We start from the raw sequence: 72,089 nt of genomic DNA on the forward strand, positions 1-72,089 counted from the left end.
GTATATCTTCTTCTTCTAATAAAAAAAAACTCAAAAAGGAAACATATAAAGAATACAGTTCTTTATTAAAGAGAACAAAACAGGGTGTATTCATTTACTTTGCCAATGGTTTAGACATGAATGGCTGTGTGTTGAGTTTTTTTGAGAGCACAGCAAATTTACACTGTTATACAATCTGTACACTGACTACTTTACATTGTTCTATCTGTATATATTATCTAATCTAATCCATAAACCACAGTGCCACCATTAGTAACTGTAAAACTGTAGGTGAGCAATAGCACATGAGAATTAGAAAAGGGACCAGAATAGTTAACAGTCAGTGTCCCCATCCACCCCACAGGCTGCTTATTTGATGTTTTATTATTAGTTATAATGTAGTTGACTGAACTGAACTGCGGTTCGATTCGTTATTGAATGAATGTGGCGCTGATGTTTCACTTCCGTCCAGTAGAGGGAGAATAAACCTAAACGCTGTAGATCAACCAGCTCAGTTCAAACAACAAGAAGAAGAAGCAGAAGCAGCAGCGTGTTTGTACTGAAGTGAATCTGTAAGTAAAATAGTTTATTAATGTGTTTATTACAATTCAGCTAACTACACTATTACTAAATGATTATTAATGTAGTTAATGACTAAGGATTTAAGTAGCTTGAACTCTTTTTTCCCAATTTAAACACCGAAAGTGCTACTCCGCTGTTAGCACGACAAGATTCAGTACTAACGAAACGATTCATCTGAACCGATTCAGCTTAGTGATTCGACTGAGTTTATTGATTATTTTAAGATTTAGATAAAGGTAAAGATAAACGTTATTTTAGCTTTGTTTATGTTTTTTACAGCTGTATAGATAAAACATCTATTTTTCTTTCACAGCTTACAGGTTTTATAGCTCGTTGTTATAGAAACACGTCAAGTTTATTTTAGCTTTGTTTACAGATGTTTATCTTTTTATTTTAGCAGTTTTTTACATGTCTGTGTAGGTGTTCAGTCATTCAGGTCCTGATAGTCTTGAGTCTCCATCAAAACCCATTTGGAAGAGAAACTGGTTCATCCCAAGTACAAAATGTTCCAGCACAAAGTGAGCAGTGTTGTGTGATGTACAATGCAGTGAGGAGTGATCACACCTTTACATAGGAGAGACTAAATCACTCCACAGTTCATGCTACAATATAGCAGATTCATCTCATCAGCACAATACTCAGCTCTACATCTGTACCTGGAGGAGAAGGCACAACTTTTAGCATACAGATGTTCACATTTTGGACATAGAAGGCAGATTTAAAAGAGGACTAAAGGAGGCCATCTGTGTCTGGAATGATCATCTTTATAATACATTTTATTTCATAGGCGCCTTTCTGACACCCAAGGACACCTTACAATCACCACAACAATAAAATACAAAGAAACAAACAAGCAGCAATTAAAACAGTTAAAACTATGACACAGCAAAAGCACCAATCAGGTGTTATAGGCTGTCCTAAACAGGTGAGTCTTAAGTGAGGATTTGAACTGTTGGAGAGAGCTTATGTTCCGTAAGTCAGATGGCAGAGAATTCCAAAGTCGGGGAGCAGAGCGACTAAAAGCTCTGCTCCCCATGGTGGTGAGACGGGCAGAGGGTACAGTAAAGTGAATAGAGGAGGAAGATCTGAGAGAACGAGAGGGAGTAGCAACAGTGAGAAGATTAGAGAGATAAGTTGGAGCGAGATTATGGATGGCCTTGAAAGTGAGAAGAAGGATTTTGTAATTGATGCGGAACTTGACCGGGAGCCAGTGGAGCTGTGACAGAACAGGAGTGATATGGTGGAAAGAAGGGGTTCTAGTGATAATACGGGCAGCTGAGTTTTGGACCAGTTGAAGCTTATGGAGAGATTTGTGTGGAAGACCGAAAAGGAGAGAATTACAATAGTCTAGACGGGAAGTGACAAGGCTATGAACAAGAATGGCAGTGGTATGTGGAGTAAGAGATGGGCGAAGACGACTGATATTACGTAGGTGGAAATAAGCAGACCGGGTAATGTTATTGATATGGGCTTGGAATGATAGAGTAGTGTCGAGGATGACACCCAAACTCTTTACCAGAGTTGAGGGGATAACAGAAAAATTGTCAATGTCAATAGACAGACTGTTGGTTTTGGATAATGTTGTTTTAGTACCAACGAGGAGAACCTCAGTTTTATCACTGTTTAATTTTAGGAGATTTGCCGAAAACCAGGATTTTATTTCTGTTAAACAATCAGTAAGGGAGGTGGGTGGGATGTTGAGAGTGGGTTTGCAGGAGAAATAGAGCTGGGTGTCATCCGCATAACAGTGGAAGCTAATGTGGTGTTTACGAAAGATGTGGCCAAGGGGAAGGAGGTAAATGATGAAAAGAAGGGGCCCCAAGACAGAGCCCTGGGGCACACCTGAAGCAACAGGAGAGGGCTGAGATGTAAATGTTTTAAGCTGAATAAACTGAGTGCGACAGGAGAGATATGATTTGAACCAGCTTAGGGGAGTCTGAGTGATACCAATGGAAGAAAGTCTATTGAGGAGGGTGGTGTGACAGATGGTGTCAAATGCTGCACTTAGGTCTAGTAGGATAAGGATGGAGAGTGAACCGGAATCAGCTGCCATGAGGAGGTCATTGGTGACTTTTATCAGAGCAGTTTCTGTGCTATGGAGAGGGCGGAAACCAGACTGGAACTGTTCATACAGGTTGTTATAGGATAAGTAAGTATGTAGTTGAGATGCTACTATTTTTTCTAGAATTTTGGAAATGAAGGGTAGATTAGAAATTGGCCGTAGATTATTGAAATTAGTTGGATCTGCACCAGGTTTTTTCAGAATCGGAATTATTACTGCAGTTTTGAAAGAAGCAGGAACAGTTCCAGTGGAAAGAGAGGAATGGATAATGGAAGAAATGATAGGAACCAGTGAGGGAAGACAGGTTTTTACTAATACTGAGGGGATGGGGTCTAACTGACAAGTAGATGGCTTAAGCTTCCGGATGATGTCTGAGATTTCAGAGGTGGAAGGGAGATGAAAGAGAGAGAAAGAATGAGCTGGAGGAGAGAAATCAGAGGTAATCCTGGAAGTTGGTTGTAAACTAAGATGATGGTGAATTGTACTGGTTTTTTCATTAAAGAATGACATTAGTGAGTTACAAAAGTCAACTGAATGCAGGTGAGATGGAAGAGAGTCCGGGGCTTGAGTAATACTTTTGTACAATGAAAATAGTGACTTAAAATTACCTTCGTTTGAATGGATTATGTCAGTGTAATAATTGGATTTACTTTGTGAAATACAATCCTTGTAGTGTAGCATATGATCTTTGTACATGTCTTTATGAACAGAAAGTCCAGTTTTCCTTTGGAGCCGCTCAAGTTGCCGTCCTTTAGCCTTCATGAGCCGGAGTTCGGGCGTAAACCAGGGGGCTGGACGGGAGAATGAAACGGACTTAATTTTTAGTGGAGCCAGGGAGTCGAGTACAGAATGAAGCCCAGTATTGTAGTGTGATACCAGGTCATCAAGGGTGGTTAGATTATGGTTGTCCATTGTGGAGTTAATACTGGAAGAGAGAGAATCCAAATCAATGTCCTTAATATTGCGGAAAGAAATGAGACGGGGGAATTTATTGATAGACAGAGAGAGACAGACATTAAATGAAAGGAAGAAATGGTCAGATATGGGGAGTTCATCAGCGGTACTGTCTAGAGGAGATAAACCTGAACAGCAAATTAAATCCAGGATGTGACCCTTGCTGTGAGTGGGAAAATTGATATACTGCTGAAGTCCAAAACCCTCAATACAACTTATGAAATCTTTGGTAAGAGGGTTATTAATATTGTCCATATGAATATTAAAATCACCCAGCACAATGTTATTTGGTGAAAGGGTGGACAGGTGTGTGAGCAGAGTGGCAAAGTCATTTAAAAATTCTCTGTTTGGTTTTGGTGGACGATAGATGACAGTAATGATGGTGGGAATAGATCCAGACAGCTTACACACGGTCGATTCAAAGGAGGAGAAGGTAGGGACAGACACCGACGAGACTTTCCACTTCTCGTGGTGAATTATCGCGAGACCTCCTCCCCGACTGGTGACACGTGGTTGGGAGATGTAAACAAACCCCGGAGGAGTTGATTCATTAAGTTGTGTAAAGTCAGTTGGTTGTTGCCAAGTTTCGGTTAAACAGAGAAAGTCCAACTTACGGTCCGTGATGAGATCTTGGATGAGATGTCCCTTGCTCGTGAGTGAGCAGATGTTGAGCAGACCGAAGTTGACAATGGAGTTTTCGCATTTAGCCGGGGTGTTAGCCGACCGGGCTAGGCAGGCTAGCACACTGTGGTCAGCAACCCGACCGGTGTTGCGCTGAGGACGACGAAAAGTAGACCAGAATGATTTTATTGCTTTCGACGAGTCTTCCTGAACATTCCGACGAGACCCGCGGTGAATATATCTCCGGCGAGGCAGGAATGCTATATCCGGGTGTAGCCGTAATAAATCCGGTGGAGGTGCAGACAGGTGGAAACGCAACCGGAGAAGCTCAGCAGCAGAGTACTGAAGCAGGCCCGTCACAGGTTGGTGAATAAATGCCAGCAGAGTCCAGACAAACACCGACCAGATATGGATCCTTCCGGTTAGCATTTTAGGTGAAACCGCAGGGCAGCTTGGACAGGTAAACACAGGTAGAAGCGGTTCAAGTCCGTATGGCTAAATCGCTAATCTTGCTAATACCACCAAAAGAAAGCTTTACCTGCCCAGATTAGAACAATTGCATAGTCCAGAGAAACGCCAGTTTTAAAAGTTTAAGATAAAACTTAGTTAAGCGACAATAAAACTTGGATTACCGGCGAGCAGCGGCAGCAAGTCGCGCCAGCGTTCACTCGAGCACTAATCCCAGTCTTAAACGAATCTTTAAACGAAGGTGGTGACTTACAACAGCGATTATTAACTACATAGTTTAACCCCCATTCACACCTCAACCCATGTGACAATAACAACATGATGGCAGGTGGGACGACGTCTCTCATATGAGACACACATTGGCTCTTGTGATCTTTATGATACATATGATGATTCTCTCTTACTGATCTGTACAAACATAAAGTTCATTTAGCTTCGATATGAGGCTGTTTTTCATAGAAAAGCATTAAGTATCTTTGTTTACACGTAATTTTACAGTTTCTTTATTTTGATTTTGCTTTTGTAATGACCAACCAGATCGTCACATTTTCAGATCCATGAATAAAAACAGACAGCAATTATATGTAAATACTTTGATCTGTTGAAATGTGTAAATATGTGCTGCTCTGTCTGTCTATCCATCCATCTATCCATCCATTCATCCATGTGTGTGTGTGTCTTTATGTTAGATCTTTAATAATGCAGTCAGCAGAAGTGGGACACATCGCCCCCATGGATATAAAAGATGAAGGATCTGAAGATGAAGATTTCTGCTGTAAGTACATATGGAACAATTTAGCACTTTTCCACCAGACAGTGTGGTACAGAACAGGATGGTCAGTACTGGGGTCAGTAATTAGTGGATAGTGGATCAGAATCTGTCCTGTATGGTTCTGTCCTGTGGAGAAGTGCTGCTTCACTCCAGTCTGGACTCAAGTTTTTAATGGAACTAAGATTTATTATATCATTAAAACAACAACAACAACACGCCTCCCTACACTAGTCCCAGTTGTTGATCTTTCTTCACATGTTGATGTGATTTCAGGTGAAGTATCATTAATCCCTCTGGAACTCATCACCTCTGATAGACACCTCTCCTCAGTGTACCAATCACTTGGAGGTGTCCTGCCTCAGAAGAAGGAGGAACCTGAAGATGAAGATGATGTCAGTGAGAATGTTTCGAATCTTGAGCAATGAAACCTGTTTTATTTATTAATGGTTCATCTGTCAGAATGTTTCTATCATCAGTAATGATAATAATAATAATGATATTTATAATATTAATAATATAATCCAGTAAATAACTGAGGCGTGTAAAAGAGTGAATATGTTCTGTTGCTATATTGAAAGTAAAAGTGCTGAGGTTATTTACTCTTTATCTCACTCTATACTCACTCAGTACCGTGTCTTTGCTCCTCTTCACTTTTAGCTTTGAAAATCATTTGATCTGCTCTGTGTTTATTGTGATGTTTGTAATTGATTGTGTTACAAGAGCAGCTTGTGTTTTTCTTCTTCAGGACTGAACAAGGATTTCTGCTGCTCCTCGAGTCCACGTTCCTGTACAACCCAAAATCATCTCCACAAACACATCAAGACCCCCCACAGTGTCAAATATGAGACCCTGGTGAAGATTAAGACTGAACATGAGGATCTGACGCCCACCAGAAGCTCCAGTGATCAGCAGACGTCCTCTGGTGCTGTCAGCATTAACAGCTCTCTCACCAGAGAACAGAACAGAAGGAACATCTGCTCACAGTGTGGGAAGAGCTTTAGATCTCCCAGTGCTCTTAAAATACACCAGCGCATTCACACCGGAGAGAAACCGTATCAGTGCTCACAGTGTGGGAAGAGCTTTAGTTCTTCCAGTGCTCTTAAACTACACCAGCGCATTCACACTGGAGAGAAACCGTATCAGTGCTCACAGTGTGGGAAGAGCTTTAATCGTCAGAGTTATCTTAAAGAACACCAGCGCATTCACACAGGAGAGAAACCGTATCAGTGCTCACAGTGTGGAAAGAGTTTTAGTGAACAGAGTCATCTGAAAACACACCAGCGCATTCACACTGGAGAGAAACCGTATCAGTGCTCACAGTGTGGAAAGAGTTTTAGTGAACAGGGTAATCTGAAAACACACCAGCGCATTCACACTGGAGAGAAACCGTATCAGTGCTCACAGTGTGGGAAGAGCTTTAATCGACAGATTAATCTCAAAATCCACCAGCGCATTCACACTGGAGAGAAACCGTATCAGTGCTCACAGTGTGGGAAGAGTTTTAATCATCAGAGTTATCTGAAAATACACCAGCGCATTCACACTGGAGAGAAACCGTATCAGTGCTCACAGTGTGGGAAAAGTTTTAATCATCAGAGTTATCTGAAAATACACCAGCGCATTCACACTGGAGAGAAACCGTATCAGTGCTCACAGTGTGGGAAAAGTTTTAATCATCAGAGTCATCTGAAAATACACCAGCGCATTCACACTGGAGAGAAACCCTATCAGTGCTCACAGTGTGGGAAAAGTTTTACGAATCAGAGTGATCTTATAAAACACCAGCACATTCACACTGGAAAGAATCAGTAATATTTTATTAAATCTTCCTGGTTTTCACATAGCTGATAACTATACCAACATCTCCACCCTGATGGAACTCTGATGTTTTTACTTGGTTTAGCACCTGTGTGGTGGAAGCGCCGGTGGCTGAGAACTATTCTCCTCCCTGTCTGCTTTGTTCTAAATCTTTTGTGGTGTTTTCTACCTAAAGTTCTGCACATGCTATAGACTCTTATACAGTCTCTGTTCATTCTCTTGTGATTCCTGCTGTTATGGTTCTTTCTGAACTGGTTTATAAAGACGTCAATCAAACAGTTTTATTTATAGATTAAAACCTTTTATGAATCATGCTACGTGTTCTTTACACGTTACACTGCTTTGTATTTTCTCTTATTTCTGCAGACTTGCATAATTATATTACTCATTATTACGTCTTATTCTTATTTATGTTCTTCTTCTCATTATTATTACTTATTGCCCCTGATGCACCAACGGTGGGCAGATCAGGAATTATCCTCACTTATTTGCAGTGGTATATAGTAGGGCTGGGTGATATACCGAGATTTGATAAAATATCAATATATTTTCATACACAATATAAGATAAGACAATATCGTTTATATCGATATAGACGACGTTGCGTTCCAATTAGATCTGACAGTTTGTCTTTTCTCTCAGTTTGTCTCTGCACATTACCCCAATGCCTGACCTCTCTCCCCCACAGAACAAACCCCCCCCCCCACCGCCAATTCTTTCTGCCCTCAGAACACAGTTCTGTAAGTAAACCTCCCATGATAGCATGGAGATGGTGGAGGAGCTGGTTAGTAAAAAGAATAATAATGGCTCAGTTATTTGGAGATGGTTCTGATTCAGTGGTGGAGAAGAGTCGGATGCAGTGTTAATTTTGACAGCAAATTTTGATTTAGTTTTAGTCATATTTTAGTCATCTGAATTGTTTTAGTTTTAGTCTAGTTTTAGTCGACTAATTATAATAAGACTTTAGTCGACTAAATCTACAGTCGATTCAGTCGACTAAAATACATATTTGTTTGTTTATTAGGATTTTAACGTCATGTTTTTACACATTAGTTACATTCATGACAGGAACGGTACTCATTACACAAGTTTATTTGATTCACACGGTTATATCAGTCATGGACAATTTTAGTATCTTCAATTCACCTCACTTGCATGTCTTTGGACTGTGGGAGGAAACCAGAGCACCCGGAGGAAACTCACACAAACACGAGGAGAACATGCAAACTCCACACAGAAAGGACCTCGACCGCCCCACCTGGGGATCGAACCCAGGACTTTCTTGCTGTGAGGCGACAGCGCTACCCACTTAGCCACCGTGCCGCCCTAAAATACATAAAAAGGGTGTAAAATGTAAACGCTTTTTCATCACTTCCCTTATTTTTTAATCAGTTATGGAATATTATTAATGTTTGAATGTGCAATACACATAAAATCAGATTTAACTTATTTTAAACATCTTTATTTACCTGAGCTGCTTATTGAGCATAACAGTAACAGAATATTAATGACCAGTAGGCCTGCTCTGCCTGAAACATATATTCATTGTTCATAACAAATTGCATATTACATTCTTTTTCAACCTGGGTACTGTAAAAGCAGCTGTGCCGTTATGTTGCCATTATACTGCCAGCGGTGCCAGATGTGGTTTCAGATTTGTTGTGTTTTTACCTGAGATCGTCGCCCCACATGGTTTACACATCGTCTTGTTTTTCACGACGTTAAAAGAGAAATGTGTCCATATATCGGCTCTCCTCTTTCTCCCTGTTGACATTGTGGAGTTAACCTGGTTCCATGAGTAACGACAGTTCACAGGCTAGTCTGGTCTTCCCGGGTTTAGATCAAATGTGTGCCAGTGTGGTCTTACCGTGGTACCGCAAAAGATTAGTTCTGATTGGATGGCTAATCGGCTTGTCCCGCCCCTCCACATACGCTAAAGTAGTTCTGATTGGATCTCTTTCTAACTTGTCCCTACCTTCCACAAAACTAAATCAGTGATTGGATGTCGTCCCTGCCAAACATTTTCGTCTCGTTTTTATTAATTGATGAAAGTGTCGATTCATTTCGTCATAGTTCTTATCTGTTTATGTAGTTTCGATTTAGTTTTCGTCTCGTTTTCGTCATGAAAAAAAGGTTGGTTGACGAAAACTATGACGAAAATCATTCATCAACGAAATTAACACTGGTCGGATGAGCAGCAGAATACACTGTGTGCACAATTATTAGGCAAGTGAGTATTTTGACCATATCATCATTTATATGCATATTTTTCAACTCCAAGCTATATAAACTTGAATGCTTATTGGATTTAAGCATATTAGGTGATGTGTATTTGTGTAATGAGGGAGGGTGTGGCCTAAGGAGATCAACACCCTATATCAAGGTGTGCATAATTATTAGGCAGCTTCTTTTCCTCAGGCAAAATGGGCCTAAAAAAAGATTTAACTGACTCTGAAAAGTCAAAAATTTTAAAAATTCTTTCAGAGGGATGCAGCACTCTTGAAATTGCTAAGATATTGGGCCGTGATCACAGAACCATCAAGCGTTTTGTTGCAAATAGTCAACAGGGTCGCAAGAAATGTGTTGAGAAAAGAAGATGCAAGTTAACCGCCAAAGATTTGAGAAGAATTAAACGTGAAGCTACCAGGAACCATTATCTTCCAGTGGTGTCATTTTCCAGAACTGCAACCTACCTGGAGTGCCCAGAAGTACAAGGTGTTCAGTGCTCATAGACATGGCCAAGGTAAGGAAGGCTGAAACCCGACCACTACTGAACAAGACACATAAGTTAAAAAGTCAAGACTGGGCCAAGAAATATCTGATGGACCAGATGGATGGGCCCGTGGCTGGATCAGTAACGGGCACAGAGCTCCTCTTCGACTCAGACGACAAGGTGGAGGTGGGGTACTGCTATGGGCTGGTATTATTAGTATTATTATTATTAAAGATATTAAAGCTTGTTGGACCTTTTTGTGTTTAAAATGGACTCAAAATCAACTCCCAAACCTACTGCCAGTTTTTAGAAGACACTTTCTTCAAGCAGTGGTACAGGAAAAGGTCTTCATCTTTTAAGTAGACCATGATTTGTATGCAGGACAATGCTCCATCGCATGCATCAAAGTACTCCACTGCGTGGCTAGCCAGTAAAGGCCTAAAAGATGAAAGAATAATGACATGGCCCCCTCCTCACCTGACCTAAAACCTATTGAGAACTTGTGGGCCCTTCTTAAATGGGAGATTTACGGTGAAGGAAAACAATACACCTCTCTGAACAGTGTCTGGGAGTATGTGGTTGCTGCTGCACAAAAAGTTGATCGTCAACAGATCAAGAAACTGACAGACTCCATGAATGGAAGGCTTATGGCTGTCATTGAAAAGAAGGGTGGCTAGATTGGTCACTGATTTTTATTTTGAAATGTCAGAAATGTTTATTTGTAAATTTTGAATTGTTTGTTTATTATTCTTACTTCAACAGATAAACATAAACAAGTGAGATGGGAAAATTTTAGTTTTTCATTTAGTTGCATAATAATTCTGCACACTAATAGTTGCCCAATAATTATGCACCCATAGATATTCTCCTAAGAAAGCCAAAACCTCACTTTTACTTTCTTAAATATTTAGGATTAAGGTTTATTAAAATTTTGGATTGACCGAGAGCACTGTAGTTGTTCAATAATAAAATTAATCCTCAAAAATACAACTTGCCTAATAATTGTGCACACAGTGTAATGTATTCTGTAGAGAAAAAAGTCCAGATAAAAGGTTCCAGCTCCGTGTACCTTCATTCATTTTTCACTTCAAATCCCAAAGTTGAAAAACAAGAAAACGAGTCGTTATTCATTTCAAAAACCAATATTAAAAAACGGGAATAAACATTCAAGTGCGAGTTCGCCCTGACATGCACGTATTTACTTCACATATAACCAGTGTAAATCATGCATAAGTGTTATAAAAAGTAATAATAACGTAACGGCGCGTCTCCTGTTGTTCTGACTTGTGTGTTTGTGTATGTGATGTGCATATATTTGCTCTATCTGCAAAAAACAAACATTATGGGGAGTGATTTCTGTACTGGATGTTGTATGTGGTCGTGTTAGTTCATACTGGACGATCGCCTGACGTCCGAGACGTCATTTATTTATCTTTTATTATAGTATTTCTTGTTCTCGACCAATAAACATCCAAAAATTAATAAAATTGCATGAACTAAGTCTGCAGTAAACAAGGAGCAAACAGCAATTAAACAACAAATAAAGCTGTTAAATAATAATAGTGCATGAAGCAGAACGCTGATTAAAATGCATTAAATGTTGTAATAGTTACAGTGACGTGTACCATTAGATCTGCCTGTAGTACAGAATTAAGTTCTATACGGTAAATTAAATAAATATATATTAATGCAAATGTTAATGTTGTGGCGACGGTGATGTAAAATAATTTAAAGTCCAAACATGTGAGCGGGGTTTTAACGAGACTTTTAATGTCACACAAGCTCAGTGCAAAACAACGGAAGAGCACAAGCACAGCCGGAAAACGATCAATTCAGATATCTTCCCCACACACTTGCTCCCACACTTGCTCCCACACTTGCTTTTCACAAAGTCCTAAAAGTAGACAAAGAGAACCCAGTTAAACAAATGAGACAAAAATATTATACTTGGTCATTTATTTATTGAGGAAAATGATCCAATATTACATATTTGTGAGTGGCAAAAGTATGTGAATCTCTAGGATTTGCAGTTAATTTGAAGGTAAAAATTAGAGTCAGGTGTTTTCGATCAATGGGAGACGATCAGGTGTGAGTGGGCACCCTGTTTTATTTAAAGAACAGGGATCTATCAAAGTCTGCTCCTCACAACACATGTTTGTGGAAGTGTATCATGGCATGAACAAAAGAGATTTCTGAGTGTAACAGTGTAAAAAAGATGCATATGTTTGTGTATAGTTATGAAATTCTTGCAAATGAGTTTGGCACCACCTTTTGGTCACATGCCGCCAGCACCCTTTTATATAACCAGCTGCATTCTGGGAGATCCACAGCACATAGACGGAGCAGTGCTGTGGGTAAGTCCGTCTCAGCAGAGCTCCCAAAATATTGCTAAAAATATACTTTTATCACGTTGGTAACTATTCAGCTCTGCTGTGTTTTGTTTAATAGCAATGTGTAGATCAATATTTGTGAGCTGGTGGTTAATATAAGCTATTTTGCATCTTTTTAATCGGAGTTTGTTAATCGCACGTGCTCAGTTAATAATGAGCCCATTCTGTTTAGGCTGGCTGGCTGATCGTTTTGTAATTGTGATTGCTGAACTCATTGCAGGTAGGTTTGTTTGTTTGTTTGTTTGTTTATCATAAAAGATTATTTATTCATTTGTCTAAGTTTACGTTGTAAAAAATGTTTTGGCATTGCCGCCATTGTAGTGTTTGTGTCCGCCACAAGACGGCAGTGTTCTTTTTGTTTTGTTATATGTATAAAGAAAACTGTAAACTGCCGACAGCACATAGACGGAGCAGTGCTGTGGGCTGGCTGGCTGATCGTTTTGTAATTGTGATTGCTGAACTCATTGCAGGCATATGAATAAAGAAACCCCTTCATCCACCAACCAGTGTCGTGTGATAAAAGGACAGGACGAGACACTAAAGGTCACATTGGTGCCGTGACTCGTGACTTCATTCAAGAACTGGAGGTCGTCCTGTCATCACTTCAGGTGGAAGCCAAAGCAAAGCATTAAGTGGCCTGTCACATACATTTCTCTTCTATTTTTATTTGGGTGTTGTTACCATATTTGTGTCAGAAAGATGTATTCTAGTCCTGGTAACCAGCCTATTTTAAATACACCAGCGCCATCTGTTGGTAGAGGGAAGGGAAAATTTACACCGATACCTTTTTCTGTTGGTAACTCTGTCAACCATATTGATGTACCTGATCTTGATCAAGTGCCTGTAGCAAGCATACCCTCTGCATCTCACCAAAGTAGTGTACCACATACTATAGACCCTGTAACTGCATCCACACCAAACTTAATGCATGAGTACTCCGGTTTGGTCGATAGCATGAGCAGCATAATACAACAGCTTGGTCAACAGTTAGCTGATAGCATAATAGCTCACATTCCAGCTTCTAGCCCAACAGCTTCTCATTCTGACAATGCACAAGTAGACACCAGCCTTAAGTCTCAGTCCACAAACAGCCAGGTTATGGATCCGTCTCAGGTTCATATAGTCACACCTAGGAAAATTAAAGAACCTCCAACTTTTAAAGGAGATGGCTCAGACACTGTTTCTATACAAGAATGGGAGGATCTTATGAAAACCTTCATTAAAAGAACCAATATAAGTTTGGGGGAGCAGGCTGAAGAAATCCTTATGCACCTGCAGGGGAAAGCAAAAGATGTTGTAAGGTTTGGAATTCGTAACAGTAATCTCAACATTCAGAGTAACCCCGATGTGATTTATAGTGTCCTGAGGAAACACTTTAGCTGCACTAAGTATTCTTCTCTTCCTCTGGCTGACTTCTACACAACATTGCCTAAGGACAAGGAAAACACCTTTGATTATTGGTTGAGACTGAATAAAGCTGCTGACACTGCCGCAGACTGTCTGACCGAACAGGGTAAGACACTAGATAACCCAGCATTAGAAGTGACGCGCATGTTTATCAGAAACTGCCCAAGCAAAGACTTAGCCCTTACTTTTAGATCCAAGCCCATTGATAAGTGGACAGCAGAAGAAGTACAGGAAGTGTTGAATGAATATCATGCCGAAACTAGCTTTTCAGCTGCTGCACCTGTGTTTACTGGAGGGAAGGTGAGCGTTGCTGTAAACAAGGTAGAGGTGGGTCCTAACCCAGTCAATAATTCAAGTGATCAGATTTCACAACAGATGCCAAGCCCAGACCATGCCAGTTTAGCTCGTGTTGTGGAGATGCTGGAAAAGATTTTGCTTCATGGCACTGACGTACAGTCTGGCTTTCGGAGAGGAAATGCCTACAAGCTACCGAGAATTGAAGGCTTTGACAAAACACATTGTTCAATTTGCAGTGATGCCACTCACTCTGCCCTTTCTCACTGCCGTGAAAAGAAACTGTGTTTTCAGTGTCATTCAGCTGGCCATGCACGCCGCAACTGCCCAGTGAAGACAAGCGTCATCCCTCAGCATCAGGAAAACTAACCAGTCTGCACTTCAGGGAGGGCAGCGCAGACAAGCATGATGTGCCTCCCAACAATAACATTGGATCTGCTGAGTTTCACGATTATGATTCGCTTTTTGAATTAAGCAGTACTAGTTTAGCTTCATCCAAAACATTAATTTTTCTTGGTTCTCAGAGAATTGCTACAGTTGATAGCTTATTCTACACAGAGGTGACTTTGCACAATGGTCCCAATTTCAGAGCTATGATAGACAGTGGATCAATGGCCTGCACATTAAGTGAAGCTGCTGAGGCAGGCCTTTTATTACATTGTCCTGACATTATCAAGGAAGTGACTGAGGATATTGTCATTGTTGGCTGTGGGGGTCACCATGTAACTCCTAAGGGCTTGTATAATCTTGATGTTACTGTCTATGGGTGTAGAATGGTTATTCCTGCACTAGTTGTACCAGGCCAAACAGAGCAGATGATCTTGGGCAGCAATGCAATTAAGCACCTCTTGACGTCCTTGAAAGACACTGATAGTTATTGGAAGTTAATGTCCTTACCATGCGGTGATCAGAATGATGAGCTTTGTCAATTCATGTGTCTGTTGTCCAATACAGAAAGATGGAGGGGTGGTCCTGTTCCTGATAGAGTGGGCACAATACAGGTTAAAAAATGTGTGACGCTTGAACCACAGAGTGAACATCTTGTCTGGGGCAGGTTACCTAATACATCTTCAATGTCTGCAGGCAGCACAGTAATTGTTGAACCTACTCAGTCAAAAGCTAGGCCTAAGCACATCCTTGTTGGGAGGGTTGTTACACCTTTATGGGGTGATAGATGGGTGCCTGTCAAAGTAATCAATCCCACTAATCACGCCGTAGTTTTAAAAAGAAATGCAAAGATTGCTGATGTTTCCCCCTGTATTGCAGTGGAAGATTTATCCAGTCCCACTGAAGTCCACTGTGGCACGCAGTGCACGCAAAATGTACAATTACAGCCCAGGTCAGAGGAGGACATGGCGCATGTTTTAGAGACGCTGGGACTAAGGGATCTGGACTTAAAGTCATGTGAGGTGTCACTAGAGTGCAAGGACAAACTGCTTCGACTCATTGAGCAGTATGAATCAGTGTTTTCCAGACACAAAATGGACTGTGGTGAAGCCAAGGGCTTTGTACATCGCATTCACTTGGTTGATGATAAACCTTTCCGATTGCCATACCGACGCATTCCTCCGAGTCATTACGAAAAGCTGAGAACCGCTTTAAATGAAATGGAAGAAAGAGGCATTATACAAAAGTCACACAGTGAATATGCATCACCACTCGTTCTGGTGTGGAAGAAAAACGGTGATCTTAGAATTTGCACTGACTTTAGGTGGCTCAATGCTAGAACAGTGAAGGACGCCCACCCACTACCTCATCAAGCAGATTCTTTAGCTGCACTTGGTGGGAACGCATTTTTCTCCACCATGGATCTCACATCAGGCTTTTATAACATTCCGCTACATGAGGACGACAGGAAGTATACTGCATTTTCATCTCCATTTGGGCTGCATGAATATACTCGTCTTCCTCAAGGTCTGTGTAACAGTCCTGCTACGTTCATGCGTATGATGATGTCTATATTCGGTGATCAGAACTTTACAAGCCTGCTTTGTTACTTAGATGATCTTTTGGTGTTTGGTCCAACTGAAGAGATCGCACTTCAGAGATTGCGGATTGTGTTCTCTCGTCTTGCAGAACACAACCTCAAACTTGCACCTAAAAAATGCTCCTTCCTTAGACAATCAGTGAGGTTTCTTGGTCACATCATATGTGAGGATGGTGTTCAAACAGACCCAGAGAAGGTTAAGGCCATTAATGATATCCAGGCAACTGACCTCATGGAAGCTGACATGAAAACACCATGTGCAAAGAAAATCAGGTCATTTCTAGGTATGGTCATGTATTATCAGCACTTTATTGAGAGATGCTCTGCAAAGGCCAAGCCTCTTTTCAAGCTCACTGCTGAACCAGGCAAACATAAATCTGGGAAGAGAGGACGAAATGCACCTAAGAAGGCAGGACACGTCAAACTGTCTCCTTCTGATTGGTCTACAGAATGTCAAGAGGCATTCGAGTCTCTGAAACATGACATCATGACAACTGTCACTCTGGCCCATCCTAACTTCAATGAGCCTTTCATTTTGGCTGTGGACGCTTCATTTGATGGAATCGGAGCAGTCCTTTCTCAGATGTCACCTGGTGCAAAAATAGCTAGACCTGTGGCTTTTGCAAGCAAAACACTGTCCAGATCTCAGATGAACTACCCTGCACATAGGCTTGAATTTCTTGCGCTAAAATGGGCGATTTGTGACAAATTTAGCCATTGGCTAAAAGGCAGACACTTCATAGTTTGGACCGACAACAACCCATTGACGTATATTCTGACCAAACCTCGACTTGACGCATGTGAACAACGGTGGATATCTAAGCTTGCTTCCTACAGCTTTGACCTGAAGTACATACCTGGTCCCAAGAATGTTGTTGCTGATGCCTTAAGTCGGGAGCCATTTGTTCAGTCGTGTGTCAGCCATCGCCTGTTATCAGAGCCTTATACTGCTCTTCTCAACCAAGTTAATGGTGTGAGTGGTGGAACCGTCCAAGACACCTTCAGATTCTCCAACAACTGTCAAGTGGTTCAGAATTCCAGTGATGATTCAGCTGAAGGGCTGGTGAATGAACCTACACTGCCTGTTGCAGAGGGCTCTATAGCAGCAGATGAGATTGATGCCTTGTTCAGTGCTCAGTGTACTGGTGGTGTGAGTCAAATAATTGGAACAGGCCCAAATATTCCTATGCTTCAGAAGGAAGATCCGAGCACTACTCTTCCACAGAGCCGGCTGCTCACTATGCAAGAACAAGATGGCACTATAGGCAGAGCCATGTTTTACGTGCAGAGACACAGGCGTCCCACCAAGCGTGAGCGAGCTGCTGAGCCTCGTAGCGTCATCAAGCTTCTTAGACATTGGAAAAAATTTATCATTAGGGATGGTATGTTGTATAAGACTAGAAAAGACCATCGCACAAACAAGAAGCTTTTCCTGTTTGTAGTCCCTGACTCTTTGAAACAAAAGGTTCTACATGGCCTGCATGATGCAGCGGGTCACCAAGGTCAGTCTCGCACACTGTCCCTAGCCAGGCAAAGATTTTTTTGGAGTGGCATGGAGCGTGATGTTATGAACCATGTTAAGTCCTGTGACCGATGCATTGTGGGAAAGACACCAGAACCACATGCTTGTGCTCCACTCACAAACATCACTACCACTGAGCCAATGGAACTAGTCTGCATAGACTTTTGGACTGCAGAGCAAGGTAATAAGTCTGTGGATGTGCTTGTCATTACAGATCACTTTTCCAAGATGGCACACGCTTTTCCTTGCAAGAACCAATCTGCTAAACAAGTTGCACGGCGTCTTTGGAATGACTTATTTCTCATTTATGGTTTTCCAAAGCGCATTCATTCTGACCAAGGTGCCAATTTCGAAAGCAAACTCATAAAAGAACTACTTGAGATGGCTGGAGTTCAAAAGTCACACACAACGCCTTATCACCCTATGGGGAATGGCATTACAGAAAGATTTAACAGGACACTTGGCAATATGATAAGGTCTTTGCCTTCACAGTCCAAAGCAAAGTGGCCCAACATGCTGAATCTTTTGACTTTCTGTTACAACTGCACAGAACATGAAACCACTGGGTTTGCGCCATTTTATCTCATGTTTGGGAGGATTCCTAGACTTCCCATTGACGTCATGTTTCAGCATGCCAGCAACAGCAATGGTGACATAGTCAGTCATCTTGAGTTCGTGACTCATCTAAAGAGAGACTTGCATGAGGCAGCTCAAATTGTGCAAAAGAACACCTTCAGAGAGCAGACACGTCATGCTAAGCTGTATGACAAGAAGGTGAAAGGTTCTCCCTTGGCAGTTGGGGATAGAGTGCTTCTTGCCAACAGAGGTGAAAGAGGGAAGCGTAAGATTGCAGACAAATGGGAGTCAACCCCATACGAAGTCATGTCTGTAAGACCTGCCATTAATGTTTACAGGGTTAGGGATTCTCTGACAGGAAAAGAAAGGGTTGTCCACAGGAACCTTATGCTACCTGTTAATTTCTTACCTCTGGATGGTGACGTAGATGCACAGTCTGATGATAAGTCTTCCACTAATGAACAAGATGCTGCTGTGCCTACTGAGGTAGAAGGAAGCGGTGATCGTACAATGTCATGGCTCATGCAATGTGATGATGATGGTGTATCACATGTGAATGATGACACAGAGCGTCAGTGCTTACCGGACCAACTCGATGAAGCACCTGACATAACATCTTCCTTTGACTCTTCACTTAGTATTTCTAACCAGTCAGCTAGCAGTCATCATAGTGTTGACAATGTTAACAATTCGCCTCAGTCATCCCTTGTTTCTCTTGATCACTTTCAGTCACATTCAGACACATCACACTCTCAGGAACCTGTGATCTGCACACAGCCTACTACAGCTCGCACTAGGGTTGGTAGAATCGTTAGGCCTCCCAATCGTCTTATTTGTGAGATGAATGACCAGGCTTTGCATAGCCCAAAATCTACTGTCGGTACTTTGTTTACTTTTCTGAAGGATGTACTTTCAGTATAAGCAATTTAATTTAGTGCATCTCTAGTTGTAACTGCCTTTTTGTCGCAGCTGTTTGAGTGATTGGAACACTGTTTTAGTTCAAGAGGTGTATAGGGCATCTTTTGTGTCTGTGTCGAGTAAGGGGCTAGGTACCACTTCTTGCTCACACACTCCTTTAAGGAGAATTTTTCTAATTGACATGCAAACAGATATGTTCCATAGTGTACACATTTTGTTGTATTTCTTTCTTTCGTCAGTTTTGTCACTACAGTTTTTTTCTTTTTCGCTTTGTCGTAATGTTTCACCCATTTGCCAGAATTTCAGGGGGGTGTATGTAACAGTGTAAAAAAGATGCATATGTTTGTGTATAGTTATGAAATTCTTGCAAATGAGTTTGGCACCACCTTTTGGTCACATGCCGCCAGCACCCTTTTATATAACCAGCTGCATTCTGGGAGATCCACAGCACATAGACGGAGCAGTGCTGTGGGTAAGTCCGTCTCAGCAGAGCTCCCAAAATATTGCTAAAAATATACTTTTATCACGTTGGTAACTATTCAGCTCTGCTGTGTTTTGTTTAATAGCAATGTGTAGATCAATATTTGTGAGCTGGTGGTTAATATAAGCTATTTTGCATCTTTTTAATCGGAGTTTGTTAATCGCACGTGCTCAGTTAATAATGAGCCCATTCTGTTTAGGCTGGCTGGCTGATCGTTTTGTAATTGTGATTGCTGAACTCATTGCAGGTAGGTTTGTTTGTTTGTTTGTTTGTTTATCATAAAAGATTATTTATTCATTTGTCTAAGTTTACGTTGTAAAAAATGTTTTGGCATTGCCGCCATTGTAGTGTTTGTGTCCGCCACAAGACGGCAGTGTTCTTTTTGTTTTGTTATATGTATAAAGAAAACTGTAAACTGCCGACAGCACATAGACGGAGCAGTGCTGTGGGCTGGCTGGCTGATCGTTTTGTAATTGTGATTGCTGAACTCATTGCAGGCATATGAATAAAGAAACCCCTTCATCCACCAACCAGTGTCGTGTGATAAAAGGACAGGACGAGACACTAAAGGTCACATGAGGACCTCAGAAAAAGAGTTGTTGATGCTCATCAGACTGGAAAAGGTTACAAAACCATCTCTAAAGAGTTTGGACTCCACCAATCCACAGTCAGACAGATTGTGTACAAATGGAGGAAATTCAAGACCATTGTTACCCTCCCCAGGAGTGGTCAACCATTAAAGATCACTCCAAGAGCACGGCGTGTAATAGTCGGCGAGGTCACAAAGGAACCCAGGGTAACTGCTAAGCAACTGAAGGCCTCTCTCACATTGGCTAATGTTAATGTTCATGAGTCCACCATCAGGAGAACACTGAACAACAATGGTGTGCATGGCAGGGTTGCAAGATGAAAGCCACTGCTCTCCAAAAAGAACATTGCTGCTCGTCTGCAGTTTGCTACAGATCACGTGGACGAGCCAGAAGGCTATTGGAAGAATGTTTTGTGGACGGATGAGACCAAAATAAAACTTTTTGGTTTAAATGAAAAGCGTTATGTTTGGAGAAAGGAAAACACTGCATTCCAGCATAAGAACCTTATCCCATTTGTGAAACATGGTGGTGGTAGTATCATGGTTTGGGCCTGTTTTGCTGCATCTGGGCCAGGACGGCTTGCCATCATTGATGGAACAATGAATTCTGAATTATATCAGAGAATTCTAAAGGAAAATGTCAGGACATCTGTCCATGAACTGAATCTCAGGAGAAGGTGGGTCATGCAGCAAGACAACGACCCTAAGCACACAAGTCGTCCAAAGAATGGTTAAAGAAGAATAAAGTTCATGTTTTGGAATGGCCAGATTAAGGTCCTGACCTTAATCCAATGGAAATGTTGTGGAAGGACCTGAAGCGAGCAGTTAATGTGAGGAAACCCACCAACATCCCAGAGTTGAAGCTGTTCTGTACGGAGGAATGGGCTCAAATTCCTCCAAGCCGGTGTGCAGAACTGATCAACAGTTACCCGAAACGTTTAGTTGCAGTTATTGCTGCAAAGGGGGGTCACACCAGATACTGAAAGCAAAGGTTCACATACTTTTGCCACTCACAAATATATAATATTGGATCATTTTCAATAAATTATAGATAGATAGATAGATAGATAGATAGATACTTTATTAATCCCGAAGGAAATTGAGGCCTCAGTAGCAAGTTACATAAATCAAAGTCAAAGAGTAAGTAATAGTGCACACTACAAAGATTTACATTATACATACATATGGTACATGTGATACATACGAAGGTGCTATTTCAGTTAACACTGCAAAGCTAGTGTGGATTATAAGTCACAGTTTTAAGATAAATTAAAAAATGAATGTAAAGTGAATTTTAAAGTATACAGTATAAAGTGAACCACTGTACAATATACTAAAAGTAAGAAAAAAGTACAAAAATGTGCAGATTTATGTACATAAGGTGCGGATGTGCTGTTAGTGCCTGTGCACATGAGTGCCCACAAATATGAACACACACGTGCTCACCCACATTTACATATTATTGTACATGTACAATTGACACAGTTCAGTTACATCAGTTCAGTCCTCAGTTCCTCCTCGCCCCCCTCTGCGTAGAGTTAAAGAGCCTAATGGCTCTGGGAACAAATGATTTCCTGAGTCTGTCTGTAGAGCAGCTCTGTGACAGTAGTCTTCCACTAAACACACTTCTCTGTTGCAGAAAAGTTGTGTGCAGTGGATGGTTTTGATTGTCCATAATGGAAAGCACTTTGTTCAGAGTCCTTTTCTCTGTTACAGTTACAAGTGAATCCAGCTCTATACCGACCACTTTTCCAGCTTTCCTGACCAGTTTATCCAGCTGTGTTGCATCCCTCTTATTAATGCTGCCCCCAGCACACCACACTATAAAAGAGAGTGCTAGCAACCACAGATTGATAAAACATCTGCAGGAGTGTCCTACCTATGCTGAAGGACCCCAGCCTTCTCAGGAAATAAAGCTGTCTCTGTGTCTTTTTGTATATATTGTCCGTGCTTTCAGACCAGTCCAATTTATCATCCAGCTGCAAACCAAGGTACTTGTAGGTCCTTACTAACTCCACATTAGACTCCTTAATAGAGACCGGCTGCAAGGGATGCCCAGATCTACGAAAGTCCACCACCATCTCTTTAGTTTTCGATGAATTTAACTGTAGATGGTTCAACTGGCACCAAGCAACAAAGTCATCCACCAGGTTCCTATACTCCTCCTCCTGTCCATCCCGTACACACCCAATAATCACAGTGTCGTCAGAAAACTTTTGCATGTGGCAAGTCTCTGAGTTGTAATTAAAGTCTGATGTGTATAGTGTAAACAGGAAGGGCGACAGCACAGTCCCCTGTGGTGCTCCAGTGCTGCTAACCACAGTCTCTGAAGTACAATCCCTCAGTCTGACATACTGTGGTCGGCCAGTTAGGTAGTCCGTGATCCATGTTACCAGGTATGGGTCCACTTGCATCCTGGTCAGTTTATCACTTAGTAGGAGGGGCTGGATTGTGTTGAAGGCACTGGAGAAATAAAAAAACATGATTCTCACAGCGCAGTTCCCCTTGTCCAGGTGGGAGTAAGCCCGATGAAGAAAGTAGAGGATGGCATCTTCTACACCCACCTTCTCCTGATAGGCAAACTGTAGTGGGTCCACAGCATGCTTAAACTGGGGTCTGATGAGGTGTAGGAGCAGCCTTTCCATAGTCTTCATTATGTGTGAGGTTAGTGCAACAGGCCTAAAGTCATTTAGCTCACTGGGACGCCCAGATTTTGGCACAGGAATGATGCATGATGTCTTCCACAAGGCAAGGCAAGGCAAGTTTATTTGTATAGCGCCTTTCATACACAGTGGCAATTCAAAGTGCTTTACATAAGGAAAAAAAATTTATTAAAAGCATTAAAACATTCCTGAGATCTAAAACCTCAGAAAGACTTCTTGCAAACATTTAGTTACAATTAAGACAACATGAAATTCAAACAAGAGAGATAAAAAAAAAAAAAAAAAATTAAGGACATGAAAAATTTAAAGAAAATATTGTAAAGTATAACCTACAATTTAGGGAATATGAAATTAAAACAAGAGAGATAAAAAATTAAGAACATGAAAACTAAAAGAAAATATAGTAAAATATACACTACAATTTAGAAGAGCATGAAAAACTAAAAGAAATATGGTAAAATGAGGGTAATAGCAAAAATTTCGAGCTCAATCATAGGCACAAGAAAAAAGAAATGTTTTTAACCTGGATTTAAAGATTTCTACATTTAAGGAACATCTAATATCTCCTGGCAGTCTGTTCCAGTTATATGCAGCCCAACAGCTAAATGCTGCTTCACCATGTTTAGTTTGGACTCTGGGCTCAACTAGCTGACCTGAGTCCATGGATCTAAGAGATCTACTGGGTTTATATTCTCTAAACATTTCTGAGATGTATTCTGGGCCGAACCCATTCAGTGATTTATAGACCAGTAGCAGCACTTTAAATTCTATTCTGTAACTAACTGGAAGCCAGTGTAGAGATTTTAGAACTGGAGTGATGTGCTCAGTTCTCTTCGTCTTAGTTAAAACTCTAGCAGCAGCGTTCTGAATGAGCTGTAACTGTTTAATGGTCTTTTTGGGAAGTCCAGTTAAGAGACCATTACAATAGTCCACCCTACTGGAGATAAAAGCATGGATCAGCTTCTCTAGGTCATGTTGGCACACTAGACCCTTGATTTTGGCTATATTTCTAAGATGGTAGAAGGCTGTTTTGGTGATGATTTTTATATGGCTGGTGAATGTGAGATCTGAGTCTATTAGAACACCAAGATTTCGGACTTGGTCTTTGGTTTTTAGAGCCCGGGAACTGAGGTGTTCACTGACACTGGTCCTCTTTTCTTTGCTGCCAAACACGACAATCTCTGTTTTGTCCTTATTTAACTGTAAAAAATTCTGGCTCATCCAGTTATTGATGTCCTCCAGACACTGACACAGTGAATCTGTTCGGCTGTAATCATCTGGTGAGAGAGCCAGATATATCTGTGTGTCATCTGCATAACTATGGTAATCAATGTTGTTAGCCTGTAGCATTTGGCCTAATGGCAGCATATAAAGATTGAACAGAAGAGGTCCGAGAACTGATCCCTGGGGGATTCCACATGTCATAGCCACCCTGTCAGATTCACAGCTGCCAATAGTGACGAAGTAACTCCGGTCTTCTAAATAAGACCTGAACCAATTAAGGACTGTTCCGGAAAGTCCAACCCAGTTTTCCAACCTGTCCAGCAATATTCTATGATCTACAGTGTCAAAGGCAGCACTAAGATCCAGTAAAACCAGAACTGATATTTTACCCGAGTCAGTATTCAGCCGTAGATCATTTAACACTTTTATGAGAGCCGTTTCAGTGCTGTGGTGAGCTCGAAAGCCTGACTGAAATTTGTCAAAATAACCACTGGAATTCAAAAAACTGCTGACTTGATTGTAAACAACTTTCTCAATGATCTTAGCTATGAAAGGAAGATTTGAGATCGGCCTGTAGTTGTTTAACACAGACGCATCCAGAGTTCTCTTTTTTAGGAGTGGCTTAATGGCAGCTGTTTTCAGTGACTTTGGGAAAACGCCTGATTCTAGTGAGCCATTAACTATTTGTTGCAAATCAGTTTTTACAGAGTTAAAAATAGTTTAAAAAAATTCAGATGGCAGTATGTCGAGACAACATGTCGATGATTTAAGATGCTGAACTGTTTTCTCCAGTGTTTTTTGGTCTATTGTATTAAATTGTGACATAATAGTCATGTTATTTTTAGGTGTCTGTAGGGGCAGCATGGTTTCATCGTTTGACTGAGTGGCGTTGATGGTCAGTCTAATAGTTTTGATTTTTTCACAGAAGAAATGAGCAAATTCATTACATTTCTCTGTGGACAGAAGTTCTGGTGTGATCCGTTTTGGAGGATTTGTAAGCTTGTCGACCACGTTGAATAGAGTGCGGGTGTTGTTGATGTTCCTGTTAATGATCTTAGAGAAGTGCAGCTGTCTAGCCCTGCATAACTCCGAGTTAAAACTACAAAGGCTTTGCTTATAGAGATCATAGTGGATTTGAAGTTTAGTTTTCCTCCACTTACGTTCAGCTCTCCTGCATTCTCTTTTCAGAGCTATTACCATCATTGTGTTACGCCATGGTGCTTTCTGTTTGCTCAACGTTTTCATGACTTTTACCGGGGCAACCACATCCATGACAGTCAATATTTTCACATTAAAATTATCCAGGAGTTCATCAACTGACTCTGCAATTAAAGTTGGTGATATAGCTATGGCCTCCCTAAACTGAGAACTAGTACTTTCATTTATGCACCTTTTCTTAACAGAAACAGAGCTAGTTTGAGCATCTGGAGTGATCAGCATTTCAAAGAAGACACAAAAATGATCAGAGAGGGCCAAGTCCTTGACCATAACAGAAGAAATGTTAAGACCTTTAGAAATAACTAGATCCAGAGTGTGCCCTCGAGTATGTGTAGGCCCTTTCACATGTTGCAATAGACCAAATGTGTCAAAAAGTCCAAAAAGTTCTTTGGTGTTATTGTCCTTGTTATTATCTAAGTGGATGTTAAAATCCCCAGTTATGATGAAAAAGCTGTACTCAGTGGAGATAACTGACAGTAGTTCAGTAAATTCATCTATAAAATGTGCAGAGTATCTTGGAGGTTTATAAATGGTTAAAAATAAAATTTTGGGAGTACCCTTCAAAATAAAACAGAGGTATTCAAAAGACATAAAATTGCTAAGTACAGTCTCTTTGCACTGGAATACATCTTTAAATAAGGCAGCTACTCCTCCACCTTTCCTACCACTTCGACACACATTCATAGAACTGAAGTTTGCTGGTGCAGTTTCATTAAGAACAGTAGCACTGCTGCCTTCTGCTAACCATGTTTCAGTTAGAAACAGAAAATCTAAACTGTAGGATAGAATTATGTCATTCACTAAAAATGATTTGTTGGCTAGAGATCTAATATTAAGCAGAGCTAGCTTTAAAGGAACCACAGGAGCCCCTGGGGCAGCCCGAGGTTGTGGTGGTACAGGTAAGAGGTTAGACTGGTTGACTTGATATGCTGAATGCGTTCTATTCTTTCTATTTCTAATCAACACAGGAATAGAAAACATTTCAGGCATACTGGGTCCAAGCTTACTCTCCAAACTGTTGTCAGTATCATATCTGCTATAGCAAGGACCCTGAACACATCACAACGAGTTATCATTGTTTTGTATTCTGCAGCCGCTATCAGTAGCACTCGCTGAACATTCTGAACTCTGTACAGCCAGAGTAGATGAAGTACAAGGCTGCTGCTGACGGTGCTGAAGTGGCCTCAGAGAACGGGGAGGGGGCTGTGGACAGGGGGGAAGGGGTGCCCTGCGCTTTTTGGGTGAAACCTGTGGACTGGCTGAGATGGAGTGTGAGAATTTAGTCCCAACACACACCAGTTTCTCCATTTTCTCTGTAAAATCCATATGTGGAGGTGATGTTGTGGAGAGAGAGAAGTTGGAGGATGACTGTGATGTCTCTGCTATTGACTGCTGTGTCACTGTCTGATGATGAAGGTCGTAATAGCTTTCATCAAGAGTCAGAAACTCAGCCTGAGCTGTGTTCTCCAGTGATGGGGATTGTATGTTTGATGGTCCTTCATGGTTGAAAGCAGGTGAGGGAGGTTGAGGATGCACGTATTGTGTCGAGTCAGTCCAAGAAGCAGCAGATGGGTGGCGAAGAGCAAAATGGAGGTTGTCCTTTAGTGCCTTCACTCCAGTCTTGCTTAGGTGGGTGCCATCTGGGTAAAAAAATTCTCTGCGCCCCCAGAATAAATTAAAATTGTCAATATAATTTATATCTTTCAGACTGCAGGTTCTGCTCAGCCACGTATTGAGGTTGAGTAGCCGTGAAAACATATTAGATCCTCGGGCTGGGAGAGGTCCACTGATGAACTTCTGAGCAGTCAGCTTCTCAAGTGTATTAAACAGTTCAGTGAAGTTGTTCTTTAAGATTTCTGACTCCTCTCTGCGAATGTCACTTCTGCCCACGTGCAGAAAAATTCGGTCGATCGCTCCATGCTGGGAGAGAATGTTGGGAAGTTCCTCATTTAATTCCGAGACAGTCACGTTCGGGAGACAGCATGTTAGCATTGATCTGCTGCCTATATTCTTGATGGCAGAGTCACCGACGATCAGAGTTTTCAGAGCGTTCTCTGCATCAGGCGAGGGCCTCTGCTTAATCAGCCTCGTGTTTTTGCTAGCTTGCTTTGAGTCCCCTTTTATAGTCAGCTTCGCTGGTTCTGTTTCGTTACCATTACCGCTGGGGGTAACCTCGATCAGATTTCTGAGCGGTTCAAAACGATTCAGCAAAGGGATCGGTTTTGGTTGCGACCCTGCTATTTTCCCACGGGGTGCAGTTGTGCTAGCTTTTGGAATGGTTTTAGCTTTCTGAGCCCATGATGAACAGTCTGGCGTGGAAGACATTAAAACAGCCACCTGCTGCTTTTGTGCTTTTGGTTTTGCTCCAAGTTTGTGCCACCGACTTATTCTCTCACATGGCTCATTTCTGTTCTCCTGTTTTGGTTGAATTCTGTCAAGCTTCGGGAAGTCTGTTAAGCTGTCTAGACTTAGCTTAGCTGGTTGTTTTGTGTTAGATTTTGACTCTGGAACCATAGTTAGTGATCTGGAACCATTTCTCCTATCCATTCCAGGTAGAATTGTGAGCATTTTTGTCTCCAGCACAGCGATTTTCCGTAGGAGTCTGTAGCAGTTGGAGCAGCACGAAGAACCCGCTGTAGTGATAGGAGCCATGGTACTCCTGATAACTGTGCCCGAGTTCAGTCTGACGGCTAGTGGAAAACTCCGTTAACTAAGTGTCTAGTTTAATGTAGTTCTGTAATTCTGTGCCTTTCCAGCCGATCTATCGTCAGTGTTTGCTGATTGAGCTCTATATTTTAGAAATAAAAGATAAATAATAAGTAACTAAAATAACTAAAAACTAAAAGCAAGCGGAGAGCAGACAGAAAGCGTGCAGCCAGAGCGAGCGTTCAAGGAGATGGAGGATACACTCACTCATACAATATTAACGGCTGTAAGTTTATTATTGACGGGATGTTGGAATGAAATCAGGGTTCTGATGGCTGAGGTGCAGGACAGAACACAGATGATCATTTGCTGCTATAAGAACCGTGTTCATCTGTGCTAGTTTAATATGTTACTGGGCTGGTTGTAACAATACCAGTAAAGAAAGCAGTAAAACACAATAGCAAGTGTGCAGGACTACAAGGTAAAATATAATAAATATAATAAATATCACTGGCAGCCACGCCTAAATATGGGAGCAGCCAGAAGAAGAAGAAAATGATGCACTAATGCAGTTTTATTTCCACAGCCTGTAGGACTATTGAGGGAGAGTCACACTATACCACAATCCTTCACCAGCACCCATATATGAACCCAGCTGAGGTGCTTTGCTAGCTGCATGAGACTGCTGGGAATATTAAGTCAGTGGTGAACATGTTAAATTCTCTGCTTAATCTTTAAATAAATTCACAGTTAAATCTTAATCTGATCAAGTTACATTTTCACAGCCTGTCAGACCATCAGACCAGAACCACAGGAAGCTCCAGCACATCGTACACTGTGTTGTAAATGACAGTAGATGAGAGGAGACTAGCAGACCAGCACCAGCGCATCATGGTACATCACTCCTAATGTATTAATACTCTAAATGTTTAAATACAGTCAGTGATTCTGAACATGAAACACTTGCTAATATGACTTGATTATGTTTGTAGTGTCACACAGCTGTACATCAACTTCTGGTGCTAAAATATCCTCACCAGTGCAGTCCAACAACCACAGAAGATCCCTGTCCATGATATTCAAGATCAACCTGAAGAGACTCCACAGATCTTCAGTCACATCAACTGTAGTCTGTTTAATTAGAGTAAAAAATAAACTATAATTATAGAAATATCACTGATGTTTGTGTTGTTTCTCTAATATGTTAAACACTGTTACAGTATTAGTTCACTTTTCTATTACTGATGAAGTGGAGCCACTGTTTTGGGTCAGAATAAAGTGTTACTGCCACATTGGTGAGCACAAAACAAGCCAGTATGACCTGAAATTAAAAATTATCTATATAAATTTATAGCTTTTTATTTTGTAAAGTGTCTTTAATTGTTGATTTATTTAATTAAGAGCGACAGCATGGAAAAGTGTTTATAGTACAGAGGTAGTGAGGGGTGGTTCATAATAAAACATGTAGAGTTTACCAGAGCGCCTCCTTGTGGCCATTGAAGCTTCTGACAATCTTATAGGATCATTATAGCAACTAAATTAAACTTAATGACCACATTATATACATTTAGATCAAAATATTAGAGACCTGTGAAGGACACATGTGTATGTCATCTTGCAGCAGTTTTTCAGTCTATGACAGTAACACACAGTATTGTTCTTTTGTTCTTTATCTGTATGTTTAATGTGGGTTTAAATGTCATAACAATGTTATAATAATTTTCACTAATAAGAAATTAGAAGATTATAATTGACCACAGTTTCTGACGCTAGTCTATATAAAAGGGCTAACTGTAATTATTAGATTCAAACCAGCCTCAATCATTAAAAACATGAAATCGTTTTTATTTTACAATCCCAAATCAGAAAAAGTTGGGACAGTATGGAAAATGCAAATATAATTAAAAAACACTGAGTTTCTTACATTTACTTTAACTTTACCTGAGATATTTCATGTTTTATCTGCTCAACTTCATTCCATTTATTAATAAACATCCATTCCTGCATTTTAGACCTGCAACACATTCCAAAAAAAGTTGGGACAGTAAAGCATTTACCACTCTGTAATGTTGTTGTTCCTTTTCACCACTTAAAAGAGGTTTTGGCACCGAGGAGACCAAGTAATTTAGTGTTTCAGCTTTTATTTTGTCTCGTTCTTCCTGCAAACACGTCTTAAGATGTGCAACAGTACGGGGGGTCGTTGTTTCAAAATTCTCCACACATTCTCTATTGGGGACAGGTCAGGACTGCAGTCAGGCCAGGCCAGTCCAGTACCAGTACCCTCTTCTTCTGCAGCCACAATTTTGTAATGTGTGCAGCAGGTGGTTTTGCATCGTCTTGTTGAAAAATGCTGGACGTCCCTGGAAAAGACGACGTCTTGAAGGCAGCAGATGTTTTTTAAAAAATGCCCTATACGTGACAGACCCTGGTACTGACACGCCCCCATACCATGACAGACCCTGGTACTGACACACCCCCATACCATGACAGACCCTGGTACTGACACGCCCCCATACCATGACAGACCCTGGTACTGACACACCCCCATACCATGACAGACCCTGGTACTGACACGCCCCCATACCATGACAGACCCTGACTTTTGGACTTGGTGTTGATAACAGTCTGGGTCCTTTTCGTCTTTGGTCCAAAGCACACGGTGTCCACTTATCTAAAAAAGTCCTGGAATGCTGATTCATCTGACCACAATACATGTTTCCACTGTGTGATGGTCCATCCTAGATGCCTCCGAGCCCAGAGAAGTCTGCGCCGCTCCTAGACATGGATTTAAGTCTCATTTGTGCAGTAACTCTGTATTGTAGAGCTTGATAAAGGTTTGATAAACTAATCCCCTAATCACCCATGTGGTTATATCAGCTAGTGTTGAGTGGCGGTTCTTGATGTCGTCTGAGGGATGGAACATCACGAGCGTTCAGATTAAGTTTGAGCTCTTGTCCTTTACACACTGAAATTCCTCCCAGTTCCTTGAATGGTTTAATGATATTCTGCACTGTAGAGGGAGAACATGCAAATCCATTCCAAACTTTCTTTGAGGTTCATGGTTTTTAAACATTTCAATCATTTTCTCACACATTTGTGGATAAACTGGATCCTCTGATCATCTTTACTCATCAGAGACTCTCAGCCTTTTCTGGATGCTGCTTTTGTACCAAACCATGATTACAATCACCTGTTCACATCACATCATTATTTAGTTTTTTCTTCTCATTATTAGCCCTAAATTGCCCCCGTCCCAACTTTTTTTGGAATGTGTTGCAGGTCTGAAATGCAGGAATGGATGTTTATTAATAAATGAAATGAAGTTGAGCAGATAAAACATGAAATATCTCAGGTTCATCCTAACACCAGACAGCATGTTCTGGCTTAATGTGACAAGAACAGTAGTGTCATATCTGTGATTTGTTTGTTTTAAAATGTAATAATGTAAAACACTGGGTCTCATTTTCTAGGTTATTTTTGTCCAGTGTTTAGCATTTTGTTTAAGAATCATTTAATGTCATAAATACAGTGGGGTCAAAAAGTATTTAGTCAGCCACTGATTGTGCAGGTTCTCCTACTTAGAAAGATGAGAGAGGTCTGTAATTTTCATCATAGGCACACTTCAACCATGAGAGACAAAATGAGAAAAAAAAAATCCAGGAAATCACATTGTAGGATTTTTAAAGAATTTATTTGTAAATTATGGTGGAAAATATGGTGGACCAAATAATTTGGTCACCCACAAACAAGCAAGATTTCTAGCTCTCACAGGCCTGTAACTTCTTCTTTAAGAAGCTCTTCTGTCCTCCACTCGTTACCTGTATTAATGGCACCTGTTTGACCTCGTTATCTGTATAAAAGACACCTGTCCACAGCCTCAAACAGTCAGACTCCAAACTCAACCATGGCCAAGACCAAAGAGCTGTTGAAGGACACCAGGAAGAAAATTGTAGACCTGCACCAGGCTGGGAAGAGTGAATCTGCAATAGGCAAGCAGGTTGGTGTGAATAAATCAACTGTGGGAGCAATTGTAAGAAAATGGAAGACATACAAGACCATTGAAAATCTCCCTCGATCCCATGGGGTCAAAATGATCATGAGAACGGTGAGCAAAAATCCCAGAACTACACGGAGGGACCTGATGAATGACCTGCAGAGAGCTGGGACCAAAGTAACAAAGGCTACCATCAGTAACACACTACTCCGAGAGGGACTCAAATCCTGCAGTGCCAGGCGTGTCCCCCTGCTTAAGCCAGTACATGTTGAAGTTTGCCAGAGAGCATATGGATGATCCAGAAGAGGATTGGGAGAATATCATGTGGTCAGATGAAACCAAAATGGAACTTTTTGGTAAAAACTCAATTTGTCGTGTTTGGAGGAAGAAGAATGCTGAGTTGCATCCCATACCTACTGTGAAGCATGGGGGTGGAAACATCATGCTTTGGGGCTGTTTTTCTGCAAAGGGGACAGGACGACTGATCCGTGTTAAGGGAAGAATGAACGGGGCCATGTATCGTGAGATTTTAAGGATCTTGAGGATGCGACTTTTTCTGATCATAGGCCAGTTGTATTTAACGCAATATTACCTGAACAAATCTTGCATACAAAGGTACCCAGTTATTCTTTTCGGCAAATAAATTCTCTTACTGTTTCACTTTTTTCAGAAGCATATTTGAAGAGTCCTGAAATGAGTTGTATGGAGACACCGTCCCCTCAAGTTAATGTGGATGAATTAATATCTCTGTTTTATTCTTCTTGCACTACTATTCTTGATTCTGTTGCTCCCTTTAAAACCAGACAGAGCAAACCCAGATCTCAGCCTTGGTTAACTAACTCTACCCAGACCCTTAGGCGTAAATGTAGATGTGTGGAACGAAAATGGAAAAAAAATAAGCTGCAGGTTTCTTTAGATATTTTAAAACATTGTCTGACTGATTTTCAAAATGCTGCAAAAGCAGACAGGGAAAAATATTTCTCAGAAATTGTAGCAAAAAATCATCATACACCTAAAGTTTTATTTAACTCTTTAAATGCTGTTTTAAAGGCCCCATCTGTCACTCTTGTTGAATCAACAAAAAATTGTGAGGATTTTTTGAAATTTTTTTCTGACAAGATTGAAAATATTAGGTTGAATATAAATCCTTCCGGAATTGACTGTTCAATGGAGTTATTAGGTTCCGCTGTTTTCAATCAGTTTGAACCAGTTTCTCTTTCATTTGTCAAAGACACGGTTTCCCATATGAAAACCTCGGTGTCTCCTTGTGATATCATTCCTACTTGCCTTATAAAAAAGGCAATAGATATAATAGGACCCGGTATTGTGACAATTATTAATACAAGTCTATCCTCAGGCAGTGTTCCTATTTGCTGTAAGCATGCTGTTGTCCAACCGCTTTAAAAAAAAACATAATCTTAATCCGAGCATTCTGAGTAATTTTCGTCCCATTTCTAAATTGAGTTTTCTTTCTAAAATACTTGAAAAATCAGTCCTTTGGCAACTGACATCACACTTAACAGAAAACAATATTTTTGAAAAATTTCAATCTGGTTTTAAAGCACTGCACAGCACAGAGTCTGCGTTGTTAAGGGTGATAAATGACTTATTGTTGGCTAGCGATTCAGGGAATTGTGCAGTATTGCTTCTCTTAGATCTTAGTGCCGCCTTCGACACTATTGACCATGGCATTCTACTTGAACGCCTTGAGCATATGGTTGGTATACAGGGAACTGTCCTAGACTGGTTTAGATCTTATCTGAGAAATAGGACTTTTAAGATAAATATTGGAAATTGTTTTTCATCTACCGCCAACCTGAGATATGGGGTCCCTCAAGGTTCCATTTTAGGGCCAGCCCTTTTTTCATTATACATGCTCCCTCTTGGTAATATTATTAGGAAATATAGTATATCATTTCATTGTTTTGCAGACGACACCCAGATCTACTTGCCCATTAAACCAAGTGACCCTTCAGCCGTAAATTGTCTCAGTGAATGCCTAAATGAGATAAAATCATGGATGGCCAAAAATTTTCTTCAACTAAATCAACAGAAATCAGAAATCCTTTTATTTGGCCCCACTGAAGCTACTGAATCAGTATCTCAAAAATTGAACAATTTGACAAATTGTGTAAAGAACAGTATCAAAAACCTTGGTGTTATCATTGACCAAGATTTCAGTTTTGACAAACAAGTCAATTCTGTTGTAAGGAGTAGCTTTTTCCAGCTTAGAGAAATGTCAAAAATAAAGCCTTTTCTCTCTTTTCAGGCCCAGGAACAAATTATTCACGCTTTTATATCATCACGTTTAGATTATTGTAATTCATTGTACTTGGGCATAAATAGAACCTCTTTGGCTCGACTACAGTTGGTACAAAATGCAGCGGCCAGAATGCTGACAGGCACTAAGAAAAGGGACCACATCACTCCGGTCTTAGCCTCACTGCATTGGCTTCCTGTCTATTTCAGAATACATTTTAAAATTCTATTATTTGTTTTTAAAGCATTACATGGGAAAGCACCATCTTATATAAATGACTTACTCTGCCCTTATTCAGCTCCACGGTCTCTGAGATCTTCTGACCAATTATTGCTGGCGGTTCCTCGTTCTCGGCTGAAGCTGAGAGGTGATCGAGCTTTTTCAGTTGCAGCTCCTAGACTATGGAACAGTCTTCCCTTTGACATTAGATCTGCCCCGTCCCTTACAACTTTTAAGTCCAGACTTAAAACCTATCTTTTTACTTTAGCTTTTTAAATTTTTATGCTGTATGTTTATATGTGTTTTATGTTGTAAATGATTTTCTTTTCCTTTATTTTATCATTGTGTACAGCACTTTGGTCGACTTGTCGTGTTAAATGTGCTATAGAAATAAACTTACTTACTTACTTTAAGCCAAAACCTCCTTCCATCAGTGAGAGCATTGAAGATGGAACGTGGCTGGGTCTTCCAGCAGGACAATAATCCCAAACACACCGCTCGGGCAATGAAGGAGTGGCTCCGTAAAAAGCATTTCAAGGTCCTGGAGTGGCCTAGCCAGTCTCCAGACCTCAACCCCATAGAAAATTTGTGGAGGGAGTTGAAAGTCCGTGTTGCCCAGCGACAGCCCCAAAACATCACTGCTCTAGAGGAGATCTGCATGGAGGAATGGGCCAAAATATCAGCTACAGTGTGTGCAAACCTGGTGAAGACTTACAGGAAACGTTTCACCTCTTTCATTGCCAACAAAGGTTATGTTACAAAGTATTGAGTTGAACTTTTGTTATTGACCAAATACTTATTTTCCACCATAATTTACAAATAAATTCTTTAAAAATCCTACAATGTGATTTCCTGGATTTTTTTTTTCTCATTTTGTCTCTCATAGTTGAAGTGTAGCTATGATGAAAATTACAGACCTCTCTCATCTTTCTAAGTAGGAGAACCTGCACAATCAGTGGCTGACTAAATACTTTTTGGCCCCACTGTATACAGAAATACATTGACAAGTTATAAGATACGTTTGCTCACTGGTAGGTAGCCTGACCAGTAAAGTAAGAGAAAAGAGGTATTTCAGGGCGTCTCAGGGTTGTGGAGGTTCTTACAGTTTGGACGGGTCTCATCAGGGCTTTGTCTTCCCGTAGGTTGTTTTTCTGAGCTTGTATCCTTCATCTCTTAAAAATAAAGAGTAAAAACATACATAAGCACAATTCAGGCTTTGTGTCACCTTTAAGAGTCTTAATCAACACCATGTTAAAATCTCTTAGATTCAGGTGATATAAAACTGTACAAGTCTGCATAGCTTTAAATCAGGTTTATATTTGTGTTAATTTCAGTGCATAAGTGTTAAAAACAACCCCATTATTTTACATGAGCCTAAAATATATGCAGTTCCAAGGGACCATGAACGTATTAACAGGTTTCCCAAACATCCTTATGAGGAAAAATACATTAAAACTCAACATCCCAGAACCAACCGACATTGAGTTTCAAGGTATGGCTGTATAACAGAGTATTGCAGAACCTGTTTATCAGCTCCATGTTTCATGCAGGTTTTGGAATTGATGTAAATGTAGTAAATATAAAACAGTAAATATACATTACTGACAGGTAAATGCAAACTTTTACTTAAAGCATGTTTTATTATCTCTGTTTGATCTTCTCATATTAATCACTGTTGTGTGTGAAGTAAAACTTCAATGAGAAAATGTGACAGTTTAATAACCTCTCAAGACAACGTACAGCAGGGGTCACCAACCCGGTGCCCACAGGGACCATGTGAGTCGCCGGCAGGCCATGTTCTAAAAGAGGGGTGTCAAACTCATGGCCCACGGGCCAAATCCGGCCCTCCACGTCATTTCACGTGGCCCGCGAGAGCCTAAACGACTGTATGATTGTTGTGATGGTTCGAGTTGTTACAGAGACGCACTTATAATTTAATGGGACTCCTGCGCCTTTAAGTGGCAACCCTGACATCGTAGTCATGGCAACTAACTTTAACCTTCGCTGAGAAGCCATGTGACTTTTACGGCAAAAGAACGCGGGTAGTAATGTAAAAAAATTAAGCAGAAGGAGGAAATTTAATGAAAGTGAAAACAAGTTTAGCTTTAGGAAGAGAAACCGGTTCGTCTCTTGTGTTATGAGTAGGGCTGTCGCGGTGAAAGAATTTCCCCTTGCGATATTCAGCCTGCCTCAATATCGCAGTATGCGGTGATATCGCCATTTTTTTTGTTTTTGAAAATTACTTAATTGATCTGGATTTTAGAGCTATAAAAACAAGCTTTATTGTTAGGCTATGATTCGGTATATTATTGCTTTATAATCACAAAGATGAGACAGCTTTAAGACCAATGAAATGCGTGTTTAATGTTAAATACAGAACAGAGGGATGCGCGTCTTTTCTCTATTAAAAAAGGTTTAAATTAAGCTTCTAGCCTAGGCTAGATAAACACTGTGAAACGAAAAAAAGAGTTTAGGCTAAAAATTTAAATGCACATCTAATAAAAAAAAAAAATAGAATAAAGAATAAAGTCTGTAAGACCTTAAACCTGCCTTATCATGCGCGCTAGAAGAACCAACAAGTTCACCTGATGTGGTTTAGAGAGGATCTGAGTGTGGTAGTGATGTTCCCGACGTTACTGATGTTGCACTAATACACGTGTACTGTACCTGCATGCCACTTTAGAGAGCAGAGCAAATCTAGCCTGGTTATCGCGCCACTATTAACCATCTATTTAGTAGGTATAATTAACATAACATTATAAAACAGATAGTTCTGGTCCTAAAATCTGAGTCGTGCCAAAAATGTCATCCCATGCTAAAATCACAGTAACGCACGGCCTCTCGTGGCTTATTGCTTTAATATATAATACATTTTAAGTTATTATTCGTTTCAATACATTTTTATTCAACGAAAAAATACATTTAAATGATTCCAGCAAGCCAGCAAGAGAATATTTGCAGGCTGCAATGCCATATTAACCGTCATTAAGTGTTTTAGTTCGCCAAGGCTGTTTGAATATAGTCTAAATTACAAGTATATATTTATTTAGTGTGAACTCAATTTAATCATTAATAAACTTGCCTATAATTCCTGTTGCAATTGTTTACATTTTGAAACACAAAGCCTGACAGCAGCAACGCATGCGAACAGTTAGTGGGAAAATGACGCTCTTAGCTAATTTTCATTATGAATTTATTTAACATTTATTACGCCCGAATGTAAGTGTAAAACTAGATGGACCCTGCAAAAAAAGAAGAAGAAGAAGAAGAAAGAAAGAAAAAACGTGAATATCGCGGTGATGCGGTTGGTTTGGCTGGTCTATACCGCGATATTTCAAAATTGCGGTTAGCGTGACAGCCCTAGTTATGAGGCCGTGTCTGTGGTAACGGAGGACAATGTAAATGTAGACATTATAAATATACTGTATAAATTTTACAATTTGACACCAAACACAGAATTCAGCCTCCAAGAAAAACAACAGACTGCAATCACAGCAGGATACGTTACAATCGGCCCTTTGAGGGCCACCATGATGCTGATGTGGCCCTCGGTGAAAATGAGTTTGACACCCCTGTTCTAAAATAGCACTAGAGACTATAGAGCTTCGTATAAGAATTAGATTTGTGCTGCTGTTCCTTTTGAATCAATAATTGATGTAGATTTGAAAATGACAATACTGAATAACAAATATCATTGTCAGGTACAAGTTACAGGTACAAGTTAAATAAAATGCATTTAAATTCTGATTTTGGATAAGAAGTATTACTAAACAATATTAATAATAGCATAACATTATAACCCCCTCCTTGTAAATCTAAAACCCAAATAATGAAGTTGGACCAGGGTTTTGATGATTATGCTTTCATACAGTACATTTCAGATATAAGTTAATTGCAGTGTGTTAAATTATTATAAAACTTTTCTATAAATAATAGATTATTATAACTCTACTTAATATTAAATAGTGAGTCCACTGTGCTTTCATTAGAGAAAACAAGTGTACACTGTTACACTTCCACATATTTGCAGGCGATTCCCATGGGTTCCTCACCACCCATATTAACTTTCACATCTTTTTATAGAAATGGTGTAGTAGCCTATATGTATACAGACTTTCCCCCCCCTTGTAGGACACATTTTATGTGGTCTCAATCAAAAATGTTTACCTTGTTTATTTTATGATCACACACAGACAGTTTTGAATCATACTGTATAACATGACATTGAAGTATTTTGTAACAAAATATCAAAATTTAACAATAGACTTACTGGTAAAACTATGTAAATTCAAAGCTGAAAGAATGACTGACAAGGGCTCTGATTCTACAAAATTCTGATTTTACATTAAATAATATTTACATAACTAACTATAAAGCACATATTTCTTCTGTACTCAATTTCACCTTTAAAGTTACTTTAAACTTTGTATACACCAGTGGTGTCCAAACTTTTTTCTAGGAGGGTCAGATTTGATAATGTGAAAGTGCCCGAGGGCCAACAGTCCCTGATGATATTATTTTAAACAATAAAATATACATATAATATGCTGTTATTTAATCATTTTATTTTCACACAGCAAACAACAACCAAATGTAAGCATTCAGGTGCCAAACATGGTTTGGGTTTAAACTATAACAATGAATGGCTACCTTTGGAGTATTTCCTGGCATACATAATCATAAGACAAAAGAGAAAAAAGACGTTTATATTGAACAATACTTGACATTTTGCTTAAATTATCTGACAAACTTAGAAATCATGCTTTCAAAATATTTTGATCTAATATTGTGCATCAATAAAACATCAAAACACAGATACTATTATTTTATAGATCTATTAAGAAAACCTTTTAATACTGTAATGTGCAGAAACATGATGGGGAAATACTGTTCTAAATTACCATTTTAATACCTATAAATACCTGAAACAGTCAAGTTACCAGACATTTTCTTTACTTTGTAAATCATTTTATTGACTGTAGCTATTAAAAAAGTTCAATTGTGTTAATAAATACAGTCCGTGTAAACGCTTAGTCCATATAAATATCAGATACAAATGTGTTTTTAAAAAACTACAAACATCACAAATATAAAGCATGTTTACAACCATATGATTGAATAACCTGAATAAACTGTAGAGATGAAACATCACACAGCAAACGAGTTTCGCTTTTCTTAAACACAGAGGGGAAGGAGGCGGAGATAAGCTGTTTGATGGACAGGTCTAGCAGCCAATGGAAATACTCGTTAAAAAGCTTTTATTCATCTTTTAATTGGTTATTTTGATATCCGCTGCTATGGACAGACAGAGATTAATACCCACAATCAACGTGTAAAAAAGTGAAAACCGCTAAAAGTGTTTTTAATCAGACAGCGACGATAATTTTTTTTTCTGTTTGACTGTGCTGGCGGGCCACAAGTAATGTAATTTAAGACAGAAGACCGGACTTTGGACTTGCCTGGTCTACACAGTACACACTCCTCAAACACCGTGAAGTGTAAACACTCCCAGGCCTGTACGCCACTTGTGGAACGGTTTTGTAACGCCCACTTGGAGCTACTCCACCCACTTTTTGTATAAGCCCCTCCCACTTGCAGTATAAGCCCCTCTTACTTACGGCTGGCTCCGGGCTGCAGAGATACTCTTCCACCTACTCACAGCACCTCCACCTCACAGCACCTCCTCTTTATACCAAAACAGCTCTGAGATTCATCCCATTCATCCTGCAGCGCTTTCACTTGTACTGAAGCTAAATAACCTGTACACTGTTTACTCTAACATCAGGGTAAGATCAACTAAACACAGTCCAGATCAGAATTCTTCATTCTGCAGCTTTATTCAGTTTAACAGGCAGCACTCCCAGTAATCCCAGTACAGATGTACATGCCCAGTATAGACCGCGGTGAGCTGTTTTGGTATAAAGGGGAGGTGCTGTGAGGAGGAGTGCTGTGAGGTGTTCTGGTATAAAGGGGAGGTGCTGTGAGGAGGAAGGGTTGTGAGGAGGAAGTGTTGTGAGGAGGAGGTGCTGTGAGGAGGAGGTGCTGTGAGGAGGAGGTGCTGTGAGGTTTGAGGAAGAGAGGAGTTTATGGATTAAATTAGGTGGATTTTTTTCATGTCGGGGATTTAAACAGCTTCTAGCTCCAGTTACAAGCTCCAAAAATGTCTCTTCCAGGTACAGATCCACATTTACTCTCATTTTACCACCACAGTTAGAGTTTCTCTTCTTTTCTTCTGGATGATTTTAGTTTCGGTTTTAAATCTGTGACGACTTCAGTTCAGTTTGTAAACATCACACATGTCCTGTAATGATGATCAGGGGGTCATTTCATCTAAATCATGTTAATATTTATTAGTAATGTGAGATTATTCAGCCAAATAACCTCTTACTTTCACACTGATGTTAAACACATCAGAGATCGACACGTTAAGCTGTAAAATTATGTTGTTATGAAGTTATATTGTTATGTTGCACTTTCACCTGATATGTAAGTTTCTTTCGTTTCGATATACGTCCAAAAATTTATACAACTGCACGAACTGACTCTGCAGTAAACAAGGAACAAACTACAATCAAATACATTTCCAAAAGTTTTAGTGTTTTAATAATTATTTTTATTTAACGCTGTTTCAGGTTCATCTGTGTTGAAATGCTAAGGGAGCGTCTAAAAAGTGCATGAAACCGAATTGTAGTATTTACCCATTAACGTGTGTCATTCGTTACAACTGTATACTGTAAATCCTATAGTATGGGTACATTTTAATATAATACATGTTGTAGTAGTTGGCTTTCACATGGAGGTTTGTGCAACCCTCCAAGGATATGCCTCAAGATTCTTTCACATCTGTCACATGTGCTCAGTGTTAACCTGCTCTCATCTGTAAAGAGAAGTGTTTTCTGGTGAATGCTAATCAAGCTGCACATTGCTGGGCTGTGAGTACAGGTCCCACTAGAGGACATCGAGCTGTCATTCCACCCTCATGGAGTCTGTTTCTGAGAGTTTGTTCAGAAACATTCACACCAGTAGCTCACTGGAGGTCACTTTGTAGGGCTCTGGCAGTGCTCCTCTTGATCCTCCTCGCACAAAGGAGCAGACACCGGTCCTGCTGCTGGGTTGATGCCCTTCTATGGCCCTATCCTGCTCTCCTCGTGTAACAGCCTGTGTCCTGGTATCTCCTCCATGCTCTTGAGACTGTGCTGGGAGACACAGCAAACCTTGCGACAGCACCTATGGATGTGCCATCACCATCACTTATACTTCCTAACTGGGCAGACTGATATCGCTTAACTGACTAATAAAAGTGTAACTGACTGTGTTATTCAGTGATGATAAAGTCTTCTCTTCATTTTTTTGAGCAATGTAATTTATTTCAGATTTAAGTCTACCCTCCATCTTTGATAAAATCATGCCAAACCAAGCAACGTCTCACTGTATAAGTTTAGACAAACCTATCACCTATTGTTTCATATATTATTATTTAAATAAACTTATAAGTATATAAATATAACTGACAAAAGTAGAAAGATCATGTTGTCCAGTTGTAAAATTTCCTCACTACTAAATATTCCACAGTCGACTGTCAGTGCTATTATGACAAAGTGGAAGTTATTGGAAATGACAGCAACTCAGCCACCAAGTGTTAGCCACTTAAAATGACAAAGCGGGTCAGCGGATGCTGAGGAACATAGTGCACAGAGATCGCCAACTTTCTGCAGAGTCGATCACTACAGACCTCCAAATTGTATGTGTCCTTCAGATTAGCTCAAGAACAGTGTGTAGAGCTTCATGGAATGGGTTTCCATGGTCGAGCAGCTGCATCCAAGCCTTACATCACCAAGCGCAATGCAAAGTGTCAGATACAGTGGTGTAAAGCGGTGCACCAGTGCACAAAGCACAAGGTCCATAAAGACGTGGATGAGCGAGTTTGATGTGGAAGAACTTGACTGGCCTGCACAGAGTCCTGACCTCAACCTGATAGAACACCTTTGGGATGAATTAGAGCGGAGACTGTGAGCCAGGCCTTCTCATCCTACATCAGTGTCTGATCTCACAAATGCGCTTCTGGAAGAATGGTCAAACATTCCTATAAACACTCTACTAAACCTTGTGGAAAGCCTTCCCAGAAGAGTTGAAGCTGTTATAGCTGCAAAGGGTGGGCCGACATCATATTAAACCCTATGGATTAAGAATGGGAGTCACTCAAGTTCATTTGAGTGTGAAGGTAGACGAGCAAATACTTTTGGTAATATAGTGTATATTCTTGTTTACAGACACAATGAAGGTTTTCAGTGCAAATCTCAAAAAATATTTTCGTTCTGTTTGTAGTTTATAGTATTTTAGTGCTTTACTGTATACGTTTATGTATATGTGTCACATTTAAAATGAATCTGAGGTTAGCCTAAGTGCTTTATGTAAGTCCATGATAAAAGCTTTTTATCACACAGTAAAAAAACCCTGATACATTATAATTCTATTGTTATATGAAACATTTCTGATATTTAATATTTAAAATGTAAGAAAATCTACCAATTAATAACAATCAATTAAATAGTAAGATTTTATTGTGTATAATGGGTTTATGTTATACAGCTGTTTAAAAGTATAACAGCTGTAAGATACAGTATATACGTATAATCAGAATCTCTCTAGTTCACTGTAGTTTGATAAATTTTGAGGAACGTGTTTTCTGGTAGTAGTGAAATTATATTTTAGGTTTATAATTCATGTTTATATTATTATGTACATATGCCTGCGTGTTTTAAATATGATTTCTTTTGCTTGTCAGGAAGACACAGTCCTGATTTTGATCATCCAAACTGTAAGTATCTCTCAAACAGACATGTTTGTTTCTTCCTGAACTTTATTTTTTTTATTTAGTTTTTTATTTATTTATTAAATTTTTTTTTTATTGGTTTTTAAAGGTTTAACTACATGTAAGTCAAAATACAGACGTACAAACATTGCAACTATATAACAAGAGAAAAAAAGATAAAATAAATAAATAAATAAATCAGAAATATAATTAAATAATTAAAATTAGGAAATAAGCTTAAATGAGTCCTCTGGAGGAAGCCGTGGAAGGATTTGAAGAATGTTATAAAGGGGGACCAGCACCTATAAAAGTTGTCTGTTGAACCCCTCAGACTAAACTTTATCTTCTCAAGGTGTAGAAAGAACATAACATCCTTCAGCCAAAGTGGATAAGAGGGGGGGAAATTAGACTTCCAACTAGTTAGTATTCGCCTTCTTGCCAACAGAAGAGAAAATGCTATACTATCCAATTCTCGGGAGTTCCATTGAGATATGTCGGAGGGTACGCCAAATATAGCCAATTGGCGACATTGATTTAACTGTTTATTTAACACTGAAGATAGAGAGGAGCACACAAAATCCCAAAATTTTCTCAGTTTGTGACATGACCAGAACATATGATAGAGTGTCGCTGGGTCAACATTGCAACGGGGACAGTTGGGTTTTACATCTGGATAAATTTTGGCCAATTTGGCATTACATAAATGCGCTCTATGTACAACTTTTAATTGCATCAGATTCAGTCTAGGGCAAGAGGATGAGGAGTTAATCCTAGCCAGAGCACCCACCCACCAATCATCCTGCAACTCAAAACCCAGCTACTCCTCCCATTTAGCTTTTGCACCAGAACCCCATGTTGTACTCCACGAGAGGTTTTTGTTATACAAAGCCGAGATGGCTCCTTTCTCTATTTGTAAGGTAAATAAATCTTCCCAGCGAAGAGATGGAGGACAGTCCGGAAATGTGGGGAAAAGGACTTCCGCACAATGACGAACATGAAGGAAGCGAAACATATCAGTTCTGGGGAGACCAAACTTTACACTTATTGTGTCAAAATTACAGAACACGTTCTCATAAAGATCTCTAAATGTACCAATTCCAGACCGTTCCCACACCCTGAATTTAGAATCCAAAGCTGCTGGCTTGAACAGGTGGTTCTCACAAATGGGACTTAATATAGATGCTTCAGTAAATTTAAACATCTTACGAAATTGAATCCAAATCTTTAGGGAGGATATGACTAACGGGTTGTTGGAAAACCGGGAAGGAGAAAAGGGAAGGGAGGAGAAGACCAAAGCACGAACAGAGGTCGAATGGCAAGAAAAGGATTCCATATTACACCAATCTACGAGAGGGTGTCTAAGCCAGAGGGCTATTTCCTGTATGTTTGCTGCGAAGTAATAAAATAAAAGGTTGGGAAGGGCTAAACCACCAGAAGAACGGGAGCCCTGAAGGATCCCTCTCCTAATACGTGGGACCTTACCCCCCCAAATAAAACTAGTCATAGCCCTATTCAAAGACGAAGAAGAAGGATTTGGGCAAAAAAATCGGAAGACATTGGAATAAAAATAAAAATTTTGGAAGGAAAATTCATCTTAATACACTGCACCCTTCCTGCTAGAGAAAGGGGAAGACTATTCCACCTTTGAAAGTCAATGTTTATTTTAGCAACTAAGGGAGAGAAATTAGCTTCTTAAAGGTGTGACATTTTACGAGTAATGCTAACACCTAAATATTTAAAGCCGTTTGAAGCAAGATTAAATGGGATGTCCTTTTGTGCTATTGTAAGAGCTGCTGTGTTTATTGGGTAAAATTCACTTTTTGAAAGATTGAGCTTATAACCAGAGAAGGATCCAAATTCTTTTAAAATGTCAGCAATGTCTGGGATAGCTGTAATGGGGTTGTTTACATAAATCAGAAGGTCATCAGCATAGAGAGAGACTTTGTTTTCGATTCCATAACTAGTTACTCCTCGTATACTAGGGGCCGATTTAATAAAGCAAAAAGCAATGGAGATAGAGGGCATCCTTGGCGTGTGCCTCTAAATAGGGGAAAATAGTCTGAATAGTTTGAGTTAGTATGCACTCGGGCTGACTGTGTTGTATAAAGTAGTTTAATCCAAGATTTTAAGACGTCTCCAAACCCGAACTTCCCAAGAACTGAAAGTAAGTAATCCCATTCTATACGGTTGAAGGCCTTCTCTGCGTCCAGAGATTTGACTGCTTCTGGAATTTGTGAATCGTCGGGGGCGTATAATACATTAAGAAGTTTACGAATGTTGGAGGACAGTTGCCTTCCTTTAATGAATCCAGTCTGATCTTCTGATATGATAGAAGGGAGGACATGTTCTATACGTTTAGCCAAAATCTTAGCAAAATTTTGTGTTCATTGCAAAGTAAACTTATAGGACGATATGAACTGCAACGAGTGGGATCTTTATCTTTTTTGGCGATGAGTGTAATGGTGGCCTGAGAGAAGGAGGGCGGCAAACAACCTCTGCTTAGGGACTCATTAAAGACCTCCAACAGGACAGGGGACAGCAAGTTATTGAATGCCTTAAAAAATTCTATTCCAAAGCCATCGGGTCCAGGAGATTTCCCACTATTAAGAGATCTAATTGCATCTGATATTTCGCTTAAAGTAATGGGGCGTTCTAGCTCCTCAGTCTGAGCAGAGTCCAACACAGGAATTTTTAGTCCATCCATGAAAGAGTGCATAGCAAAAGTGTTGGCTGAGGTATAGAGTGAGGAGTAATAATTCTTAAAAGCCATATTATTATCTTTGGGAAAGGTCATTACGTTACCAAGGGTGTCCTTAATTTGGTGGATCAGCCTGGAAGCCTCCTGCCTCCTTAACTGATGAGCCAACAACCGTCCACTTTTTTCCCCATATTCATAAAAAAATCCTTGTGACTGCAAGATCGAGGCTTCTGCATGTTTGGTGGAGAGTAGGTTAAATTCAGCCTGGAGATCTAGTCTTTTTTTAACTAACTCAGGGGTAGGACTAGAGGACATCTGGCCATCAAGACAAAGTATCGATTTAGAAAGTTCATCAAGTTTCTTTGTATTGGACTTCCTAATGTGTGATGCATAAGAAATTATTTCGCCCCTGATCACCGCCTTAAGCGTGCGTCTCCCGGAGCACTGAGTAGGTAACTGAATCTGATTTATTAGTATCAAAGAAGAAACGGATAGAATCAGAAATCCTAACACAAAAATTTTCATCAGAGAGTAGGCTTGGATTAAAGCGCCATTGAGGGGGTCTCTTTGGTAATTAACAAAAGTCAGTTCCATTAGCAAAGGGGCATGGTCAGAGATGACTATTGCTAAATAATCGATCCGGTTGAGTTGTTGCATAAGCTCATGACTGATAAAGAAATAGTCTATTCGGGAGAAGGAGCAGTGTACCTGGGAGAAAAAAGAAAAAGATTTTAGCTGGGGGTGGAGCTCCCTCCACGGATCGGTACAGCCGCTTTCCTCGACAAAGAGAGATAGCGAAGATGCCATATTAGACAATTTAGTGGATGTTTGTTTGGACCGATCCAAAGTGGGATTAATTACACAGTTAATGTCACCTCCTAAAATTAATTTGTGTGTATTTAAATTGGGAATAATAGACAGCAATCTATCCATAAAGTCCACATCGTCCCAATTAGGGGCATATACATTAACCAGTACAACTTGGGTGTGGAAGAGAGTGCCCACCACTATGATATATCGTCCATTTTGGTCAGATATAATATTAGAGGGAATAAAATGTATCCTTTTGTTGACCAGTATAGCTACCCCCTTGCTCTGCTATTGTAGTTATAATGGAACACTTGATTAATCCATGGTTTGCGAAGTTTGGTGTGCTCGGGTTTAGAAAGGTGGGTTTCTTGTAGGAAAGCAATATCAGCGTCCAAAGATTTAAGATGATTAAACACTCTTATGGCCTTGTTTCGGGACTGTAGGCCCCTAACATTCCAGGAAATAAATTTAACAGATTTGCTCAGATTTTGTACCATCTTTAAATGAATAGTGCCTACGTAATAACCGAGACCGAACAGTACAGCTGAAAAATTGAGGGCTTTGGAACCTTGTGGCAAGAGGACGACGGTAGGAGAGAAAGGGGAAGAGGATGGGAGAAGGAGGGGGGGAAAAAAAGAGAGGAAAAAAAAAAAAAAAAAACCCTAATGTAAACCCACTGTGAACATACTTCCAGTGCGCGAACACACATTCGAAACGACTAACCACAACTCAATCGAATCTAGCCTATTAACTGTCAAAACATCCCCGCTCCCGGACAAACACATCAGGGGAAGATATTACCAATAATAGAATTAGCGCATATAGCGACCAACATGTCCAAAAAAATAAGAAATTAGACACAAAATACCCCCAAAGTCCGTTTCTGGAGAAAGATCTTAACCCCCGACAATCACCATCCGCAATTGGCAAAAGCCAACAGTGTCAGTGATGTCTAGATTTAAGTCCATAACACTCAATTAAAAGAAACATAGGGCCCGAATTCAGTGTACATAGTCTGAGAATTAACAAAATCTGATCACAATCAAGAATCATGAAGTCAATGTTATAGAACAAAGGCTGTCTTGTTACAAAAGAGAAAAAAAGATTCCAAATTTCGGGACCCAAAAGATTACGAGCACATTTCAAGTGTGAAAATTAAAGAGCATGGTTGAATGTGCAATAATAATACAAACTCAATCCACAACAGTAAAGGAAAGTAAAAAAAAGTGCTCATTGAGAGTGAGTGTAACACCCACAACTTTTTAAAAGTACTCTAAAAGTGCAAGTGTCAGGTCTCCATCGTTCACTAAGAAAGCTTAGTGACTATACACAATATTAAACTCCATTAACAAACCCGAGGTTCAGCGATTGTAATGTTCTTTGAAAAAGGCTTGGGCAGCCTCTGGAGAGTCGAATAGCTTATACCCGTCCTTCAGGGCCACTCGTAGCCGTGCTGGGTACAGTAAGCTGAATCGGGCCCCTTCTTTGTACAGCGCGGCTTTCACTGCACGAAAAGCGGCCCTCCATGTTCTCTGGAATTCTGAACTTTTTTTTAAATGTTGTTTTTTTCTACATGTTTAAAACGCTGCATTAACAATCTGTCTCAGACCTTAACCTGATTTTGTGACTGAACATTTACTGTATGGCTAAACATATTTAGACACTTTGAAGTATGTCTGTGGAAATTTGTGCTTATTCAGTCAAAATAGCATTTGTATGTCTGGGCGCTGATGTTTGTCAAGAAAACCTCAGTTGATGCCTTTATGTGTGCAGCATGTGGTTTTAAATTGTCCAAAGTTTTAAATCTGAGGAGGGAAACTGGATGAAATTACAATAATCTCAGGTGGTAAGATTTTAAATGTGATTTTTTTTTCTCTTTTTTTGTGCTCTACAGTGAAAATGGAAAGAAAGGATGGGACGTCCCAGTTCGGCTTGAATTTTGTCCTGTTAGGAGAATCAGGTTCAGGAAAAAGTGCAGCAGGAAACACAATACTGGGACGAGAAGCTTTTATCTCAGAAAAGAGCCACAAATCTGTGACTCAAAATGTTCAGATTGAACGTGGTCAACTTTATGGAATCCCTCTCACTGTTTATGATACTCCAGGATTCTTTAACACAGGACTGAGTGATGAACAGATCAGACAGAAATGTCAGAATGTTCTCAGCTCATGTGAATCAGAATCAGAATTCTGTTTGTATCTTCTGGTCATAAAGGCAGACAGATTCACTGCAGCAGAGAGAAGAACTGTGGAGCAGACTGAGGAGCTCTTAGGAGAAGATCGTCTGAAGAAAACCTGGATCCTCTTCACCAGGGGAGACGAACTGGAGAAACAAAATCAGACAATAGAGAGATTCATTAATCAAACATATGATCTGAAGAAGCTGGTGCAGAAATATGAGGACAGATACCACGTCTTCAACAACAAGATAAGAGGCTCTGATGAGCAAGTGAAAGATCTGATTGGAAAAGTTCACCAGCAATGTCTAAAATCTGGTGAGTTATAATTCAGTTGTAAATAAAATTACATTTTTATGTTTCATTACTGACAAAAACATTTAATTAGACATTTAATAGTCTCTTTATGAAATTGACTTGTTGACAACATATAAGTGGTCCCACCACTTATATCCTGAAGGAACCCTGGGCCGACCACACCAACGTAAGGTCTGATAATGGCTCTGAGGATTTCATCTTTGTACTTAACAGCATTCAGGGTACCATTGGCTTTCACATGGAGGTTTGTGCAACCCTCCAAGGATATGCCTCAAGATTCTTTCACATCTGTCACATGTGCTCAGTGTTAACCTGCTCTCATCTGTAAAGAGAAGTGTTTTCTGGTGAATGCTAATCAAGCTGCACATTGCTGGGCTGTGAGTACAGGTCCCACTAGAGGACATCGGGCTGTCATTCCACCCTCATGGAGTCTGTTTCTGAGAGTTTGTTCAGAAACATTCACACCAGTAGCTCACTGGAGGTCACTTTGTAGGGCTCTGGCAGTGCTCCTCTTGATCCTCCTCTTGATCCTCCTCGCACAAAGGAGCAGATATCGGTCCTGCTGCTGGGTTGATGCCCTTCTACGACCCTGTCCTGCTCTCCTCGTGTAACAGCCTGTGTCCTGGTATCTCCTCCATGCTCTTGAGACTGTGCTGGGAGACACAGCAAACCTTGCGACAGCACCTATGGATGTGCCATCACCATCACTTATACTTCCTAACTGGGCAGACTGATATCGCTTAACTGACTAATAAAAGTGTAACTGACTGTGTTATTCAGTGATGATAAAGTCTTCTCTTCATTTTTTTGAGCAATGTAATTTATTTCAGATTTAAGTCTACCCTACATCTTTGATAAAATCATGCCAAACCAAGCAACGTCTCACTGTATAAGTTTAGACAAACCTATCACCTATTGTTTCTTATATTATTATTTAAATAAACTTATAAGTATATAAATATAACTGACAAAAGTAGAAAGATCATGTTGTCCAGTTGTAAAATTTCCTCACTACTAAATATTCCACAGTCGACTGTCAGTGCTATTATGACAAAGTGGAAGTTATTGGAAATGACAGCAACTCAGCCACCAAGTGTTAGCCACTTAAAATGACAAAGCGGGTCAGCGGATGCTGAGGAACATAGTGCACAGAGATCACCAACTTTCTGCAGAGTCGATCACTACAGACCTCCAAATTGTATGTGTCCTTCAGATTAGCTCAAGAACAGTGTGTAGAGCTTCATGGAATGGGTTTCCATGGTCGAGCAGCTGCATCCAAGCCTTACATCACCAAGCGCAATGCAAAGTGTCAGATACAGTGGTGTAAAGCGGTGCACCAGTGCACAAAGCACAAGGTCCATAAAGACATGGATAAGCGAGAGATGTGGAAGAACTTGACTGGCCTGCACAGAGTCTTGGTAATATAGTGTATATTCTTGTTTACAGACACAATGAAGGTTTTCAGTGCAAATCTCAAAAAATATTTTCGTTCTGTTTGTAGTTTATAGTATTTTAGTGCTTTACTGTATACGTTTATGTATATGTGTCACATTTAAAATGAACCTGAGATTAGCCTAAGTGCTTTATGTAAGTCCATGATAAAAGCTTTTTATCACACAGTAAAAAAACCCTGATACATTATAATTCTATTGTTATATGAAACATTTCTGATATTTAATATTTAAAATGTAAGAAAATCTACCAATTAATAACAATCAATTAAATAGTAAGATTTTATTGTGTATAATGGGTTTATGTTTATGTTATACAGCTGTTTAAAAGTATAACAGCTGTAAGATATATAAGTATAATCAGAATCTCTCTAGTTCCCTGTAGTTTGACACATTTTGAGGAACGTGTTTTCTGGCAGTATGGAAATTATATTTTAGGTTTATAATTCATGTTTATATTATTATGTACATATATATGCCTGCGTGTTTTAAATATGATTTATTTTGCTTGTCAGGAAGACACAGTCCTGATTTTAATCGTCCAAACTGTAAGTATCTCTCAAACATACACGTTTGTTCCTTCCTAAACTTTATTTTTAATGTTGTTTTTTTCTACATGTTTAAAACGCTGCATTAACAATCTGTCTCAGACCTTAACCTGATTTTGTGACTGAACATTTACTGTATGGCTAAACATATTCAGACACTTCAAAGTATGTCTGTGGAAATTTGTGCTTATTCAGTCAAAATAGCATTTGTATGTCTGGGCACTGATGTTTGTCAAGAAAACCTCAGTTGATGCCTTTATGTGTGCAGCATGTGGTTTTAAATTGTCCAAAGTTTTAAATCTGAGGAGGGAAACTGGATGAAATTACAATAATCTCAGGTGGTAAGATTTTAAATGTGATTTTTTTTTCTCTTTTTTTGTGCTCTACAGTGAAAATGGAAAGAAAGGATGAGACGTCCCAGTTCGGCTTGAATTTTGTCCTGTTAGGAGAATCAGGTTCAGGAAAAAGTGCAGCAGGAAACACAATACTGGGACGAGAAGCTTTTATCTCAGAAAAGAGCCACAAATCTGTGACTCGAGATGTTCAGATTGAACGTGGTCAACTTTATGGAATCCCTCTCACTGTTTATGATACTCCAGGATTCTTTAACACAGGACTGAGTGATAAACAGATCAGACAGAAATTTCAGAATGTTCTCAGCTCATGTGAATCAGAATCAGAAATCTGTTCGTATCTTCTGGTCATAAAGGCAGACAGATTCACTGCAGCAGAGAGAAGAACTGTGGAGCAGATTGAGGAGCTCTTAGGAGAAGATCGTCTGAAGAAAACCTGGATCCTCTTCACCAGGGGAGACGAACTGGAGGAAGATAATCAGACAATAGAGAGATTCATTAATCAAACATATGATCTGAAGAAGCTGGTGCAGAAATATGAGGACAGATACCACGTCTTCAACAACAAGATAAGAGGCTCTGATGAGCAAGTGAAATTTCTGATTGGAAAAGTTGTACAGAAAGGTCAACAATCTGGTGAGTTATAATTCAGTTGTAAATAAAATTATGTTTTTGCTGTTTCATTACTGACAAAATGATTTAATTAGACATTTAATAGTCTCTTTATGAAATTGACTTGTTGACAACATATTTTCTACAAACAGCTACACATCTGCACAGAAGGAAAGAGAAAACGACAACAGTAAGTTGCAGCAGCAGTTCAGACAGAAGAATCGTCCTGCTGGGGAAAACTGGTTCTGGCAAAAGTGCAACAGGAAACACCATCCTGGGAGAGAAACATTTCTTATCTAAGCGTAGCATGATTTCTGTATCTAATAAGAGTGAAGCTTCGAGTGGCCGTGTTGGTGACAGGGATGTTACAGTGATTGATACTTCAGGGCTCTTTGATACGTCTGTTTCTCGTGAAGAGTTAGTTACAGAGATAGGAAGAAGTATCTATTTATCCAGTCCAAGACCTCACGCTTTCCTTCTGGTTCTTAATATAATTGACAGATTCACAAAACATGAGGAAATAATTCAGAAAACTGAAATGTTATTTGGAGATGAAGTGGCGAAATATACAATTATTCTCTTCACTTATGGAGATCTGTTAGATGAAGATGAAGATGTAGAGAATTGTATTAGTGAGAATGAATCTTTAAGAAAGCTTGTAGAGAAGTGTGGAGGTGGTTATCACGTCTTCAACAATAGAGATACAAATAACAGAGAGCAGGTCAGTGAGCTGTTAGAGAAGATCGACAGAATGGTGGAGAAGAACGGAGGAAGCTGTTACTCCAACGAGATGTTTGAGGAAGCAGCCAGACTCAAAAAAAAGGTAGAAGAAATGATGATGCAGGAGGTAGAAGAGCGAAAGCAAAGAGAAAAAGAAAAAAGAAAGAGAGAGACAGAAGCAAGAGTTACACAGGAAAAGAATAGAATGAGATCACAGTTAGAAAAGGAAAAAGACCAGAGTGATTGCTGTATCCTTTAAAGTCAGCGTTAGTGCTGTCAAACACAAAGAGGAATATAAGATGATGGAAATGGGTGACATGGAGGGAGTTAAGATGAATCTAAGGGCCTATGACTGACTGGGGCCCTAATTAATTAATCATTAACTAGTACAGTATGTATTATGTTTTATTAAATGTCATCATTCATTAAACACTTTTTTTTTATGTTTTATTTTTCTTAAACATCCAGAGAGCTCTGTTACATCTACATTTATGTCTAGTTCACACTACACGATTTTTGCACTGGTTTTCGCCCCACAACTGGTGGACGCTAGATTTACTGACTCGGGAGCAACTCGGCGTTTGCTCGGTGATCAAAACTCGGCTCTCAATAGCTAAGAGTGAACCGCTCAACAACTTGATCCGACCGGCTCACCAAGCACTCGGCGACCAAATCAAGATTTCTAGCATGTCTGATATCTGATCTGAGTTGCACAACTAGCAGTGAGTGCTATGTCGAACAGCCAATGAGAACATAAGATATGGTCAGAGGCGAAACAGGAGAGGAGTATAAACAGGTGGGACAGGGGGATAATATAGTTTATATCAGAATACACCGGCACACACTCAAGTTTTACAGTATTTCTGACTTGATCGTTCTCTACAAAACATAATACCCATGCTGCATTGCAAAAATATTAATTAACCTCCAGCTTATTATAGAACAATCCATACTGCTTGTGTTGTCAAATCATTTTTTTTTTCGTCCTTGATTTTACGCTGCACATCAGCACACAAACACTTTGATCTCTCGCTACTTGATGACGTGCATTTTTAGACATGGTATCATTAAACTTCTCATCACTTCTCACATGTGCCAGGCACAAATTGTACTTGCTAGCAGTGACCTGTGGGTAAGGAGTGGAGCATCAGTCTCATTCTAAAGAAAAATCTGGTTACCTAAAACAAAGACAGAGCAACAGTGTCACCCAGTTTTCACCAGTAAACGGACATTTAAACTGTAAAATACGGTATTTTTTTTTTTATAGAGAGTATTAGTCTTTACGGAGCCCCTGAGGAGACATGGTGATTTTTTTTAATAGGTAAAAAAATTAATTCTGTAAAAAAGTGGTGCGCACGACTTACTAAGTGGTAAGTATGACATACTAAGTGGTGAGCATGACCTCCATCAGCCAAACATCTGATACATCCCTAAACTTCACATGCACTTGGTGTAGCCATGTATTTTTTAATAATGTTTTCTAATTTTCTAATGTTTTGGCTTGTCAGTGTAAACGTTCTTTTTCATTATGTTATTACATTATACGTATAAATGTTTATTTTATTATTACTTCATTTTAATTATAAATATTAATTAATGTTATTACCTAAATGTTTATGCTATTGTTATTGTTCATTATATCTCTTATTGTAACGCTCTTCTGTAAGTCTCTCTGTATAAGAGTGTCTGCTATATGCTGGATATGTAAACATGACATGAATGGTTATGATATTACGCAGCCACGTTCCCTCTTTTACTGTCAAAGAATTGAATTACAGACCACACCCAACATACCTGAGATAAACAGAACAGGTTGAACTACTCAGTTGGAGTTGTGTGGTCGGTTACCAGGGTGTAGAGCTGGAGCTGCAAATTCTAATAAATAGTTTAAATGTGGTGAGTTCATTTTGTACCAACATAGTTTACCACCATTGATTTGCATTTATTACTTTTACATTTACACTTTTATTCACTGCATTATTCAATCATTAAGTTTTTAGAGGTTTTATGTAATTTACTTAATCACAACTGCTTATTTTGAATCCTCTATATTTTATTTTAAAGAGCAATGCATATAAACCAGTTCTATTTTATTACCACTGCTATGATTGAATGCTGCACTCATGTTCTACTATGAAACGCTGTATTTGCTGTTTATGCTGTCTATAAAGTTAATTGTTTGACTTTATTGGTAAGTTTTAAATAAGGTTTACAGTAACAAGCAGTTACTTTCCCACAAGTGTAAAGTAAGTAGATGTTATATAACTGTCTTCCTATAATAAATGTAATATTTTATTGGAAGTCTTGTGTTTTTGTTTGATGTCTTTTTGTATAATGTCAAATGTATGATGCTTAAAAAATATAATTATTTTTCGTTATCAAAAATGTCATTTTAAAATTATAACAGCCAAAAGAAAATACAAGGATTCAGAGCAGACATCGAAATCCACCCTCTAACGCAAATCACACTATGTTAAGTGGTTCCTACAAAGATACAGTGAGGAAAATAAGTATTTGATACACTGCAGATTTTGCAAGTTTTCCCACCTACAAAGAATGGAGAGGCCTGTAATTTTTATCGTAGGTACACTTCAACTGTGAGAGACAGAATCTAAAAAAAATCCAGATAATCACATTGTATGATTTTTAAATAATTAATTTGCATTTTATTGAATGAAATAAGTATTTCATCACCTACCAACCAGCAAGAATTCTGGCTCTCACAGACCTGTTAGTTTTTCTTTAAGAAGCCCTCTTATTCTGCACTCATTACCTGTATTTATTGCACCTGTTTGAACTCGTAACCTGTATAAAAGACGCCTGTCCACACCCTCAATCAACCACACTTCATTCTTCAACATGGCCAAGACCAAAGAGCTGTCTAAGGACACCAGGGACAAAATTGTAGACCTGCACAAGGCTGAGATGGGCTACAGGACAATAGCAAGCAGCTTGGTGAGAAGGCAACAACTGTTGGCACAATTATTAGGAAATGGAAGAAACCCAAGATGACTGTCAATCTTCCTCGGTCTGCTGCTCTATGCAAGATCTCACCTCGTGGGGTAAGGATGATCCTGAGAAAGGTCAGGAATCAGCCCAGAACCACACAGGAGGACCTGGTCAATGACCTGAAGAGAGCTGGGACCACAGTCTCAAAGATTACCGTTAGTAACACACTACGCTGCCATGGATAAAAATCCTACAGGGAACGCAAGGTCCCCCTGCTCACATCAGCACATGTCCAGGCCCGTTTGAAGATCACCAGTGACAGTCTGGATGATCCAGAGGAGGCATGGGAGAAGGTCATGTGGTCAGATTAGACCAAAATAGAGCTTTTTGGTATCAACTCCACTCGCTGTGTTTGGAGGAAGAAGAAGGATGAGTACAACCGTCCCAACCGTGAAGCATGGGGGTGGAAACATCATACTTTGTCGGTGCTTTTGTGCAAAGGGGACAGGACGACTGCACCGCATTGAAGGGAGGATGGATGGAATCATGTATAGCGAGATTTTGGCCAACAACCTCCTTCCCTCAGTAAGAGCATTGAAGATGGGACGTGGCTGGATCTTCCAGCATGACAATGACCCGAAACACACAGCCAGGGCAACTAGGGAGTGGCTCCGTAAGAAGCATTTCAAGGTCCTGGAGTGGCCTAGCCAGTCTCCATCCTGAACCCAATAGAAAATCTTTGGAGGAAGCTGAAACTCAATGTTGCCCAGCGACAGCCCCGAAACCTGAAAGATCTGGAGAAGATCTGTATGGAGGAGTGGGCCAAAATCCCTGCTGCAGTGTGTGCAAACTTGGTCAAGAACTACAGGAAACGTCTGACCTCTGTAAAGGTTTCTGTACCAAATATTAAGTTCTGTTTTTCCATTGTATCAAATACGTATTTCATGCAATAAAATGCAAATTAATTATTTAAAAATCATACAATGTGATTTTCTGGATTTTTTTAGATTCTGTCTCTCACAGTTGAAGTGTCCCTAAGATAAAAATTACAAGCCTCTACATTCTTTGTAGGTGGGAAAACTTGCAAAATCGGCAGTGTATCAAATACTTATTTTCCTCACTGTATATACAATTTCAGAAGTTATTTCTGACCCATTTTTAAAAGTTGATGAAATGGAACCTGAAGATTTTCCCTCGTGTGTGTGTGTGTACCCGAGCGCAGATGCCTTGAAATAGTTAATCTGTCTGACACACTTTTTGTTAAAGAAAAATAAAGATGTTTGTAAAACAATTACTCCTGTATTAGATATTGTAAATGAAAAGACCTATGTAAACAGAGAAAAACTTGTTATTGTAATTTAAAAAAATAAATAAATTAAAAAAAAAACCGATGCAATATTGAAGAACTGTTTGGAAATGGCTGTAATAATATAAAAGTGAGTACACCCCTCACATTTTTGTAAATATTTAATTATATATTTTTATAACACAACACTATAGAAATAAAACTTGGATATAACTTAGTCAGTGTACAGCTTGAATAATGGTGTAAATTTGCTGTGCCCTTAAAATAGCTCAACACACAGCCCTTAATGTCAAAACCACTGACAACAAGTGAGTACACCCCAGAGTGAACATGGCCAAATTGTGCCCAATTAGCCATTTTCTCCTTCCCGGTGTCATGTGACTTGTTAGAAGGTCTCATGTATTAATGGGGAGCAGGTGTGTTAAATCTGGTGTTATCGCTCTCACAATCTCTCATACTGGTCACTGGATATTCAACATGGCACTTCATGGCAAAGAACTCTCTGAGGATGTGAGAAATAGAATTGTTGCTCTCCACAAAGATGGCCTGGGTTATAAGAAGATTGCTAACACCCTGAAACTGAGCTACAGCATGGTGGCCAAGGTCATACAGCGGTTTTCCAGGACAGGTTCCACTCGGAACAGGCCTTGCCAGGGTCGACTAAAAAAGTGTTCAGCGTCATATCCAGAGGTTGGCTTCAAAAAATAGACATAGGAGTGCTGCCGGCATTGCTGCAGAGATTAACTGGGTGGGGGATCAGCCCGTCAGTGCTCAGATCATACGCCACACACCAATGGCGGCTGCTGGTCTTTCAAAGAGGGGAAGCTCATTGTCGGCTTCATCATAAAATTTGTCAATTTATTTATATATAAATTCTGCCCTCCGTTCCTTTTACAAGAAAATGGCCTAAAATGGGTTACAGTTTGTCTTTCGACTTCACTCGCAAAATCCGCGATGGGACTGAAGCTCCCAGTGATTAAGTGACGGTGTAGTGATCAAAATAGCTGTCAATCAAAACAGGATTCAGCCTTTCGACTGATCCTCCAATCATCTTGCAGAAGCTCTGCATCCAGACCCGTGTGGCATTTATCCAATCCAGTTTCGAAGCAATGAAAAAAAAAAACGCTCCATGCAGCCCCATTGAAGTGATGAGACGCTCAGCTTCTACGGGCAAAAGCATTGACGCTGTGGGAATGTATGAGAAGTTCGAGTCAGTCAATTTGTGATAAGTAGCTGATTCTGAACAAACTCGTCTTCCAGATGAACGTGTTCTAACGCATTTGTACATATTTGACCATTTAATTTTTTAGGGGAAGCTGAGCTTCCCTTGCAGTCTTAGAGAAATCACCACTGGTGCACACTTTTTCAAATTGGACTGCATGGCTGTTGTCCCAGAAGGAAGCCTCTTCTAAAGATGATGCACAGGAAAGCCTGCAAACAGTTTGCTAAAGACAAGCAGACTAAGGACATGGATTACTTGAACCATGTCCTGTGGTCTGATGAGAACGCACCTCCAAGGTGACCACTGCCTTGCTATAGAAACTGAGGGTAAAGGTGCCTATTGAGCATCTGTGGGGCATTCTCCAACGAAAAGTGGAGGAGGGTAAGGTCTTTAACATCCACCAGCTCTGTGATGTCATTTTCACTTGGAGTGGAAGTAATTTTCACTCAGGGGTGTATTCACTTTCATTGCCAGTGGTTTAGACATGAATGGCTGTGTGTTGAGTTATTTTGAGAGCACAGCAAATGTACACTGTTATACAAGCTGTACACTGACTACTTTACATTGTTCTATCTGTCTATATTATCTAATCAAATCTAATCTATAAACCACACTGCCACCATTAGCAACTGTAAAACTATAGTTAGGCAATAGCACATGAGAACTAGAACAGGGACCAGAATAGTTAACAGTCAGTGTCCCCATCCACCCCACAGGCTGCTTATTTGATGTTTTATTATTAGTTATAATGTAGTTGACTGAACTGAACTGCGGTTCGAGTCGTTATTGAATGAATGTGGTGCTGATGTTTCACTTCCGTCCAGTAGAGGGAGAATAAACCTAAACGCTGTAGATCAACCAGCTCAGTTCAAACAACAAGAAGAAGAAGCAGAAGCAGCAACACGTTTGTACTGAAGTGAATCTGTAAGTAAAATAGGTATTAATGTGTTTATTACAATACAGTTAACTACATTATTATTGATGATAATGATAATAAATGACTTTAAGGATTTAAGTAGCTTGAATTCTTTTTTTCCCCATTTAAACACAGAAACTACTCCGCTAACTGTTAGCATCACATGAATCAGTACTAACGAACCGATTCATCTGAACCGATTCAGCTTAGTGATTCGACTGATTCAGAGTTTATGGATTATTTTAAAAAGTTTTAGATAAAGGTAAAGATAAACGCTATTTTAGCTTTGTTTATGTTTTTACAGCTGTATAGATAAAACATCTATTTTTCTTTCACAGCTTACAGGTTTTATAGCTCGTTGTTATAGAAACATGTCAAGTTTATTTTAGCTTTGTTTACAGATGTTTATCTTTTTATTTTTAGCAGTTTTTTACATGTCTGTGTAGGTGTTCAGTCATTCAGGTCCTGATAGTCTTGAGTCTCCATCAAATTAGCACCTATGAAGCAGTTAAACCCCCATTCACACCTCAACCCATGTGACAATAACAACATGATGGCAGGTGGGACGACGTCTCTCATATGAGACACACATTGGCTCTTGTGATCTTTATGATACATATGATGATTCTCTCTTACTGATCTGTACAAACATGAAGTTCATTTAGCTTCGATTTAAGGTTGTTTTCTATAGAAAAGCATTAAGTATCTTTGTTTACACGTAATTTTACAGTTTCTTTATTTTGATTTTGCTTTTGTAATGACCAACCAGATCGTCACATTTTCAGATCCATGAATAAAAACAGACAGTAATTATATGTAAATACTTTGTGATCTGTTGAAATGTGTAAATATGTGCTGCTCTGTCTGTCTATCCATCCATCTATCCATCCATTCATCCATGTGTGTGTGTCTTTATGTTAGATCTTTAATAATGCAGTCAGCAGAAGTGGGACACATCGCCCCCATGGATATAAAAGATGAAGGATCTGAAGATGAAGATTTCTGCTGTAAGTACATATGGAACAATTTAGCACTTTTCCACCAGACAGTGTGGTACAGAACAGGATGGTCAGTACTGGGGTCAGTAATTAGTGGATAGTGGATCAGAATCTGTCCTGTATGGTTCTGTCCTGCGGAGAAGTGCTGCTTCACTCCAGTCTGGACTCAAGTTTTTAATGGAACTAAGATTTATTATATCATTAAAACAACAACAACAACACGCCTCCCTACACTAGTCCCAGTTGTTGAGCTTTCTTCACATGTTGATGTGATTTCAGGTGAAGTATCATTAATCCCTCTGGAACTCATCACCTCTGATAGACACCTCTCCTCAGTGTACCAATCACTTGGAGGTGTCCTGCCTCAGAAGAAGGAGGAACCTGAAGATGAAGATGATCTCAGTAAGAATGATTCAAATCTTGAGCAATGAAACCTGTTTTATTTATTAATGGTTCATCTGTCAGAATGTTTCTATCATCAGTAATGATAATAATAATAATGATATTTATAATATTAATAATATAATCCAGTAAATAACTGAGGCGTGTAAAAGAGTGAATATGTTCTGTTGCTATATTGAAAGTAAAAGTGCTGAGGTTATTTCCTCTTTATCTCACTCTATACTCACTCAGTACCGTGTCTTTGCTCCTCTTCACTTTTAGCTTTGAAAATCATTTGATCTGCTCTGTGTTTATTGTGATGTTTGTAATTGATGGTGTTACAAGAGCAGCTCGTGTTTTTCTTCTTCAGGATTGAACAAGGATTTCTGCTGCTCCTCGAGTCCACGTTCCTGTACGACCCAAAATCATCTCCACAAACACATCAAGACCCTCCACAGTGTCAAATATGAGACCCTGGTGAAGATTAAGACTGAACATGAGGATCTGACGCCCACCAGAAGCTCCAGTGATCAGCAGACGTCCTCTGGTGCTGTCAGCATTAACAGCTCTCTCACCAGAGAACAGAACAGAAGGAACGTCTGCTCACAGTGTGGGAAGAGCTTTAGTTCTCCCAGTGCTCTCAAAATACACCAGCGCATTCACACTGGAGAGAAACCGTATCAGTGCTCACAGTGTGGGAAGAGCTTTAGTTCTCCAGGTGTTCTTAAAATTCACCAGCGCATTCACACTGGAGAGAAACCGCATCAGTGCTCACAGTGTGGAAAGAGTTTTAATCAACAGAGTACTCTTAATATACACCAGCGCATTCACACTGGAGAGAAACCGTATCAGTGCTCACAGTGTGGGACGAGTTTTTATTATCAAAGTCATCTCAAAAGACACCAGCGTATTCACACTGGAGAGAAACCGTATCAGTGCTCACAGTGTGGGACGAGTTTTTATGATCAAAGTCATCTCAAAAGACACCTGCGCATTCACACTGGAGAGAAACCGTATCAGTGCTCACAGTGTGAGAAGAGTTTTTATCAACAGAGTGACCTCAAAAAACACCAGCACATTCACACTGGAGAGAAACCGTATCAGTGCTCACAGTGTGGAAAGAGTTTTAATCAACAGAGTACTCTAAAAAAACACCAGCGCATTCACACTGGAAAGAATCAGTAATATTTTATTAAATCCCCCTGGTTTTCACATACCTGATAACTATACCAACATCTCCACCCTGATGGAACCCTGAAGCTTTTACCTGGTTTAGCACCTGTGTGGTGGAAGCGCCGGTGGCTGAGAACTATTCTCCTCCCTGTCTGCTTTGTTCTAATTCTTTTGTGGTGTTTTCTACCTAAAGTTCTGCACATGCTACAGTCTCCTATCAACGGCTCTGTTCTTTCTCCTGTGATTCCTGCTGTTATGGTTCTTTCTGAAATGGTTTATAAAGACGTCAATCAAACAGTTTTGTTCATAGATGGAAGCCTTTTATAAATCATGCTACATGTTCTTTACATGTTACGTTGTTGTGTATTTTCTCTTTCTTCTGCAGACTCTTGCATAATTATATTACTCATTATTACGTCTTATTCTTATTTATGTCCTTATTATTATTATTACTTACTGATGCACCAACGGTGGGCAGATCAGGAGTTGTATTAATTATGTGCAGTGGTGTATAGTACGGCTGGGCGATATATTGAGATTTTGAAATATTGATATATTTTCATACACAATATAAGATAAGACAATTTTTAACGAGACTTTTAATGTCACACAAGCTCAGTGCAATACAACAGAAGAGCACAAGCACAGCCGGAAAACGATCAATTCAGATATCTTCCCCACACACTCGCTCCCTGTGCCCTATAGTGCACTTAACGTTCTTAAAGGGCCAGACAACATATCTGTAATTCACATTACATGACAGGCGAGACGTTAGAAACCCTTTAGAATTTTCTATATTTCTGCATAAATATGACCTAAAACATCATCAGATTTTTACACAAGTCTTAAAAGTAGACAAAGAGAACCCAGTTAAACAAATGAGACAAAAATATTGTACTTGGTGAAAATGATCCAATATCACATATTTGTGAGTGGCAAAAGTATGTGAACCTCTAGGATTAGCAGTTAATTTGAAGGTGAAATTAGAGTCAGGTGTTTTCAATCAATGGGACGACAATCAGGTGTGAGTGGGCACCCTGTTTTATTTAAAGAACAGGGATCTATCAAAGTCTGCTCTTCACAACACGTTTGTGGTAGTGTATCATGGCACGAACAAAGGAGATTTCTGAGGACCTCAGAAAAAGAGTTGTTAATGCTCATCAGGCTGGAAAAGGTTACCAAACCATCTCTAAAGAGTTTGGACTCCACCAATCCACAGTCAGACAGATTGTGTACAAATGGAGGAAATTCAAGACCATTGTTACCCTCCCCAGGAGTGGTCGACCAACAAAGATCACTCCAAGAGCAAGGCGTGTAATAGTCGGCGAGGTCACAAAGGACCCCAGGGTAACTTCTAAGCAACTGAAGGCCTCTCTCACATTGGCTAATAATAATGTTCATGAGTCCACCATCAGGAGAACACTGAACAACAATGGTGTGCATGGCAGGGTTGCAAGGAAAAGCCACTGCTCTCCAAAAAGAACATTGCTGCTCGTCTGCAGTTTGCTACAGATCACGTGGACGAGCCAGAAGGCTATTGGAAGAATGTTTTGTGGACGGATGAGACCAAAATAGAACTTTTTGGTTTAAATGAAAAGCGTTATGTTTGGAAGAAAGGAAAACACTGCATTCCAGCATAAGAACCTTATCCCATCTGTGAAACATGGTGGTGGTAGTTTCATGGTTTGGGCCTGTTTTGCTGCATCTGGGCCAGGACGGCTTGCCATCATTGATGGAACAATGAATTCTGATTTATATCAGAGAATTCTTAAGGAAAATGTCAGGACATCTGTCCATAAACTGAATCTCAAGAGAAGGTGGGTCATGCAGCAAGACAACGACCCTAAGCACACAAGTCGTTCTACAAAGAATGGTTAAAGAAGAAGAAAGTTCATGTTTTGGAATGGCCAAGTCAAAGTCCTGATCTTAATCCAATGGAAATGTTGTGGAAGGACCTGAAGCGAGCAGTTAATGTGAGGAAACCCACCAACATCCCAGAGTTGAAGCTGTTCTGTACGGAGGAATGGGCTAAAATTCCTCCAAGCCGGTGTGCAGGACTGATCAACAGTTACCGGAAACGTTTAGTTGCAGTTATTGCTGCAAAGGGGGGTCACACCAGATACTGAAAGCAAAGGTTCACATACTTTTGCCACTCACAAATATGTAATATTGGATCATTTTCCTCGATAATTAAATGACCAAGTACAACATTTTTGTCTCATTTGTTTAACTGGGTTCTCTTTATCTACTTTTAGGACTTTTAGGAAAATCTGATGATGTTTTAGGTCATATTTATGCAGAAATATAGAAAATTCTAAAGGGTTCACAAACTTTCAAGCACCACTGTATATCTGCGTAAGAGGTGGCGCCAGGTTCAGTTCTTGTCAAATGAATTCTGGACGAGGTGGAAAAAGGAGTATCTCCTTAACCTTCAGCAGAGACAGCTGTGGCATATGGATAGAAGAAATGCAAAGGTTGACGACATTGTCATTCTTCAGGAAGACAACTCACCACGAAATCAGTGGAGGTTAGCAAAGGTGAAAGATGTCTATCGTAGCTCTGATTATAGAATTAGAAAGGTAAAGCTCCTAATTAGTAACTCAACATTAGATAACAAGGGCAAGCGCACTACCAAGCCAGTTTATCTACAGACCTGTGCAAAAACTGCTCTGCTACATGCAGCACCATAGGTGGTGTGTAAATATGGTTTAAGTATGTGAAAGCGTTCTTCTTATTGAACCAAAGAAAGTGTTTAGTTTAAATCCCAATAGCTGTGATTTGGTGGGAGTTTTCAAATTGTAATATTTTCAGAATCAGAATACTTTATTGATCCCAGAGGGAAATTGCAGTTCTTACAGTAGCACCCATTTATGTAGAAAAAATAAACACTTTACTAGCTTCAAACAAAGAAAAAAAGAAGAAAAATTTGTAAATAGAAATTAAAAAAGTTATTTACACATAATTAACTAATTAAAATTATTAAAGTTATTATTATTGCACATATGAATACTGAATATTGCACAGATGAGTCACACATTAAGGGAGGAATTATAGAGTTTGATGGCCACAGGTAGAAAAGACTTCCTGCTTTTGTATTAAGAACTAAGATTATTAGCGTGCATGAAGCACGTGCAAAGTTTCTTTTATTCAAGGATCAAGTTCATTCCCTTTTTGGTTTTGTGTAGCCAGCGAGGTATTTTTATTTGTACATTATTATAAGTTGTGAGAAGATTATTATGTGTAATAACTTTCCGTTTCTACTGTATATTTGTTTTTATACAACAGTTAGTTCCGACCTTACAATCTGATTGGTTGAGAAGCGTTCTAACCGTGCTGATATTGGTGATAACAGCACGTCCTTTTCACACCACAACTGTATTACTCCACTGACGCGTTGCCAGTAACGACAAGCTTTATGCACATAAACACACGCAGGCGACACCGACTTTTTTCCTGATCGTGTTTTAAATCTGTTATCTGATATACAATCTAGCGCACTGTGTAGGGAACATAAATCAATTGTCTAATTCACTATCTAGTGCACTATGTAGTGAACATGAACATGTTTGTGACGCGAACAGTTAGCTTGGTAGCTCAGTTAGCAGCTCCTAAAAGTTCTGTTATCACCCATAATCCTTTGGTGTGTGCAAGAGGTTTTTTATTTCTTTTTTTTCCCTTCGGAGGTTCTTGTGTTTTTCTTCTTGTTGTTCCTACATTCCTGATATAAGTTTTTGTAACTTGGGATGTCTGCTTTGTAGTGTTAAACTTTATATTCATTGTGGAACTACTTTTTGGTGGAAGTATTGTCAATATTAAAACATATTTAATGTGATATTCAGGGCTTCTTTGATTTATTTGTTTATTTTGTAAAAACTGTTGTATAAAAGCAATAGAACACTTGATGTCATGTGTTATCGTGAATAACATCACAGCCTCAAGTGTTCTATTGCTTAAAGGAATACAGTACGACGGTGGTGAAGTTTTGTGTGACCAAGCTGATGTTTAAGTTACTACTGAAGTTGCTGAAGTGAATAAAAACCACCCGTTTCTGAGAACATAAAGCTTTGTGTTTCCTGGAGGGAGTGATACTGATTACTGGTCCAGTAACTCAACCACTAGGCTACAACTGCCCTTTGATCCCCTTCCATTAGCAACTGTAAAACTATATGTGGTATTATGGTATTACATTACTTTTCTTCTCCCACCCGTTTTGCCACCCGTCCAATCAGAATCTGATTGGTATGTTTAGTGGCTATAAATAGAGGGGATCTAGTACGCTATGGCGTCCGTTACCTGGGTGATCACTTCCGCCGAGGGGGTTCCATTCGAGGTTTGGCTCCTGTTTTTCCGGGTCGTGAAGTTGTGGCTGATTGTTTGTGCCGGTGGCTGGATTGTGAGCTAATAAACTGTCTTCAGGTATGTTACGGGTTGTTTGGTCATGTATAGATAAATCGCTTTGTTAAAGAAAGCCTAGACTAAGATAATTTAACTTTTGTAACCATTATGGTTTAGGACTGGCGTCTGCACTTTCTGCGACTGACTGCTTTTAGGTGGGTTTTGCCATTATTCACGCTACGACACGAGGTCTGATGTTTGCCAGGTATGGTTGGTTTTTAAATAGTATTAAGAATTCATGATTTTTTAAAATAGATTAATTGAATTCAGGTTTTCTCTCTTTTTAGCGTGAGCTGAATTATCTTCGTGTTTCCTGTGTTCCGTTTGGATAAACGGAGTAACAGTAATCGACTGGCTCCTGCTGTTTTGTTTCCTTTATTGTTTGGTATTGTTTTGTTTTTCTTATTGTTTTGTTTCTCTGTTTCGTATTGTTTTGTTTTTATCGTTTTGCTTTGCTGTCTTAATTGTTTTGTTTTGCTTTAATTGTTGTTTGTCTGCTTTGCTGAGAGTGTTAGTAGTAGTAGTAGATTTAAGTTATAATTGGTATTGTATTGTTTGTGGTTTGGTTATTCTATAATAATTGGTTATTGGATTATTCTATTATTTGTAATCGGTATTGTGAATTAGATAGAGGGCCTACTGGGGCGGGTTAGACCACCATCTAGCTGGAGATGCATAGGTGTGTAGTGTGGGGTTTCTCACGGTGTGTGTGTTAGTTACTTGTTTGTCGTTGTCTTTTGTGTGTGTGTGTGTGTGTGTGTGTGTGTGTGGAGCACGTGTATGTGTGGCTTGTGCTATGCTTTGCTTTTTTTGATTAGCGTCTCCTTATAGGTGAGTGAGTCGGCCTCCTGACTGGTAAGTCCTTGAGTGTCACATCCGATTTTTTTGTACTACTACTATTTTATTTTTCTCTAATTCTTGATTCTGGTTAAGTGATTCTGTGTGAATTATTTCTTTGCCCTTTTTGTTTTTTTTTTGTTTGTTTGTTTGGTTGTTTATTTATTAATTAGTCATTTGTTTTATAATGAGTAATGGAATAAATAAAAACCCATTGTTTTAATTGGAGACAAGTCTCTGTCCTTCTTTTCTTGTATAACGAATCTGTGTGCCCTATTTGGGTTAAGTAATGGTGTTTGTTCCCTGGGTATAAATACCTGGGGTGGCGTTGTCGACCTACCCTCTTACCGTCTTGCCACAATCTGGCGTTGTCGGCAGGATATACTGTTAAAGAGCAGAGACTTGTACTCCTTGATTGTTTGGGTTTTCTTTTTTTTTTTTTTTTTTTTTTTTTTTTTTTTTCTCTTCTGTTTTTGTGTTTTGTTTAGTGAATATTGGTGCAAAGTGTAATTTTTTTTTTGATGTGTTCTGCACTTAATGTGTGTTGTGTTAGAAGCAAAACAGCAGTGAGCCTTGTCAGTGTAATTGCCCATCTTTAGCTTCACTTTCTGGTTTTTCTTTTTTTTTTTCTCTCTTTTTTTTTTTTGGTTGTGGATCTCCACTGGATGTCCCTTGTTTAGGTCATCATGGAGGAAGAGTTGCAAGAACTTAGGGACCTTGTCACCCAATTGATGGCAGATAATGCCAGGTTAAGGCAAGAACAGGTAGCTTGTTCACAACCTGGGCCTAGTGGGGGCCCTTTGGCTCTGCCGTCAGCTACATCTGTCCCAAGTGGGCCTAGTCTCCCTGTATCGGAGAGATTAGTTTTTGTGCCTAGAGACAGAAAATGTCCAATGTTTAATGGACGGTCTGGTATTGGTATAAATGAGTGGGTGGAGGAGGTGCAAGCCTGCATGAGGGCTCGCCACCTCTCCACTGTTGACCAAGCTTTCTTTCTGTTTGACCATTTAGAAGGTGAGGCGAGGGAAGAGATCAAGTACCGGCCCAGTTCAGAGAAGAATGATCCAGCCAAGATTATTGCAGTTTTGAGATAACTGTATGGGTGTTCACGGTCCTATGTGGCGTTACAGGAAGCATTCTTCTCTAGAAAACAACAGGAAGGGGAGACCTTATTAGAATTCTCTTTGGCCTTGATGGGGCTTATGGAGAAAATCAAGCAGGTTGCCCCTGGTGGAATGGTGAATGCGGATGTTTTGTTACGTGACCAGTTTACTGAGCATGTTGTGGATAGTTAATTGCGTAGGGAGCTTAAGCAGTATGTACGTCGTCAGCCAGCTTCAACTATGTTAGAAGCTCGAGCAGAAGCAATTCGATGGGAACGGGAGGGTATGCCAGGCAGTGTAAGGGGTCGTAGCCACTCTGTTCCATCTCTGTATGGTATCCAGTATAGGGTGCAGGGGGAGTCTGGTGTGTCATTGGGTAGTTCCTTGCAGGGGTCGGAGCTATCTGAATTGAAGGAGATTTTGAGGAGGCAACAAGGCCAACTGGACCAGCTCTCTAGAACTGTTGCTCTGTTGCATGGATCTCAACAACCCCCACGTTCGTCTCGTAATAGTACCATCATATGTAGACGGTGTCAGCGACCTGGCCATTTTGCCCGGGACTGTGATGGGGAATGGGTCCCCCCTCATCTTCAGCCCTCTACTCAAGTGGGTCCTTCATCTAGTGGGGGTAGGCAGTCTTCTCATACCTAGGCGGAAAACTAATACCCACCGAACTGCAGAGCCACAGTTCGGGTGGGGAGTCAGCTGGCTCAGGTAGGGAGAGTGCAAAGGGTGGGCTAATATCCTCTTGCCCTCATTTGGATGTGCTTATTGGGGGGGTACTTGTACCTTGTTTAATAGACACTGGGTCTATGGTGTCTACAGTCACTGAGTCTTTTTTTTCCAGGCACTTGGAGTTGCGGGGTCCAGATCGTCTTCAGTCTTGTCAATGGCTAAAGCTTCGTGCGGCTAATGGGCTTGACATTCCCTACCTTGGTTACGTTGAACTAGATGTAGAGCTTGGTGGGAAGTTGGTACCCAAGTGTGGTATACTGGTTGTCAAAGACCTTCATGGTAGTTCAGGTTTACGTGCCCCTGGGGTTATAGGGATGAATGTTTTGAGTAAATGTTATGAGGAACTTTTTGGACAACATGGCCTTGCTCTTTTTGATCTGCCTGCCGTATCTCAGGCCCATAGTTCCCTTAGCCAGGCCTTACAAGTATGTCAGCAGGTTGACTGTCACTCTACTAAAGTGGGGAATGTAAAAGTCCGGGGAGGCCGGGCTCACCGCATTCCAGGTGGTAGTATGAAGTTGGTAGCAGCTACATGTTCGGAGCAGTACTCTTGCGGTCCAGTACTTTTTGAACCTAATGATAATGGCTTACCAGCGGGCTTATTGGTATCTCCTGCATTGGTTAGGGTGACTCGTGGGACTGGGTATATACCAGTTGTTAATGTGGGATTGACTGATGTTTTACTTTACCCACGGACTAACCTGGGTACGGTAAGTAGTGTATGGGTTGTTAGCTTGCCAACAGGAGTCACAGAAGATAAGGCTGTGACTGCAACGGTTGCCTCTCAAGCAGTGGCAGACCCAATGCAGGGGCCAATTGACACAGTTGATTTGTCTGCTCTCCCTGATGGGGAGCGAGCAGAAGTAAGGGCTGTGCTCCAGAAGTACAGTGGAGTCTTTTCCTCCCATGATGGAGATTTGGGGTGTGTCAATTTTATTTCTCATCATATTCCCCTTTTTGATGACGTTCCTGTTCGTCAACGGCACAGGCGTATTCCTCCAACAGAATATGAGCTAGCCAAAGCTCATATAAACCAGTTATTGGAGGCACAGGTAATTAGGGAAAGTAGTAGCCCTTATGCTTCACCAATCGTTTTGGTACGCAAAAAGGATGGTAGTCTATGCATGTGTGTGGACTACCGCCAGTTGAATGCCAAAACCAGAAAAGATGCATTTCCCCTCCCTCGCATTGAAGAATCCCTTGATGCACTGTCAGGTGCCCGCTGGTTTTCCACTTTGGATCTAGCCAGTGGGTATAATCAGGTTCCTGTTGTGGAAGAGGATCGAGCTAAGACTGCATTTTGTACCCCGTTTGGTCTCTTTGAATGGAATCGGATGCCATTTGGACTTTGCAATGCCCCTGGTACCTTTCAGAGGTTAATGGAAAGACTTTTTGGGGATCAACAGTGTCAAACATTGCTCCTGTATCTTGATGATATTGTTATTTTCTCCTCCACAGTTGCTCAGCATTTGGAGCGGTTAGAGCTTGTCCTGGGACGGCTGCAGCGAGAGGGCCTCAAGGCTAAGTTGGAAAAGTGTTCCTTTTTCAAGCAGGAGGTTAGTTACTTGGGTCATGTCATTTCAAGTCAGGGTGTTGCCACGGACCCAAATAAGATTGAGGCAGTAGCCAAGTGGCGTTGTCCTAGTTCAGTGTCTGAGTTGCGTTCATTCCTGGGTTTTGCCAGCTATTATCGGCGATTTGATGAGGGGTTTGCCAAGTTGGCAGCCCCATTGCATAAGCTGGTGGCTGAGCAGGCAGGTATAAAGTCCAGGAAGGTCACAAATCAAAGTTTTACACCATGGTCGGAGCAATGTCAGAACAGCTTTGATGAACTAAAAAGGAGACTTACGTCTGCTCCTGTCCTAGCCTATGCTGATTTCACGTTGCCATTTATTCTTGAGGTAGATGCCAGCTATAGTGGGTTAGGGGCTGTCCTCTCACAGGAGCAAGGGGGAAAGGTGCGCCCAGTAGCATATGCCAGTCGTGGTTTGCGTCCTACTGAACGCAACATGTCTAACTACAGCTCTATGAAGCTGGAGTTTTTAGCCCTTAAATTGGCCATGACTGAAAAATGTAGGGAGTATCTTTTGGGACATCATTGTGTGGTTTACACTGACAACAATCCTCTTAGCCATTTGTCCTCTGCAAAGTTGGGAGCCTTGGAGCAACGTTGGGCTGCCCAACTGGCATCTTTTGATTTTGAGATAAAATATCGTTCTGGGAGACATAACCGAAATGCAGCTGCCCTTTCTCGCCAAAATCCCCCTAACTATTCTAGCTCCGAAGACTTGACCCTGGGTACAGCTGTTCCCCTGCTGCTGCGACGGGCAGCAGAGGCAGAGTCAGTGGTTGAAGTTATTCAGGCAGTTATTACTGCATTTCCAGGGCACACACTGTCTGAGCTGTGTTCTTTACAGGGATTTGATCCAGTTATCAAAGAGGTTTTGGTGTACTGGAATCAAAAGGTACGACCTAACTTTGGGGAGCGTCAACGGATGTCAAAACCAGCTTTGGCTCTCTTGCGCCAGTGGGATCGTTTAATGGTAAGAGAAGGTCTTTTGTATCGTAGGGTGTTTCGCCCAGACGGTGCAGAAGAATGTCTTCAACTGGTGTTGCCCACCTGTCTTCAAAAGGAAGTCCTGACTCAATTGCATCAGGAACATGGCCATCAAGGCATTGAGCGAACATTGGAGTTGGTGAGGAGACGGTGCTATTGGCCTGGTATGTCCTCTGATGTGACCCGTTGGTGTCATGAGTGTGAACGGTGTCAGGTGGCTAAGGACACCCAGCCTCAAGCTAACAGTTTTATGGGACATTTACTGGCTTCCCGGCCACATGAGGTGTTGGCTATTGATTTCACAATATTGGAGCCGTCCCGGTCTGGTTTTGAGAATATCTTGGTTATGACTGATGTGTTTAGTAAGTATACCATGGCAATTCCCACTCGGGATCAACGTGCAGCGACGGTAGCTCAGGTATTGGTTTGTGAATGGTTTTATAAGTTTGGGGTCCCTGCTCGTATTCACTCTGACCAGGGTCGGTGTTTTGAAGCATCACTTATACAACAGCTTTGCAGCCTTTACGGGGTCGAAAAATCTCGTACTACTCCCTATCATCCTGCCGGAAATGGTCAGTGTGAACGGTTTAACCGAACGTTGCACAACCTCCTCCGTACATTGCCTGCATCACGGAAACGAGATTGGGTGGCCTGTTTGCCAC

General features: G+C 40.1%; 2 protein-coding genes and 1 long non-coding RNA gene across 4 annotated transcripts; all 3 read left to right on the top strand.

The window, feature by feature from the left end:
- The first annotated feature begins 12,173 nt into the window (after positions 1-12,173).
- On the top strand, positions 12,174-29,055 carry LOC134335301 (uncharacterized). Of its 2 annotated transcripts, none has more exons than XR_010015563.1 (4): positions 12,174-12,967; positions 28,471-28,582; positions 28,670-28,778; positions 28,877-29,055. It is a non-coding gene; the product is annotated as an uncharacterized LOC134335301 (long non-coding RNA). The 2 variants fall into 2 exon arrangements; XR_010015564.1 differs by lacking the exon at positions 12,174-12,967 and adding an exon at positions 21,023-21,037.
- A 14,605-nt stretch (positions 29,056-43,660) lies between these two features.
- On the top strand, positions 43,661-53,114 carry LOC134302068 (GTPase IMAP family member 8-like). Its single transcript, XM_062987090.1, has 4 exons — positions 43,661-43,670; positions 48,572-49,171; positions 51,560-52,159; positions 52,288-53,114. Exons 1-4 carry the CDS (start codon positions 43,661-43,663, stop codon positions 53,112-53,114), a joined length of 2,037 nt encoding a protein of 678 aa, XP_062843160.1.
- Positions 51,115-55,156, top strand: LOC134335078 (GTPase IMAP family member 8-like). The gene is made up of 3 exons (XM_063017469.1): positions 51,115-51,170; positions 51,560-52,159; positions 52,288-55,156. Exons 2-3 carry the CDS (start codon positions 51,565-51,567, stop codon positions 53,112-53,114), a joined length of 1,422 nt encoding a protein of 473 aa, XP_062873539.1. The 5' UTR covers positions 51,115-51,170; positions 51,560-51,564; the 3' UTR covers positions 53,115-55,156.
- Positions 55,157-72,089: the final 16,933 nt, after the last annotated feature.

Source organism: Trichomycterus rosablanca, chromosome 2, assembly GCF_030014385.1.
Source record: "Trichomycterus rosablanca isolate fTriRos1 chromosome 2, fTriRos1.hap1, whole genome shotgun sequence".
Lineage (NCBI taxonomy): Eukaryota > Metazoa > Chordata > Actinopteri > Siluriformes > Trichomycteridae > Trichomycterus > Trichomycterus rosablanca.

Excerpts from the sequence above, each read along its gene's own strand:
- LOC134302068 (XM_062987090.1), top strand. Across the intron at positions 49,172-51,559 it reads CCAGCAATGTCTAAAATCTG|TGAAAATGGAAAGAAAGGAT; the intron begins GTGAGTTATAAT and ends TGTGCTCTACAG. Across the intron at positions 52,160-52,287 it reads ACAGAAAGGTCAACAATCTG|CTACACATCTGCACAGAAGG; the intron begins GTGAGTTATAAT and ends TTCTACAAACAG.
- LOC134335078 (XM_063017469.1), top strand. The coding sequence starts at position 51,565 with ATGGAAAGAAAGGATGAGACGTCCCAGTTCGGCTTGAATTTTGTCCTG. Across the intron at positions 52,160-52,287 it reads ACAGAAAGGTCAACAATCTG|CTACACATCTGCACAGAAGG; the intron begins GTGAGTTATAAT and ends TTCTACAAACAG.